The sequence below is a fragment of the Cannabis sativa genome, chromosome 7, assembly GCF_029168945.1.
Source record: "Cannabis sativa cultivar Pink pepper isolate KNU-18-1 chromosome 7, ASM2916894v1, whole genome shotgun sequence".
Classification (NCBI taxonomy): Eukaryota; Viridiplantae; Streptophyta; class Magnoliopsida; order Rosales; family Cannabaceae; genus Cannabis; species Cannabis sativa.
The window spans coordinates 9,353,353-9,425,441 of record NC_083607.1 but is presented as its reverse complement, the minus strand read 5'-3'; the positions used below and the strand labels follow the sequence as shown (position 1 = coordinate 9,425,441).

General features: G+C 33.2%; 4 protein-coding genes, 2 long non-coding RNA genes, 2 other non-coding genes and 1 pseudogene across 8 annotated transcripts; 7 read left to right on the top strand and 2 right to left on the bottom strand.

Moving 5' to 3' along the window:
- The first annotated feature begins 20,187 nt into the window (after window positions 1-20,187).
- Window positions 20,188-24,666, top strand: LOC115698085 (probable proteasome inhibitor). Its single transcript, XM_030625261.2, has 9 exons — window positions 20,188-20,531; window positions 20,628-20,799; window positions 20,919-21,068; window positions 21,709-21,798; window positions 23,560-23,637; window positions 23,731-23,762; window positions 23,854-23,914; window positions 24,008-24,085; window positions 24,230-24,666. The coding sequence occupies exons 1-9, from the start codon at window positions 20,354-20,356 to the stop codon at window positions 24,300-24,302; spliced, it is 912 nt and encodes a 303-aa protein (XP_030481121.1). The 5' UTR covers window positions 20,188-20,353; the 3' UTR covers window positions 24,303-24,666.
- Window positions 24,667-25,053: 387 nt separating this feature from the next.
- Window positions 25,054-27,141, top strand: LOC115696352 (uncharacterized). The gene is made up of 2 exons (XM_061118506.1): window positions 25,054-26,818; window positions 26,968-27,141. The coding sequence occupies exons 1-2, from the start codon at window positions 26,549-26,551 to the stop codon at window positions 27,139-27,141; spliced, it is 444 nt and encodes a 147-aa protein (XP_060974489.1). The 5' UTR covers window positions 25,054-26,548.
- Window positions 27,142-29,705: 2,564 nt separating this feature from the next.
- Window positions 29,706-30,869, bottom strand: LOC133029309 (uncharacterized). Its single transcript, XM_061101817.1, has 2 exons — window positions 30,605-30,869; window positions 29,706-30,473 (listed from the first exon to the last, which is right to left on the bottom strand). Exons 1-2 carry the CDS (start codon window positions 30,809-30,811, stop codon window positions 30,042-30,044), a joined length of 639 nt encoding a protein of 212 aa, XP_060957800.1. The 5' UTR covers window positions 30,812-30,869; the 3' UTR covers window positions 29,706-30,041.
- A 400-nt stretch (window positions 30,870-31,269) lies between these two features.
- On the bottom strand, window positions 31,270-33,193 carry LOC133029307 (uncharacterized). The gene is made up of 2 exons (XM_061101816.1): window positions 31,846-33,193; window positions 31,270-31,681 (listed from the first exon to the last, which is right to left on the bottom strand). Exons 1-2 carry the CDS (start codon window positions 32,664-32,666, stop codon window positions 31,456-31,458), a joined length of 1,047 nt encoding a protein of 348 aa, XP_060957799.1. The 5' UTR covers window positions 32,667-33,193; the 3' UTR covers window positions 31,270-31,455.
- Window positions 33,194-34,557: 1,364 nt separating this feature from the next.
- LOC115696353 (abscisic acid 8'-hydroxylase 1-like) lies at window positions 34,558-35,530 on the top strand (annotated as a pseudogene).
- Window positions 35,531-46,545: 11,015 nt separating this feature from the next.
- On the top strand, window positions 46,546-46,618 carry TRNAA-AGC (transfer RNA alanine (anticodon AGC)). Its single transcript has one exon. It is a non-coding gene; the product is annotated as a tRNA-Ala (tRNA).
- An 82-nt stretch (window positions 46,619-46,700) lies between these two features.
- TRNAS-AGA (transfer RNA serine (anticodon AGA)) lies at window positions 46,701-46,782 on the top strand. The gene has a single exon. It is a non-coding gene; the product is annotated as a tRNA-Ser (tRNA).
- Window positions 46,783-56,868: 10,086 nt separating this feature from the next.
- LOC115715750 (uncharacterized) lies at window positions 56,869-58,355 on the top strand. Its single transcript, XR_004011432.2, has 2 exons — window positions 56,869-57,169; window positions 57,268-58,355. It is a non-coding gene; the product is annotated as an uncharacterized LOC115715750 (long non-coding RNA).
- Window positions 58,356-64,517: 6,162 nt separating this feature from the next.
- On the top strand, window positions 64,518-65,392 carry LOC115698286 (uncharacterized). The gene is made up of 2 exons (XR_004008086.2): window positions 64,518-64,882; window positions 64,996-65,392. It is a non-coding gene; the product is annotated as an uncharacterized LOC115698286 (long non-coding RNA).
- The last annotated feature ends 6,697 nt before the right edge of the window (window positions 65,393-72,089 follow it).

Sequence of the window (72,089 nt, the reverse complement as noted above, 5' to 3'; positions counted from 1 at the left end):
TCACGATCTTCCTCACTATGATTGAGGTATCACTTGCTGTGTGTGGGCACTACTCTAACACTAAGTATTTCAAAATCTTTAGGAAGAAGAGAGAGAGGGAGTGGTCGGCCAAAGATAGGGAGAGAGAAGGCTCAAATTTTTCTTAATGAAAAAGTCAGAAGGAAAGTGTAAATTTCCTGAAGCCTTCACTATCAATTTATAGCATTCCACTAGGGTTAGGTTTGAATTATTTAGCATTAAAATAATGAAAATATCATAGGATAATTCCTATAAAAGTGGTCGGCCATGCAATGTGGATTTGGGCCTCACTTTTTGCAATTTTGCAGTTTTATCTTTTCTGCATCTGATTTCACAAAAACGCCAATTTTCAAATTCAACCATTTAAATGCCAACTCTAACTATTTAATAACTATAAATAATTATTAAATAATATTGTCATTTATCATATTTATTAATTGAACCATACAAAGTATCATAATTAACAAATATGCCCCTAAAACTCTTTCTTTACAATTTCGCCCTTACTTAGTGAAAAATTCACAAATAGACATAGTCTAATTTGAGAATTATAATTGATTAATCAAAACCAATTATATGAGTCTTACAAGCAATATTATCTCAACTAGTGGGGGGACCATGGGTCTATATAACCGAGCTTCCAATAAGTAGATCAAGAATTTATAACCTAAATTCACTGACTTATTAATTCTTCGCTGAATCCACACATAGAACTTAGAATTGCACTCTCAGTATATAGAATGCTCTATATGTTCCACCATATAGACACATCATTAGTTATCCATTGTTATAATCCTAATTTGATTAATGATCCTCTATATGAATGATCTACACTGTAAAGGGATTAGATTAACGTTACACCCTACAATGTATTTAATCCTTAAAACACTTAACCCCGTATAAATGATATTTCAACTTATGTGAAATGAGATCTCCACCATTTATTTTCGTTTGGTCAAGCTTGAAGGAGATCATCCTTTACTTACTATTCGCCAGATAGAAGCTATAGATTCCATGTTTATGTTAGCGCTCCCACTCAATTACACTACCGTGTTCCCAAAATGTACGTATCACCCTGACCCAAAAGTAGGCTTAACTAACAAATCAAAGAACACGAATAGCCTCTTGAGATTGAGCCTAATCATAACAGGATTAAGATCATTTGATCTAGGATCAACTAGGCGATATTGACTTGAATAGATATTACGGTAAGTTTAATAAATCTAAGCCAAAGTTCAATATCGGTCCCTTCCGATGCATACTCCATGCATCCAACCTGAGCTTTACTTTAACCAATGCTCTGGAAAGAACATAGCATTTCTCCAAATGCAAGTAAACTCTTGTTGTAGATTATCATATCAGTAAAACCCTGTGTCTGGTAAATCTAGGAAACTTTATTCACATAATCATGTTTACTTTCCAATATGTTGACAACACAATAAACAGGATCAAGTATGTGAAAAGGGTTTCAGACGAATTCATACATTATGTACATATAATCATGAAATAAATCATGTGAACCATGCAACATTAAATGTTATTTCTGATCTATATTAATAAGTAAATGTGATTATATTGAAATCAGTTTTATTTAGGGCATAAATTCCAACAAACTCCCCCTTGCACTAATATAAAACAAAATGTGCATTTCAAATAATCTCAACACCTTGATATACAAATCAAGTGTAGTAGTAGTAAACTCCTCGTAATAGGATCTGAAAGGTTGAATTAAACACAACCTCTTCTCCACCATTACTCTTCCTTAATCACAAAATCTTTGATAATGTGAAATTCCTCTCTATATGTCTACTCTCTAGGGATACTGGATTCTATACCTTTGGCAACTACTTCTTGGTTATTCAGGAAGTAACACTAGTAGTTAAGGCAATTTGGAATGGTGCCAAAAATGTATAGAACTTTCCTTAGACTGAATAAGTACCTTTCCTGCAACTTTAACATTCAGTCCCTTTCTGGTAGACCTAGAGACTTCAAATAGGTTTTTACACTTCTCCAAAATCACTATTCTACCCCCAGAGTAATCACCATCTGATCAGAAAAATTTTCTAGCACAAAGGCAAATTTCGAAATCTGATGTGGTGTAGTCTAAGAGTTTTAAACACACCCTTATAGACTAACATATAGTTCCTCTTCTTAATCTTAAGATTTACTTGATTGTCTTCCAATGTTCTTCTCCTGGATTAATCTGATACCTACTCTTTACTCCCACTCAACAGGAGGTGTCTGGTCTAAGGCATACAAAAGCATATCTAAGACCTCTCACTGTTGATATAAGAAATTCTTTCATGGCTTTATCTTTTCTGGAATAGTTGAGACTTTTCCTTAGATAAATAAAATCTATGCCTAGAAGTCGAGAAGCTTCTATAGATTGCCATTAGAAAGAAAATGCTTCAGCATCTTACTAAAGTAAGTTGCTTGCATTAGAGTAAGTAATTACCAGGTATACCACAAGCCATAGGTTTAGATAAACTCAAACCTTTAATACTAGGAATAGGAAGTTTTGTTAAGTCATTTGAATAGACTTATTAACAAAAATTTCCTTTTATGTCCTTGTAATAGAAAACTTTAGGTTACTCCATGTGAATGTATTAAACCATAGTTCAATTGGCTTTTCTTCTTAGTTTCTTATCTTGACAATCCATTACTTGTTTAGACTCACAATGGATTTTAATCACTAGTGTCTCCCAAGTCATAAGAAGGTGAGTTCCTAGAAACTCTCCCACTACGACAAGGTACCGTGAATTATCTCTAAGAAAACTAAATGGTATTGACCTCTTCGGTTGTGACAAGACAACAGAGCCAGTGGGATCATCATATGTCATATAAGATGATAGAACACTTTTGGAATCAAGAAAAAATATCTCCTTTATTTGCTACTTTATTTTCAGACTTAGTCATTTTCTTAAAAAAGTAGTATTTGTTTGAACAAACACTTTCTTATCTATTGACAATGGGATGGTCCACCCCTAATCACTTAGAATAGCTAACAAACCATGGTTAACAGTTCTAGCTTTTCTTAAGATTTTGATTAGGTCATCCATGAATCTAGTAATGATTTACATTAAGTATACAACCATTGCATCATTCTGAAATTGTATTACCATAGAAGGATTTAGGCAATGACTAGTAACTAATCATCAGTATGCAAATCGAAATTTCTGGGGAGGTAAGTTTGGATATAATTCAAAAATCAAATTAATGATCTTTGAACTGCATATCTACTAACTATTTCTCCACCCCTATCAGTTCGCAAGATCTTTAACCACTTACCTTAATGGTGTTTCACCATTGCTAGAAATTAATGAAAATTTTCAAACATTTCAAATTTCTTTGCATAAGGTATAATCTAGAGTGATCGTTTTAAGAATACAATGAAAAACTCATATCCACCCCTGAATGTACATCCATCTGCGAATGAGATGAACTACTTTCAGTGGATATAGGCATATTAACTCTTTGCAGATATTGATCTTGTCAAAACCACTATGAACAAGATACAAATGCCATAGATTAATAAAAAATGTGGTTGTGTCTTTTTGATGACTTAGGTTTAGTTACTTCAATGAGTTCATAGAATAGTGCAAGTGGATCCTGGTCACAGAATACTAAACTCATATTCCATACAGTTTGAATCCATTGATAGAAAATGGTTATTAAACACTTGGAAAGTGTAACTGTATTGCTTCCTGGAAATAGAAATATAAGAAAATTTCTGTTTGGATTCTAAAATTAAAGTCAAAGACTTAAATTTATACCAAATATAATGAGTAATTCTATCTTGGACCACCACTACTAATTTAACTCTAAGTCTGATTTGCCCATACAAGTAGGAGATTTCTAAGATTGAGGATTTATATCAATTGGGAATAGAATTTCGGGATTATAATCATATGCGTCATTTAATTTCTTAAGAGAAAATATAGAATGACATGAAATGATTTATAGACCATTCATCCAATGATATGTTATTGAGCTAATTCGAAATGAATAAGCTAAGAGGAATTAGGATAATTTCGTTGTTTAAATAAGAATCCAACGATGCTTCGATTAGCGAAAGTCAAAGTAATCTTATTTATATAATCTTCTTGTTTCATATTGTAAAAATACTAGTCTAAGGTGTCATCTATTGATGAACAGCTAGATGCCGCATATACAATATTTATCTTTCGAGATCTAACACTCTTATGTATGTCTAATGGTGAAAATCCATTAGGGATTTATCTCATTAGATAAACAAACCAAGTTAGACCAACAATGAAGATTCGAAATTAAACTACAACTTAATAACAGAAAATAACATGGTTCAATATAAATTCATACACAATTCAAAAATTATCAAACATATAGCAAGTAGGAATGACAAGTGAAAATACTAAAACATACAATCCTAAATAATTTCCAAGGTTTTCAACAAACTGATATCAGTGTCCCGTTTAGGCGAGAGTCAAAGCTACCATCCATTGAATAGAGTTGTCTGCTCATCTAAAATGTTAAACATTCTAGCAATCTTTTATTCGATCAAGATTGGAATTCAGCGTTGTCCCGTTTAGGCGAGAGTCAAGGCAATTCTATCTTATGAGTTTTCACCATTGTTTCATAATTTGCAAGTCAAATATGGTCGCCACCATTAGGGTGATACATACCATATAAAATACTTACAAACTACTTATCTTTCGAGATTACACGGTGTGAAATTGCTAATGAACGTTCCTCCATTAGGGAGGATTACTCACTAAAACAAACGCGATGTAAAACCAACAATGGAGATCGAATATCTTAATAATAAAGCTCATTATTTAAAGAGAGTTGTATTTTCTTTGAATCTCATTATTTTATCTATTTATTTAAAATATATATTTATTTAATTTAAATTTCCAATTTAGAATGAAAAATTCTAAATATAAATTTTAATTTAATATTTATAAATTTTACTTAGATGGATATAAAATAACATGAATTTCTTCCATCTTAGTAATAATTTCCAATAAATATTTAGAGAAATATTCAATTTAAGTTGTTACAAAATTAATTTAAATTAATTTACAACTCAAATTTAATTTTCTATAAATATATATTGCATTTCGAAAAATTAAAGTATTTAAGAATACAATTTTCGAAAATGCATGTTAAAATAAAAAATAAATCCTGGAAAAATTATTCTAATTTAATGTTGGCCCAAAATTAATTAATAAAATTAATTTACAACAAAAAAATATAATTTTCCTATTTAATTAAATATATAAGAAAAATTTCAAATATTTAAGTATGATGATGAAAATCAACTTAAATATTAATTTTCTATTTAATTAAATACACTAGAAAAATACTTCAAGCAAAAACAGATAATATCTATCTAGATTGTCATGGACTAATTAATTCATTTTCTAATTAAATATATTTTACTTCATTTATTTTAATTAATCATTAAATGAAAAAATTATTGATTTAAGTTGGTCCAAAATTGAAATAAATAATTTACAACTTTAATCTATTTTTCAAATAAAATTCAAAATTCCAACATTTAAGAAATGCAATTTCGAAAATTTGATTAATAAAATAAAGAAAAAATATATTTTAAAAATTATTTAAATTTAGTTGCAAAAATAAATTTCAACTAAAAATAATTTTTTATTTAATTAAGTGTCATGAAAAAGAAATATTTAAGTATCATGATGAAAATCAACTTAGATATTTAATTTTCAAATTAATTAAATGTATTAAATTCAAGAAATAAATAATTAAGTGTAGAGAAGGCTTAATTATTAATCTCTAGTTTAATACTAGAAAAAATATACTTAAAATAAATTGTACCAAAATTAATTATTTAAATAATTAATTTCACAATGTATAATATTTTCCTATTTAATATTAGAAATAATAAGTAGTCTAGAAATAACTATCTAGAAAATATCTTATTTGACTAAGTATCTTTTCCACAAAATTTGAAAAAATATCTAATTTAAGTTGTATTAGAAAAAAAATCTCTAACTTAAATATTTTTCAAATTTAAATTTAATTAAATATCAAAAATTAAGTTGTAACCACTTAATTTGAAAATATTCCATTTTAAGTTAATATTCGAAAAGATATCAACTTAAAAAAAATTTAAAGAATCTTAATAACCAATTCCTAAAATTCCTCAACTTAATTTTGAAATTTTTAAATCCAAAAGATATTCAGATTTAAGTTGATTAGTTATAGATAACTAAATATCAACTTAGATAGGAATATTTAATGAAAAATTTAAATTAAGCTTCAGAAAGAATCTAAATGGTTATAATTATATATTTAATTAAATACAAGAAAATACATATAGTTTAGCTTAGAATAAAGTTCTTTAAACTATGATTTTCTTAAATTAATTTCAAAATAAATGAAATTAATTATGTTGCTAATCAATTTTATTAGGTTAAACTAGTTTAATTAACCTAGTACAGTTATTCAAATCAGGCAAATGGGCCTTCACAATTGGGGTAGTTCATGTGAGGGGGTGCTGGGTTCAGTATGTCGTACCCACTACTATGACTCCCAACTCTCACACAAGGCCCAAAAGAGAGGAATTTAACCTTAAAATGAACAACTGTTATTAATTGAATAGGCCCAAAACTAAATGGGCCTAAATAAAATCTATCAAAAACTATGATATTTTATTTAGCAACAACAACCTATATGCATCTATAATAAAATTAAACACAGAGGCTCACAGAGGCACACAATTTGGATGGATCCTATCATGTTGCTAGGTCATACACAGATGAAAGAAGATTGTAAATATACCTGTTACAAATTATTTACTTGACCAAGGGAGCCATGAGTTAAAATCAGATCATTGGATCTGTCAACAAGTTAACCATGGCTATTTGCAATCAAGCAATAATAGGTTTTAAAAACTTACAAACAAGCTAAAACATATACTCCTGCAACAAGGTTAGCTGGATAGTTGGATGTAGGATTTATTTAATTTTAAATAAATAATTTCGAAAAATTAATTAAATATAAAAAAAATTATTTTTGAAAAAAAATAATAAATAAAATTTAAATATTTTTCGAAATTAATAAAATAATATTTAAAATTAAACCTACAATTTTTGAAAAATTAGGTTTCAACCAACCTAAATATCATTTCAAAATTTGCTAACTTCTTTTAAAAATTTAATGTTATTTTATAAATAAAAATTAAATAAAAAAAAAGATAAATAAATATCTTTTTCAGATTTTATGATTTAATTTAAATAAATAAAATAACAAAAATTTAAAAGTTAGCAAAATATCTTACATCTATTTAAAATTACATGATTATAGTTATCTTATTTTAAATTTAAATAAGGTCAAAATATTAAAAAAATATATTTAATTTTAAAAAAAATTAATATCTGACCTTAAATTTAAAAATAAGATAAGATATAATCAAATTTAAAAATAAGATAGATAATTAAGCAAAAAGATAGATATTTACTATTTTTCAAATTCAAATTACACTAATATCATGAATTAAATTTAAAAAATATTAATTAATTTAATTATGATAATTAGAATTGAATTAGGAATAGTAAATGTATAAATACAGAACTACACAAAAAATCAGAAGTTAAAAGCATGAAAAAGCATGAAAGATCGAAGAAAAACGAAAAAAAAAAATGCGAGCTGTACGGACAGTATGCATTGCATACCGTCCATGGGCGCGCATGGGATGGTCTGACCGTGTAACCTCGGCGCAGGAGGCTGCTAGCAGCCTCTCCGCGCGCGCGTGGTGCAGTGACACCATCCCGATATTTTCGAAACTTCAAAAAATCATAACTAATTCAAATTAAATCGAAATTGAGTTCTGTAAAAAAAGTAAATTGCTTAATTTTTTCCATACTATCCAATAAAAATAATTCCAGAAAGAGATATTCAATTATGTTTCACGAAAATTCACAAACATCAATCAATCATCATATAACACTCAATACAACATGATACCATCCAAAACATCAAACAATCGTTTTAAAGTCCAAATTTCTTGCAAGCAAATCAATTACCATGGCTCTGAGGCCAGTTGTTGAAAATTATTTTACCAGGATCTTAGATCTACTCAAAAGTATGTAGATTAACACCCTAAATATGAACTTTCTAAAACGATGAAATAAACACATATAAAGTTTAGGAAACCTTACATTGGGTGCAGCAGAATATAACGACTCCTTCCGTTCAGATATCTAGCCCTTGATTCCTTTCTGTAGCAGAGCGTTATCAATATCTGAACCTAGATCGCTTTCTCTGATTCTTTAGTGCTGAAACTCCTTATTGCTGAAAGTCTTTCTTCACGATCTTCCTCACTATAATTGAGGTATCACTTGCTGTGTGTGGGCACTACTCTAGCACTAAAAATTTTGAAATCTTTAGGAAGAAGAGAGAGAGGGGGTGGTCGGCCAAAGATAGGGAGAGAGAAGGCTCAGATTTTTCTGAATGAAAAAGTTAGAAGGAAAGTGTAAATTTCCTGAAGCCTTCACTATCTATTTATAGCATTCCACTAGGGTTAGGTTTGAATTATTTGGCATTAAAATAATAAAAATATCATAGGATAATTCCTATAAAAGTGGTCGGCCATGCAATCTGGATTTGGGCCTCACTTTTTGCAATTTTACAGTTTTATCTTTTCTGCATCTGATTTTCTCAAAAATGCCAATTTTCTAATTCAACCATTTAAATGCCAATTCTAACTATTTAATAACTATAAATAATTATTAAATAATATTGTCATTTATCATATTTATTAATTGAACCATACAAAGTATCATAATTAACAAATATGTCCCTAAAATTCTTTCTTTACAATTTCGCCCTTACTTAGTGAAAAATTCACAAATAGACAGTCTAATTTGAGAATTATAATTGATTAATCAAAACCAATTATATGAGTCTTACAAGCAATATTATCTCAACTATTGGGGGGACCATGGGTCTATATAACCGAGCTTCCAATAAGTAGATCAAGAATTTATAACCTAAATTCATTGACTTATTAATTCTTCGTTGAATCCACGCATAGAACTTAGAATTGCACTCTCAGTATATAGAATGCTCTATATGTTCCACCATATAAACACATCATTAGTTATCCATTGTTGTAATCCTAATTTGATTAATGATCCTCTATAGGGATTAGATTACCGTTACACCCTACAATGTATTTAATCCTTAAAACACTTAACCCCGTATAAATGATATTTCAGCTTATGTGAAATGAGATCTCCACCATTTATTTTCGTTTGGTCAAGCTCGAAGGAGATCATCCTTTACTTACTATTCGCCAGATAGAAGTTATAGACTCCATATTTATGTTAGTGCTCCCACTCAATTATACTATCATGTTCCCAAAATGTACGTATCACCCTGACCCAAAAGTAGGCTTAACTAACAAATTAAAGAACATGTATAATACTCTTGAGATCGAACCTAACCATATCAGGATTAAGATCATTTGATCTAGGATCAACGAGTGATATTGAATTGAATAGATGTTACGGTAAATTTTAATATATCTAATCAAAGTTCAATATCGGTCCCTTCCGATGTATACTCCATACATCTGATACTGGTAAACTTTGCCAATGCCCTGGAAAGGACATAACACTTATTCAAGGTGTAAGAATACCTATCGCTAATTATCATGTCAGTCTAAATCCAATGAACTGACAAATCAGGGAATGAACTTTCGAACATATAATCAAGATTATATTCGACTGTGCTGACAGCACTATAATCATTAACAAATTGATATGTTCTGGACTTAAATAGAATTCATACATTATGTAAATAATCATGAAATAAATCATGTGAACCATGCAACATAAAATGTTATTTCTGATCTTTATTAATAACTAAATCTGATTATATTGAAATGGGTTTTATTTAGGGCACAAAACCCAATAGTGAACTCTTTTTATTCTTTTGTTCGCGAGCTAGACTGTAATAACCAGGGAGTTTGAATGTGGGAACCGCACATGTGCTGCATTTTCATTAGTGAAAATTATTGGTGGTTCCTCGGGCTTTGCATGCTTCAGGGGTTGTGGTGCAAAGGTTGATTCTTTTTTTTTTTTTTAACTTGATTTATATACCTTTTTTGGGCACTATTGTTGTTTCCTGTGAGATGCAGCCCCCTAAAAATAACCAGGATTTCCTCGCCCTTAACTGGGCGACGTTGTACACCTTAGTTTTGATTTTAGTTGTTGGGTAAGTTTTGTTCATTCCCTTTGTTTCTGACATACTGCCTTAGGTAGCCTTGGGAAATGAGTCCTTTGATCTCTTCTTTTAATTGGCGACATTCCTCAGTGGTATGTCCAATGTCTTTATGGAATTTGAAATATTTGTTTGGATCTCACTTATTTCTTGAGTGTCTCATAGGTTTGGGTCTTCAAAAAGCGACCCGATTCTCGTTTGCGAGATAATATTCTCACGAGTCTCATTTAGCTCTGTATAAACTCAGTATGTTGGAACATACTTCTCATGTTTCATTTGCTTCTTCTTATCCTTTGATAAATCTTTTGATTCATCTTTCCTTTTTCCATTTTACCCATTCCGGCTCGAATTTCCCACTTTTATTGTTATAGTACTAACAGTTGCAGTACTTGAGCTGGGTTTATCTCCCGAGCCTAATTTGAGCATTTTCATCTCGTTTCATGCATCTTCTTTCTACACGAAGAATAATGCTCTATTATTAAATTCATTAATTTTTCTAACTGGGTGACCCTATAGATCATCCCACAATTTTCCTCCCGCAGTTGACAAATCAGTGGTTATTCCAGCTTAGAGGGCCGTTAACTGAATGTTATCACTCAAGCTCCTTACTTTCATTGTTGCTGTATTGAAACGACTTAGATAAGCCTTTAGAGACTCTTCTGGCTATTGTTTGATGTTTGTCAACGAGGATGCCTCTGGCCTTTTATCTCTTGCAGCCTGGAACCATTTCTTAAATTCTTTGGATAACTGCTCCCATGAGGTAATGGAGTGGTTAGTGAATTTATCAAACCAATTGCTTGCTGCCCCAGTCAGAGATGTTGGGAATAATATGCAACACAAGTTCTTGGAATCATTACTTGCTCGCATTATTGTGTTGAAATTATTTAGATGTGCAACTGGGTCAGTTATTTCGTCATATTGTGCAACATGTGGATTCTTGAATTCTTGAGGGAATCGGGAATTAAGTATATCAGGGTGTAAAGGCTCTATCTCCTCATCTGAATCATACCCTAACAGTTTCTCATATTCCCCATCTTGTTATTGCTTGAACTTATCCTCCAATTGAATTACTCTCAGTTGAATTGGATCCATGACTGGTTGCTTGACTTGCTGCTGACGAATTGTGTTCTAATTTAATCAATCTCAGAGATTTGGAACAGTACGGTTCAGATGCTCGTGCAAGTTGGGCTATCTACAGTTTAAGTGTTCACGAAGATTAGAGTCGCGTCATTTTTCATTTCTTTGGTCGTAATTGCTAACCGACCTTGTTGCAGAGTGACTTTCAAACTGATAACTTTGAGTATTACTCATGCTCGCTTGTTCATCTTGATAATGGTGACATGTATCTTCCCCACTCCGTGTTTTCCTTTCATGTGCATGGGTTCTGGTCAATCTACTCTGACCATGCATCCTTGATCTCGACCCACTAGGACCAGCGCTCGATCCTGTCTCTTGGGGTTCCTCTCGCATTGACCTCCGTCTTCAAAAAAGATTTGACACACGTCCCCTTCTCAAGTAGGTATACATGCTATCTCTGTCATTTTGGTTTGGTCTTCGCGAGTGTCTTGGTGGTCGACCGCCTACACCCCTCACATCATGTTGAGTGAACCCTCGGTCCCTAAGTTGTGTTTATCTAGCATCTGTGTTCATGCGAGATGACTCTGGGCTTTCAAGTTGTACATTCCCACTATTTGTGTTTCCACGGGCGGTTCTTGGATCATTGGGTCGAGTTTCTCTATTGCCAGTGTTTCTTGGATTTTGGGGGCCCCCTTGTCCACTGAAATATCCCTTATATTCCCTAGTTGATCATCTTGGGAATTCGTAAGATTTCCATGGTTATCACATGTAGGGGCTTCCCTATGCGTTCTAGTCCTCGAGCCTCTAGGTCTTCCTCGAGGTCGCCTAGCGGATGTGTTCGGTTGGTTAGGAGGTGAATCATTGCGTCCAACTCTTGTAGTCGCAGCCTCGCGTTCCAACTCGTCATTCCTCCTATTTGATTCAGCCAATCTTTGTCAGAGTTGTCTATTTTCTAATTCCACTAATGGTACATATCTGGTAGGATCATAAGCATCCTCATTGAGTCTTTTTGGGATTTCACCCCCAACTTGTTCAAATCCTCCACCATTTGCTCCCCCCGAGCGAGGAGTCTCAGTCACATTTTTCCGACGAGAATTCTGATGTTCTTTTCCCGGACACTGAGTTGTTTTTCCTTGTTGAGTATCTTCATTTCGAGGAGTGTCGTCTGTCAGGGATAGAAGGTTCTACTGTGGTTTAGAGAGGGTATTTTTTTGTGTTTTTTCTTACAAGGCTCTCAATGAAAGCATCAAACTGTTAACATAAATTTTTGTTAACCAATAAATGAACCTTGAAGTAATAAATAAACTCTAAAATAAATAATTATTAATAGTAATAATGGCAAGAAGGTTTTTAACGTGGTTTTGAAGTTAATTCTTTATACTCCACGAGTCCATCTTATTCTGGGATTTCATCAATTGTATATAGAATACAAGAAAATAGTTGTAGAATTCTTTTTTTTTTCCTCTCAAATTGGTCGTCCCTTGTTCTCTAGATTTTGTCCTTATTTATAGGAGTTTTAGGGTGAGAGTTATTCACTTGGGATCTTATCCTTGTAACCATTTGTAAAATGTAGACATTCCCCACATTTCATATTTACATCACATGGGATAGTAATAAATAACTGCTATAATCGCTCTTTATCTTTATCTGTAAATGGTTATGCTGATTATGCTCTATTCATATCGTAATACAAACAATCTTCTTAAGTTGTTTTATCCTAAAGAGGGTTTTCAACGCCTAAGTATACTCTGGATCAATGAGCTGCAAGCTCTTTTAAGAATTAATTATCTACACTTTCCAATCATACTTTCAGTTGAGTATTCTGTGTATCTCGAGATGGATCTTCTACGTTGATTGTTTGTCTCGCCAGTCTCATAAATCTGTAGTTATTATTCACGGCTCATCCTTATCTTTAAAGGGTGAGTTCGAATATTTCTACTAATTGTACTTTTCGAGGCGAGTTTATTGAACGCATTTATTGTTTTATCACACGAGCTGGTTTGTATTCCAGCTTTTAATACGCATCATTACCATATTAATTGCTCGAAATATGGGTATAACAATTTTTAATTATTTGGACATTTTTTTGCCTATCTTTTCTCTTCTTATTTTCATATTAGTAAATAATAGTGTAAAAAATTATACAAGTTTATGTGATGTTTAGCTTCGATGAATAATAATAGTAATGGAATCGAATAAGGATAGTAATAAGAATTGATTACGATGTTTGTTTTTGGAGAGTTCTATTTGCACCCCATAAATTTATCAATACACCAAATTATTAAAAAAAATATAAACTTAAATAATTTTTAAAAATTACTTTTAATATATTTTTTTAAAAATTTTCTTCACATTATTTTATGTTAATTTCAATACTTATTTTAATTTCATTTTCATAATTTTTTCTAACTCATGTATATATGTATATTTTTTTTTATTTTTTTCTAAAAAAAATTCATATAATTTTTTATTTAATTTTTTTGTCATAATATTTAAAATATAATTTAATTTTGTTTCGTAAGTATATTTTTTAAGAATATAAATTGGAAGAAAAACGTTAAAAAGAATTTAGTATAATTAAAGATATAAATTTTATATAAAATAAAAATTATTAAAATGAGATATCTTTAGAAATTTTTAGGATATAGAAATTTTTATGGTATAAAAAAAAATTCCCTTATTTTTTTATTAAAATAATTATTAGAATAAATAATAAATTTATAAAATTACGCACTTTAATATTTATTTTTTATATGTCAAAAATACGCTTTTCTTCTTCTGGAGCCTTCTAGCCAGCATGCAGTTCTTCATCTCATCTAGTGTCAATTCGGTCCCTCGAATGGGGAAATTTGTCCACCCTTTGCTGTTTAGTGGTGGTTTCAGGTGTTCTACTCCTATTTGTTATTCATTTTCTTTTGTTTCTCTTTCCTTTTCGAGCATTTATTGCTCTGGGGGTTATTATTACATTCCTTCCCATCTCATTAAACTCTTTCAGAGCATTAATTGCTCTAATCCTCAATTCTCGTCATCTCTCCCCCTCTTCCATCATCTTTTCTTGTCTTCTCCCCATTTATTACAAATTTCTCAAATCTTCTCTCTGCAAAACACCCTTGAAGACAGTAATATGGAGGCGGACGACTGGAATTCCGAAGCTCCTCAGCTTCTCTTCATCATTGCAGCTCCAATGGATGGGACTAGGGAAGTGACTAGGGCGGTGATGAGGAAAATCCTTCGTGGATTATGGTTTTTCCTATATATATATATATCCAAACTTAGGTATTGTTTCTGTCATCTCTTTGTGTTTATTTTTCTTTTCTTAGCCTCTGTCTTTGAAGTGTTTTCTTCTGCCAATATGGATGAGTTCTTAAATTCTATGTCTAGTGCCTTAGCTCTTCGCCTGCTCCTATTAGTCTTATCCTTAAGGTTCATACCATTAGGTCATATAATCGTCCCTCTCTGATGAAAACCCTTTCTGGTATGTGGTCATCGCTATGTCGATTCCCGGTTGTTGTCTTTGAGCATGCCGATGGCATGTTCCCTGTCACTTTTGGCTGTGAGGGTGATAAGGGTAGAGTTTTGGATGGTCAGCGCTGGCATTTTGCTTAGAGCATAACTATTTTGCTGCAACTGATAGCACTTTCCCTCTTACTCCTGATAACCTGGACTATGTTCCATTTTGGGCTCAAGTGTATGGAATCCCATTTATGTGCAAGTCTCATGATTTAGCTAGGTTCATTGCTATGGAAGTGGGTGATCTTATTGAGATTGATAAGGACACCATTAAGGAGGGTACTGGTCCTTATATGCGCATTCGCATCCTTCTGGATGTCAATCTGCCTATAAGGAGGGGAATGAATATCAAATTTATTCGTATGGGCAGAGAGTTTGTCAAATGGTTAGATTTTAAGTATGAAAGACTTCCAGATTTCTGTTTTTTCTGTGGGAAGCTAGATCACACTAAGAGATATTGTATTGCTTTTCTTCAAAAATGTGATGAACTTTTCTCTGAACCTTTGTGCCCTTACACTAGTCTCCTTAGAGGTAAGGAAAAACTCACTGACAAATCTCAGCCTTTCCAATACCCTCATCCTCCTACCATTACTCTGATGAACTACCAACCTGTGAATCTCAACTTACCTCCCCAAAACTTTACTGGTCAAGCCATCAACTTTCCATCCTTTCTGAATCTCAATGATAATTTTACTGGACCCTTTGCTCCTCAACCATCTAATGCGGTTGTCATGATGCCTACACCATTAAATCCTAATCTCTCAAATGTTGCCTCACCCTACACCAGGCCCACCTTCGATATTTCATTAAGACCATCGGCTTTTACTTCTTACTCAACTGACTCTATTATTGTGGCTGTTAGCCAATCTATCCTTGCTGCTGCCTTGTCTATTGGCTTCTCTTCCAAGGAGTTTGCTAGCCATGTTAGTCTAGTGGATGCTTTGTCTTCTGCCCCTGCTGATAATGCTAGCATGGATATCAACCTCTCTCGGGATCAACCTGATCCTGCTGTGCATGGGAAAGGTTTGGCCTATGCTTCTGGTGTTAAGAGGCCTTCATTCCAACCTCACTTTGCTGTAGTTGGAAGTTCTGTGAGGTCTCAACTTAAGTGTGCTCGATCAGGTGCTAGGGAGGATGAGTCTTCTGCTGATACTGCTCAAGATGAACAGGCGGGTGATGCTATGCACACCCGCCCAGAAAAATGAGTCTTTTAAGCTGGAATGCACGTGGATTAGGGAGTTACGCGTGCATTCAGGAGACTCTCCCTGATGGTGAAAGAGCAGCATCCTGAGGTGGTTTTTTTGATGGAAACTCGGTTGCCTACTAAGGCTATTGATCGAGTTCGAGTTGCTTTGGGTTTTGACCATGGTTTAGAGGTCCCTAGGAAGTATTTTTTTTTTTTTGGGGGGGCCTTATTCTTTTGTGGAAAGCAACTATTTTTGTAAATATTTTATCGTTCTCTAGTAACCATTTTGATTGTAATATAAACTTTAAGGATAATGATATGTTTCATTTCACTTGTTTTTATGGTTCTCCATCCTCTTCTGGTCGTTCTGTTACTTGGGAATTATTAGACAAACTTTTTTATACTTCCCCTAATCTGCCATGGCTCATTATGGGAGACTTTAAAAGTTTTTTGGACTTTGATGATAAAACTGGTAGTAATTATTATAATGTTTCTGATATGGATCAATTTGCTCAATTTCTTCATAAATTTAGTCTTTCTCCTCTTAATTTTGAAGGTAATAAATATACTTGGCATAATAGCTCTGTTTGTGAGCGTCTTGATTGGGCTATTAGTTCTGAGTCTTGGAGGGTTTAATTTCCCCATGCTATGTTGTACCATCTGGCCTTTTATGGTTCGGATCATCGAGCCATTAAGGTGGTCCTGCATCTTGATACTAACTCTAATCGGCCTCCTGGGTTTAAAAAGTGTTTTCAATTTGAAAACATTTGGCTTGATAATCCCAGTTTTTACACTATTGTTCAGGATTCTTGGAAGAATTCATCCCACCTTTCTGACAATCAGGATGCTCTTAGTATTTTTTTAACCAAACAGGATTCCTATGTCTTTGCTTTGAAATCTTGGCATAAGTCTGCTATGCCAGTTTTCCAACCTCGTATCCAGGATGTTCAAAGAGAGATTGTTAGGATTCAGTATTTAGGCACTAATAGTAGAGAGTCTATACTTCATCTTAAGTATCTCCAATCTCAGCTTGATGCTCTTCTTTATAAAGAAGAGATTTATTGGAAGCAAAGGGCTCGTGTGACCTGGCTTAAGGCTGGGGATAGAAACACCAATTTTTTTTCATAGATTTGCTTCCCATAGGAAAAAGAATAATACCATTCGGTATTTAAAGGATGATGCTGGTAATTCAACCAGTGATCCTGAGGCTATGTTTGATATCATCTCTTCCTTTTTCTCAAACCTTTTTTCCACTGATGGCTGTGATGCTGAGGCTACTAATCATATTTTAGATTGCTTGGGGCCCCCCCTTGAGGAATCTGATTATGAGTTTTTTACTCAGCCTTTCACTGCTCAGGAAGTGAAAAAGGCTGTTTTTAGCCTCTCTGGTGATAAGGCTCCTGGACTTGATGGTCTTAATGCTTTTTTCTAACAGAAGAATTGGGACACTTTTGGTCATGAACTGGTTTCTGTGGTATTAGAGTGTTTAAATGGTCAGATTGACTTCTCTGCCCTCAACAGTACCTTACTTGTTTTGATTCGTAAAAAACAACATGCTAATACTATGAAAGATTTCAGGCCTATTAGTTTGTGTTCCACTCTTTACAAAATCATTTCTAAGGCTATTGCTAATCGGTTAAAGGTTGTTCTTGATAAAATTATTTCCCCTTTTCAAAGTGCATTTGTTTCTGGGCGTGTTATCTTTGATAATATCCTTATTGCCTTGGAGCTTGTTCATGCCATTAATTCTCGAAAAGTTGGTAAAAGGGGTTGGGCTGCTTTGAAGCTTGATATGGCCAAGGCTTTTGATCGTGTGGAATGGCATTTTTTGGAAAGTGTCATGTATCATTTTAAGTTTCCTATCAGTTTTGTTACTCTAATTATGAAATGTATAACTACTACTACTCTTTCTTTTCTTGTTAATGGGGAGGTTAAAGGTTCTCTTAAGCCTTCTCGAGGTCTTAGACAAGGGGATCCTTTATCTCCTTATCTTTTCATTCTTTGTGCTGAGGGTTTGTCTTCTCTTCTTCGAGCTAGACAAGATGCTCATCTCCTTAAAGGAATTTCTGTGTCTAGGCATGCTCCTTCAATTTCTCATTTGTTTTTTGCAGATGATAGTCTCCTCTTTTGCTCTGCTGATAGGGATTCTTGTTTAGCGCTTCATGAAATTTTTCATATCTATTCTAGGGCCGCGGGTCAAGCCATTAATTTTTCCAAATCTTCCATCCTTTTTTCTCCTAACACTGTTCAGGAGATTCGTACTATGTTTTTTGACACTCTTAACTTGGAAGATAAGCCTTTTATATTTAAGTATTTAGGTCTTCCCCAATGTCTGTCTCGTTCTAAATTCCATTCTTTTTCTTTTCTTAGGGATAAAGTCGCCTCTGTTCTTTTTGAAAGCTGTAATTCAGGCTATCCCTACTTATGTGATGGCTTGTTTTAGGCTTCCTGTTAAGCTTTGTAAGGGAATTGAGACAGCGATGGCCAGATTCTGGTGGGGTTCTAATGGGGAGTCTAGGAAAATTCATTGGAAATCCTGGAAGTCTCTTTGTAAATCAAAATTCTGTGGTGGTTTGGGTTTTCGTTCTCTTGTTCAATTCAACCAGGGTATGTTAGGTAAACAAGCTTGGCGTATTCTGGACAATCCTAATTCTCTTCTCAGTAGGATCCTTAAAGCTCGTTATTTTTCCCAAACCTCTATCCTTGCTGCTGCCCCTGGTCACAACCCTTCTTTCACTTGGAGAAGCATTTAATGGGGTAGAGATTTGTTGGCTTCGGGACTCATTTGGAAAGTTGGGAGTGGGAATGATATTCACACCATAACTGACCATTGGTTACCCAATCATAAATTTAAATCTTTTACTGGTAATATTGATCCTCCTTCATAGTTTTTATCTTACTTTATTTCTGACTCGGGTACTTGGGATGTTGCTAAGTTGGGTACTTATTTTAATGACTCTATAATTGTTGATATTCTTGAAGTGCCGGTCTCAGGGTGTTATGGTAGAGATTCCCTGATTTGGGAGAAGACAAGTTCGGGTATGTTTTCTGTGAAATCTGCCTATCACACGGCTTTTTCTTCTCTGGATCTTCCTTCTTCTTCTTCTTTCACTTCCTTAAAAAACTTTTGGTCTCGTGTTTGGTCTCCTATTATCCCTCCCAAGGTCAAGTTGTTTGTTTGGAGAATGCTATCTAATGTTCTTCCAGTTGCAACTTCTCTTTTTACTAGGAAAGTACTTGATTCTCCTCTTTGTCCTCTATGCAAACTTGCTCTTGAGAGTGTTAAGCATGCTATGCTAGATTGCTCCAGATCCAGAAAGGCATGGAGATCTTCCAGGTTTGTTTCTTATTATGATATTAATAAACACATGAATCTTAATGAGTTTTTTATGGGCCTTGTTATTGATCAAGATAAAGAGACTCTTGGTATTTTATACTGTTTTTTGTGGGCTTTATGGAATCAAAGGAACAATATCTTACACAAGAAATTTTCTATCCCTCCTAAAGATATTTTTGATTGGAGTCTTGCATATTTTTTTTCAACATTTGGATGTGCAGCAAAGTCAGGTGCCAAGAACTGGTCCAGTTTGCAACTCAACATCAGCAACGGTTCAACCATCTGGTTCAAATAATTTAAAATCTTCACGGATGCAACCACTGATTCTCAAAGAAGAAAGCATAGTATAGGAGTGGTTCTTTTGGATGGTTGTAACCAGGTGAAGGCAGGGTTCTCTACTCCTTTTTCTGGGCTTGTTCCTCCTGCTGTTGCTGAAGCCAAAGCTGTTCATCAAGCTATCCAATGGGCTCAATTGCTTCGACTTCCGGTGGACGCGTTGATGACAGATTGTAAATCTATAATAGATAAGCTTAATTCTTGTAATTGGAATAATAGTGTGTTTGATGATGTAATATGTAGTATTAAGAACTTATTATCGTTCAGTCCGGGCCTAACCATTTGTCATGTTGGTAGGGATTTTAATCTTTTAGCGCATAAGGTGGCTAGGATGGGCCTAGGATTAGATAATGAGTTAATCTGAAATGGTTCTCTACCTTCCTTATAGCTTGTGCTTTTGTCTTGTTTGTAGCACAAGTTTCTGTCCAAAAAAAAAATATATATTTTTTATATAAAAAAAATATCTGAGTAATTTTTCTTTTATTTTATTTAATATTTGTGATGCAACCTAGTTAATATATATGCCATTGCATATGTAATGAGATTACAATGTTCAAGAGCCTTTACTTTGAAAACCCCTTGAAAACCCCTCTCCCAAGAAACTCAATTAGTAACGAAGATCATTCCTTGTTCGGAATTTGGAACCAGTAATGGCGACTGATAAGTCTGTTATTGCCGTGATCAGGGCCTCCAGGCCGTCATTTCGTAACGACTTCGACAAACTTGCTTTTGCCGTCCACGCCTCTTTCCTTTCTTCTGGTTTCGTTCTCACTGCTACCGGAACCCCTGCATTTTCCGATACTGCTCTCTCTTCTTCCTCCACCTCCGGTAATAATTTCCCAATTCTTATTTTTCAGCTTTATGTATAATTTTTGTTGATTGTTTCTTTAGTCTGACTATTTGAGTTTGTTTTGGGGGTTTAAGATGAGGTGGGTATTGATGGCTGGAACGATGTTGATGGTGAGTACGCGTTTGTCTACACAAACTCTGAGAAGGTTTCTCAAAAAGTATTGGTGAAATGTCTTGTGATGAACGACAAGTTGCTTGTTGATGCTTTGGCTGATGGAAGCTCTGAACCTGTTCATCTTGAAATCAAGTGGGTTTTTCTTCTTCATCTTCTTACTTTCGCAATTTTTGAGAAATTGAGTTTATTTTATGTACTTACTTCTTATGGGAGAAATGAGAAATGTGTTTTGGGAAAATTAATTATTTCAGTGTTGGAGACTATAATGTTGGAGAAAGCGGGGAGACCAATTACTCCACCCAATTCAAGAATTTGGATAAGCTGGTCAAAAGCCTAGATTCAGAAATTTTCTCCAAATTAGATGGGTCTTCTAAAGCTAACTCATCCACCAATCTTCGAAGGTATCATATCAAAATTGCCCCTTTATTGAGAGCAAAATTATTTCAGTTGCGGTTCATGTTTTGTATCTTGCTACCTAAACCAATTTATTGTTTTTTTTCCTTTGAAATTAGTTAATTGTTTTATTGTGGAAACTAGAATTGAATACTAAGGCTGAAATTTGTATCAGCTTTAGTGCAGTGGGAGATTATGAGTTTTCTAGTCATAAATTGCTGGGTTTTGATTTACTATTAATTTGTTATTCTACTCTTTGCATTTTCCAATCTGATATTATATTTATCAATATATCTAAAGATTACTGATTGTGCATTTCCCATGTTTAGCAATTTTATTAATTTTTTAATTTTTATGCTTCTTTCCGAATCTTGAAATTCACCACTCATAACTCCTCGAAGATTCTAGTTTTGAACTGTGAATTTTGAGTGTAGAGAACAAAGTAAGAAGTGTTTTTGTTTTTGGTGATTTTTGTTGGTGTACCTCCTCGAGTGTAGTTGTTAAAAAGTAACACAATAAGAATTCACTGTCAATGTTCTTAATTGAGAGATGATTTTGAAGCTGGAGCTGTGCAGTAGCATTTTAGGGATAGTCATCTTATGTTTGCTTCTCACTGATTGTCTGTTCTTTTTTTGGTGTGATTTGCAGTTCTGGTACTAGGGAAGAATCAAGAAATTATGTCAATGAACCTGGTGCTAGAGCTCCTGAATCTTCCAGAGATCAAATACACCCTTCAGGGTACACTCTCTCTTCCCACACACACCCACATACGCCTACACTCTTCTTCATACATTTGAACACTTCATTGTTACTAAATTACTAATGACAATAACAGAAGCCTATTCTCGTACTTATTCTTTGGTCAGAATAAGCTGTAAGTTTTTTTTTTTTTTTGATAAATCACACCAAACATAGCATTTATTCAATTACCAAAACCCTATCATAGGATTAAGGCTTTGTAGGTATAATAAGTTGTAATAGTCTTGAGTTCACTTTTCAGTAATTGCTCCATATAATTGAATAACTTGCTAAAAGCTTGTTTTGATAATTTGGTTAAATATCTCTGGAAATACACTAGATCGGATTGTTATGACAGGGTTAAACCTCTTGTAAAAACGTTTGACAAACTTCACATAACACACTCATTGTTTTTTATTGGGATAACAGTGTCTCATGTTCAGTTCTTCAAGTTGTTGCTTAGTGTCAATAACCTTAGAATCACTAATAAACCCAACCATATCAGGTAGATTTTTAATTGATTCTCTTAATAGTGTTTATGGCTGTCACAAAATGTTAGGTGTTGTGTACTTTGTTTTGATTGAGTAAATTCAAGTGTTAGTTGAGTTTACTGCCCAAAAATAATGGTGATAGGCTGAAGCGAGTCTGAATTGATATTATGAGCTCGTTTTTTTAGTATATTTGAGTTTCTTATTTCTTATTAATGGGTTTTCTGGTTGATCATTAATCACAAAGCAAGGAAAGAGAATACAATGAGCCAGCAATAAGTATAGAAAAATATTTTTCATTGAATATATATTTAAGTAGCTTCTCTTATGCTTGCTGTATGACTAAAAAGAACAAAGATCTGTTGACACTTTGTGTATGGTGGTTTTAATAGTTCTGTTACTGTTTCGACACAAAATTTTATGGATTGCACAACTTCAGTATTAGTTTTTTCATATAAACGTAAAAGGTGAAATCTCTTTGTTGACAGAGGCAATTTAGTTGTACAAAAGAACCTAGTTATTGGATTAACATTTGTTATTGGCTGTTTGAAAGCTTGAATATAAAAGCTTCAAACTTTTGATTTTCCGTATGCCTTGTAAATGCCATGATGGCAGGATGTGTTTTGGAAAAATCTAGGATAGGCCATAAATTTTAAATGTTTGTCGAAGTTGATAATATCAATTGCCGAGGCACAGCTTCTTGCACAGGACATGAAAAATCTCGATGAGTCACATACCGATAAAGTCAACGGCAACATCAACACTTTGAGGAAAATTGAAGATGAGACAAATTCTAACAGATACAGTAGTTGTCAATGCCATATTAAGGAAGCAATTCAACTCAGTTATACGATGTGCCCTGAGAACAAGTTGCAAAGATAATGATAATGAAGAGGATACCACTTCGAGGAGATCCATTCTTAGCAAATTTTTAGAAAACTAACTATTGCAAGAATGTAAATTCAGTCGTATCTTCAATAAGTAAATAAATAAATTCCCACATAATTTTAGTGGTTATTTAAAAAAAAAAAAAATTGGTGATGGGTCAGTAGCTGAGATTGTTTGAAGTAAAACTGTCAATAAGGGTATTGGGATACAGGAATGTTTTGACCATTCCTTATTTCTCCCAAAAATCTAGAGCCATTTTATGTGCTACACTTGTAGATTATTTATGTTTAATTGTCTGCTTTATTTGTTCTTATACCGAGTTACCGTAATAACAGGTATCATGGGGTCATTTTTTTTAATAAATTAAATACCTGTTTGGTTGCAGATTTGTATATCCTCCTGTTTATCCAGTTGGTGGTAGTGATCTCTATCCTGGCCCTGGCGCTGGGATGTATCCACCCAGGTATTCTATAATATGCTATTTATTTAGTTTAGTTTTTATTTGTTTGATTTCTACATAATGGTGTCTCATGCTTGCATTATCGTGTCTTCTTAGGGGTGATTTTGGCGGTGGAAGCATGCTTCTAGGTTAGTAACATTTTTTTCTTACTATTTGTGATGCAAATAAACACTATATGGTTTCTGCATACTTACAGTTTTGTGCATCATGTGGAAGCAGGGCCTAATGACCCTCGTTGGTTTGGTGGAAGTGGAGAGCCTGATTTCCCTGGTGGACTACCGTGAGTTTTAGATTGCTCTCTTTGCTTTCCCCTTTTTCATACATATTTATCATTCCTTGTGTAGTTCTAAACCAGTTCGATCGATTGAAACAGGGGTGTACCTCCAGGTGCTCGTTTCGATCCTTATGGTCCTCCTGGTGTTCCTGGCTTTGAGCCAAATCGGTTTACAAGGTACATAAGATTACCATTTAAACTTGACTAAGTACTTCCAACATCTATATTTGGTTCTAGTACCATGTTTAAACTTGTCATGAGCAATAAAATATGATTAATTAAATGAATTTATTTAAATATTGGTTCTATTATTTGTTACAGGGGTCCACAGAGGCCGGGGAGGGGGACTCATCCTGACCTTGAACATTTTGGTGGTGGCTCTGATTTCATTTAGAGATGTCATGAAAACTCTTTCTTAGTTTCTGTCTCTACTTTTTTCCAGAGAATTTACATAAATATACAACTTTGTGTATGCATATTACATAAAGAACTGTTATGTTTAATAAGTAGAGTAGGATTAATAGCAGCAGCACCAGATTTGTTTGAACATGTTGTTGTTTTTGCTCATGGTCATGAGGTAAAATTAATCTATAATAATGTCATTAAGATAGTTAAGGCAGAAATCCAGAAATCGAATTTTATTGAATTGATTTTGCTGCTTGTATATATATGCTTCTTCTGTAAATAAACAATATCTTTTTATTTAATTTTATATTTGGGGTGAGATTATTTATAAGTTACTCAATTCCCCTTGAGAATGTTTTCATTTTGAATTTTACAATTCCAACTCCCCAAATTTAGAACAAAAAAAAAGCTGGTTTTTCTTGTCGGATCAGGCCCCTACCCCAGCGGGTCAACCCTGTCCCAGCTTATCAGGGTGTATTCCGGGTAGGACCTGGTTAGTTAGAGGGAAATTTACACCCACTACTGATTTTTTCCATTTTATTACATTTATATTGTTCCACGGCAAAAACAACATTTATACTGTTTTTTTTTTTTTTGGCAGTTTACTGCCTTTTAAACTTTAGCCGTGTGTTTGATTTTCATTGCCACTTGTCACGATAGGGTTTTGCCACGTTTTTTCTTTTAAAAAAAAAAAAAATTAATTGTTTTGATTTGACGGTTATGTGTTCTGATCAAAAAGTGTTGTATTTATGTATTTTTCTTTTATTTTTTTTTTTATTATTTTCGAATCTAATTTTTGTAATTTGTAATCTCTCTCACCTCAACTGTTCATCTTCTTCCCCATTTTCAGTTTGCTTAGACGGTTGTAATAGTGGGTAGTTTTTTCATTTTAAAAAATTTCAAATCCCATCCCACTATCTTAAACTTCCCTCTCATTTTCCCTCCCATTTTTATTATTTTTGTCTATAAATACCTTCATAGTTCTTCATAATGGCCGTTACTCGTTCATCACCATCTCCGGCCAAAGTTACAAAACCCACAAAACAATCGCAGAAAACCAGACCCAAATCAAAAATGGGTAAAAAAAATCTGAAAGAGAACCCTCCTAGCCCCACTTCCCCTTCTGTTAAAAGAAAAACCATTGCTGGACCTTCGAAGAACACTCGAGGAAAAAGACCTCGAACTGTTGTTGAAAATTCAGACTCAGATTTTGAGTTGGATTCTGAATTTCTTAAGTCGCCTGTTTCTGTTAAGGTATTTTACTATTTATCTGTTGTTGTTTTTGAGGTTTTTTGTTTTTTTGTTAAATTCGATATTTGAAGTTCATATATCTGGGTATTTGTTTGTTTTTGTTTATGTATTTGTAATTGTTTTATATATCTTGTTCGATTTATTTATGTGTTTTTGTTAATTTTTTATTTGTTGTTTTGTTGGTGTTGTTATTTTTTATTTTAGGGCAAGGGTAAATCCCCTGTGAAGGTGTTGCCATCATCAGGTGTTTCTGAAGAAATTCCTGTTAATATGATTGTTGAGGTTTGTCATGTTATGCATTCTGTTCTATGTTTTTTTGTTGTTTTTTTGTTGTTGTTATTTTCGTAGTGTTTTTTGGTGTTTTATCAGTGTTTTCATTGTTCTGTTTTTTAGGATTGGGAATGCAAGTACACTCGATCTCAATTTTATCATTCTAGAGTAGTAACATCTGGTTATTACTCTGTACTTGGTGACATTAAGAGAATTTTAACTGAAAGCCAATTGGAAATTTTTTCAAAATCTGTGTTTGGTTATTTTCTTCGAATTCCTAAGTACATAATTCATTACCAATTGCTTCATTGTTTGCTGTTGAGGGAGGTTCAGCAGCCTAATGGGTTGGAGTTTTGGGTTTGTGTCCAAGGGAAATACCTTAGGTTTAGTATCGAAGAGTTTGTGTTGGTCACGGGGTTAGATTGTCATGTTGATTCTGATTTTTATCAGTTTAAGCAAGATGATAATGAATTGGTCAAATCTTGTTTTAAGGGGTACAAAAAAATTACCAAGGGTGCTATTCAGACTGCTTTTATTGCTGACAATCTTAAGGATAACGACGATCTTGCAGTCAAGTTGGCTGTATTGTATTTTGTGCAGTGTTATTTGTTAGGTGGTCCCCCTGGTAAAGTTGTTTCGTCTGAGGAAATAGATGTTGTGGATAGTGGTCGATATAATGAATTTGGGTGGGGCAAGCATTGTTTTGATATCACTATGCATTCTTTGAAGGGTAAGATAGATTCTGGTTATAAGAGGGTAGTTCGTAGTGACGAGGATGGTGGGTATTACAGGTTATTGGGTTTTCCTTTGGCTATTCAATTCTGGTTTTTCGAGTGTTGCCCGTATGTTATTGGGAAACTATCCTTGTACTCAAATGTTGGCATTCCAAGGATTTTGAATTGGCCTAAATTACCCAAGGACAAGGAGGGTATGGTGAAAATGGATGTCATGAACACCCTCATTTTCGATCGGTCTTTGAAAGAGGTAATCCTGTTGTTTTTTATTATTTTTCCACTGTTGTTTTAATGTTGTTTTTGTATACATTATTTATACGTTATGTTTTTATTGTTGTTGTTATTTTATAATTTCAGTTTCATGTGCATATTGTTTTTTGTTGGTTTTTGTTGTTTCAGTTAAAATTAAGAAACCTCACTCCAACTTCCGTTGAGAGATTGAGTTTGAGCCTCACTGATTTTTTCTCTGGTGAGACTACTCCCAGAAATTTTGTGAAATTCAAAATTAAAGGTGGTTCCAAGCCCGCCGGTCAACTCGGCTTGATGGGTTCTTCTTCATCAACTCGCTCATGAGAATGTCTCCCGAGTTGAGTTTGAGGAATTTAAAAAGTGTTTATCTCGTTGTTGTCGACGGCAAGGGATTCTTATGAAATCTGTTGCTGAGATGAACAAGAAGCTGGACATTCTTATTGAGGTTTTTTTTTTTTAATTGTCATTACTTTTTCTGTTATTTTTTTAGTAGTGTTTTTATGTTGTTTTATACAGTTACTTAATTTTTTTTTTCTCAGTCATCCCAAGGTGGTCTCACTCACAATGGATCTCAGTCTAAAGATGCTCTTCGTACTTCAGAAAATGAGGATGATGAAGATTCCACTTCGGAGGAAGACGAGGATGATAAATTCGACGATGACAAAGGAGATGATCATCATGACGATGAAACTGATGATGATGATGATGATCTGGGTGGAGATGGTGTTGGTGCTGGTGAGGATGAGGCTCACACGGGCGATGTTCGTAACAATGAGGGTGTTGTTGTCCCCGCGGTTGTTTCGAGGGATGATGATACCGGCAAGGTCGATGATGCCAAGAATTCTGACCCTGTGGAACCTATTGCAGAGATCAAACAGGTGTATTTCTTGTTTGGACATCATTTTTGTTTGTGCTTTTTTTGTGTGTTTCTGTGTTTTGTGTTTGTTTTAATAGTTTTTTACTGTTTTTTTTTTGTTATCAGCCTGAACAGTCTCAAGGTGGGGAGGAGAACATTGATGTTGATGTAACAATTGCATCTGCTGTTAAAGCTGTGGAGAATTTGGTTTGTGTTTATGTTTTTTTTTTTTTTTATATTTGTATTTATTTGGTATTCTATTGTTGTTTTTATGGTGTTTTTATTGTACTGTTTGAAATTTAAAAATAAGTCTTTTTATTTATCCTTTCTCTTTTTTAGATTGGTTCCTCAACTCATGCCCCCGCTCCCCGTTGAGACTTCGAGAAGACCGATCTTGAAATGGTTGTTTTTCAAGAGACTCCTATTTTACGTCCTCAAAAGAGGGATCGGAAGAAAGGAGAGTTTTGAAATCCCCATTCATTGAGCTTGCTTCGGTGCATCTAAATCGAGTTCATCCTCGGTTTCTCCTGATGATTCTGTGTATAAGGTTGTTAAATATGTGCGTGGTTTGTGCCCGTTGGACAACAAGATTGGTGAACCTGTTGATCCGCAATTGGAAGCTGAGTTTGTCAAGTGGGTTGATTCAGGTCTTAGAAAGCATAAATCTAAGTAAGTATTTTTGTAGGTGTTTTCAGTTGTATATCTGTTATTGTTTTATATTTATTTTTTATTTTTTCATTTCTGTTTTGATATTTTTTTATTTGTTTTTTTTTTAGCACAACAACTAATGTGTATTGTAAGGGTAAGGACACTATATTTCCGCCATTTCGTTTTGGTGTTGAGGACATCAGCAACAAGATGTGGTTTCACAACCTTGCCTACCCTAATTGTTTCCTTACCAATTCTGTAAGTTTTTATTTTATTATTATTATTATTTTACATATTATTTTTTTATTTATTTTTTTTAATGTTTTTAAGTGTTGTTCTGTTAGTTTTTTATAAGTTTGAATGTTTTTTCACTTACTTTTTTTTATCTGTTTGTTCAGCACATTGACATCATTTTCTATTATCTTCGTAAGAAAATAATGTACTCACGTAGCCGAAAATCAAAGTCACCACAACTGATTGCCTCTTTTGTTCTAGCATAACAACTTTGTATGAGAGGTTTGTTGAGAAAAACAACGATATATCGGTGTTGTCTCTTTCTCACAATGTGGCCCAGTACATTCAAGGTGGTAAGATATTATGTGCCACTCCTTGGCATTTGGTTGATCATGTTGTTATGCCTATCAATGTAAAATTACAGGATCATTGGATTTGTGGTCGTCTTAACATAGTTGACAGGCGCATATATCTGTACAATTCACTGCGTTCTGGGAGGTATATGACTGCTGCCAAAGAGGCTTGCAAGCCTTTCTCTGTTATTTTACCATATTACTTCTCTATGTTAGACTTCAAAGGCCTTCGCAACGAAACTAAGTTTAGCACTATGGAACCGTTCCCTATTGTTGTTGTTGATGGTTTACCCGAGCAGGTCACAGCGTAAGTTTTATGTTTAGTGTTCAATGTTTTTTCACTGGTTGTTTGTATTTTTATTTTTTTGTCGTTGACTTTGTTTTTTATCAGTGTTCTCATAGTGTTTTTTTTTTGTGTTTTATTGTTTTTTTTTCCAGTGATTGTGGTGTTTTTGTTGCATCATTTGCTGAGTATTTCATTGATGGCAAACCCATCCCATCCTCTGATTTTGATGTGGAAATTCACCGCGATCGTTTGGCTGCGTTATTTTATCATTATGGGATGAAGAAGCAAACTGAGAACATTGAAAGTGAATCCGAGGCCCCTCCCAGCCTTCCCAAGAAGTGATTTGCTTTTTCAATCAGACTGTCATTGTTCTTATAGTTTTTTAATGTTTTTCATGTTGTTTTTCGTAAACAAACATTGGTGTTCTGTTGTTTTTCCTTACGCTTTGTGTGGACAATATGTAATCTTTTATTTTTGTATGTTTTTTCTTATTATTTTTATGTACAAACAAGTTGGTATGTTAAAGTTGTTTGTTTTTTCATTTCACATCCATTCTTTTTTTGTTTTTTTTTTCTTATAGTTTCTCTGTTTTTTTGAATCCAAATATTCATTTCAGTATTAAAAACACAAACTATTTCAATAACAAACTTCATATATATATTCAATTTAGTATCCAACATCTTTTAATATCCAATCTAGAGTATCAACAATTCCCAATGTAATCAATATTTTTCAAATAAAAACTGTATTCCCTGTGTATTTCAGAAATTTAAATTCCTCAATATCTAATTCTCATAACGTATGTGTAGTTTTCTTTTGTTTTTCCACTGTTGTTCTGTTGTTGTTTTTATTCCCTTCTACGTCTTCTGCTGCATGTTCTTTTGTTATGCCCCAGTTCACCACATTTGCTGCACTTGTTGTGTTGATCCCTTTCCCATCCAGCCTTCCTTCTTAATGTTTTTGGTCTTCCTGATTTTACTCTTTCATGTGGAGGCAAGACTGTAATATTTTTCACTTCTTCCGGTACCTCCCATTCACTTTGGTGTCCTATTGGGTAAACTGTCCCTGAATAAGTTGCCAGCCAATTTTTTTTTGTGTAGTAATCTGAACAGTAGGTGTACGGGTCCATGTTCATCTCCCTCATCACGGCCACTGCGTGCCCGCATGGCATTTCATCTATTTGGAACCTGTTGCACGTGCATGTTCTTTTTTCTAGGTCTACTTCCCACGATTCTTTCATTCTTGTTACCTCAAACAAGTAATCTGTTGTTGCTTTAACCTGTTTTAAATTTTATTGAAAAAAAAAAAATCAAACATAGCTGTAATTCCTACAACAACAATACAAAACTATTAAAACAGCACTACAACAACACTACAACACTACAAAAAAAAGCATAATTAATATTTTACCTCCAGATTCAATGAGTATGTGTAATTTTTCAACAGTATGTCTTCTCCAGTTGGTGATAGCTTAGTGAAGGTGTTGTGTGCTTTTGTCCTATTAGTATGCGTCCATTGTTGCACCAATGCTCTCAAGCATTCTAGCAGCGTTGTAATTGGTAGCTCCCTTGCTGCCAAATTTGCAGCGTTCAGTGATTCTGATATGTTTGAGGTCATTGTGGAATACCTCTTGTTTTGGCTATGAATTCTTGACCACTTTTCATACCTGATTTTTTTGAGGTAAGGTCTTATGCGTTTGTCCAATCCATCCAATTCAGCCATGTGGAACTCGAATTGCTTTTCTGTGTAGGCTTTCACTGCTCCAAAGAATGGCAGATTGTATTTGGCAGCATGTTGTTTGAAGCTTGTTTTAAGGTTGCTCAAAATGTGGTAACCGCAGTAACTGTGTGCAATTTCTGGATAGATTTCTCTCGCTGCTTTGATGAGGCTTTCACTTCTGTCTGAAATTAGGCATTGGTGTTCCCGTACACCATACGCTTCTTTAAATTTTTTGAAGAACCATTTCCAAGATTGGTCATTCTCAGAATCTGCAACACAAAACGCTAGTGGAAAAATATGACCCGTCGCATCTTGTGTGCATGCGCACAACAAAGTTCCCCCATAAGTTTGCTTTGAGGAACGTTCCGTCCACAACAACTATCGGTCTGCATGCTCCCCACCCTTTTATGGATGCATCCAACGCCATGAAAACAAAGAGCAAGCTGTTGTCTTCTGCCGTTTTCAGATCCACAAATGATCCAGGGTTTGTTTTTTCCACCATGTGTAAGAAACTCGGTATTAGGCTGTACGAGTCACTAGCATTACCTCTCAAGTCTGTTTACTGCATGTTCCTTACTTCTCCAAGCTTTCATATAGTTCATTTTGATGCCAAATCTGTATTTCAACTCCCCTTTTATGTCCATCGCTGTTGCCTTGGTCTTTATGTTCAAGAACTTCGGTTTTATGCATTCCCCTATCAGTTTCGATGTTGCTTGCCTTTGGTCTTCATGCCTTATATTTATGGGGCATGTGTGCATATTTGAGAACCTATTGAAACAAAAAAAAAAAAACAACAAAAACAACATTAAAAAACTATTAAAACAAACCTGTTGCAGATACCAAACATGTGTATTTCAGTACAAATTGTGAAAACAGGTCATTTGTTAAGGCTGACAACAAAAACAACATTAAAAAACTATTAAAAAACCAACCTCCTGATTATGAATGTGTTTGTTGGCCCATTTCTCGATGCTCTTAGTGACCAATTGCAGCTTTCGTAAACACATTTCAGACTGTATTCTTGAGAGCAGGACTTCCACACTTTGTACTGAAAGTTGTTTTTGATTGCGTAGTAGCTGAGGACATTTTTTAGAGTTTCTTTGTCTTTGTATGCCTGTCCTTTTTCCACTTCGGGGTGTTGTTTGTCTGTTATTAACTTTGCATTGTTGATGTCGATTTCTGGATCCAATTTTTTACTGGTGTTTTCAAGTTGTTCTACCATTTCTTCAGCAACCAGATTTGCATAGTCAATTATGTCGAATTTGTCCTCCTCATCTTCTATTGTTTCTGACTTTTCCCCTTCTTCCGTTTGCTGTCCCGTTGTGTATGATTCTGTTGTTGTTATGTTGTTTTCAAGCGTTGTTGTGTTGTTTTCGATCATTGCCACATTATATTCATTCGGTGTTGTTGTGGATATCGAATTTGGTGTTGCAGCAGGTGTTGTGTTGTTGTTTTGCTGGTTGACACATAGTGGATATGTCGTGAAATCTGTTTCCTTCATTTTCAATTCCAAGTAAAAGTAGAGGCTTCGATCGTTGCATATTTTGATCGGTGGTATTCCTTCTGTAGCTTGGTACTGTATTTGTAGTGTTGTGCTGGTGTTTTCGCACCCCAATGAAGTAACCAGTATTTGCAGTAGCTCTTCGTACTTGCATTTTGTTGGTATGAATTCTCCACTAGCCACATAGTTCACATAATTGTGATCTTCATTCCATTGTCCACTGCTCTTGATGAGTACTGGTAGACGTTCCATTACCTGTCATTCCAGGGTCTTATTTAATGTTAAAACAATAGTACAACAACAATAAAACAATAGCAAAACAACAAAAAAAAAATCAACAAAAAAAATAAAATAACAACAATAAAACAACACAAAAACAACCAAACAGAAATACCCATTATTTTTTTTTTAAGTTTTTATTATTATATTTGTCTGATACATATATGTATGAATGTTGTTGTAGTACTGACCGCAAAACAACATTAGAACAACCCTGATGTTGTGTTTGAATAATTGTACTAATTTATCGATTTTTTTTTTCGAAATCATTTTGTGTTACAAACGTCAAATTAACAATAGAACAACCCTCATTTATGTTTTTGCATCATAAATTAAAGAATATCACAGTTGTGTTTTTCGTTTTTTTGTTTAAAACTTCAGATCTAAATCTTGTTTTTTTTTATTTTTAATTTTTTTTGGTTTCTTAAGAATTAAATTATTTTTTGGGTTTGTTGTGTTTACCTCTGTTATTTTGTTGGGACAGTTTTCTGTACGTCTTGTTCTTCGATTCTGATTCCTTTTCAAAAAACTCTTCGCCGGATTTAATGGTTTTTTCTTGGTGATTTCCGTCTCCGGCGTCTCCCCACACACGAACAAGGTTGTTTCCCGTGTGTTTTACTGTTCACAGTAGAAATGAAATGATGTTGGGCTTGGGCAGTACAAAAGTAATGAAATTGGGCTGGGGCAGTATAAATGTTGTTTTTGCCGTGTCCCAGTATAAATGTAAAGTTTTGGTCCAAAAGCAGTATTTTTGTAAAATTCCCTAGTTAGATTCATGAGAAAATTACATTGTATACTCATTTTATTTTATCTCTTTTGATTTTGATTTTGATTTTTATATTATTTAAGATATATCCACTTTTATAGATGATGCTCTCATTATACACCTTAAGTTAATGTAAATTATGTGCTAGACTTAATTGGAGAGTGAGGGTATATTGGACAATCTACTCACAAAAGTAGGTATATTTTAATGAAATATAATATGAATGTATTTTTAATTAAAAGATACAAAAAAAGAGGTATTCCTCAACTTATCTCAAGTTTTATGGTTTTCTTTTTATAATTATTATTTTATCAAATAGATAATATTAATTATTTTTCGTCGTTTAATTAATTGTGTAGTTTGCATAGTTATGATTATGAACTTAAAAATTTAAAAGTTATATATTTTTTTTTATAATTATTTATATATTAATTAGGATTAGATGAAATGAATGTAATGTAATTAATGTTAGTTATTTTAACCCTTTGGTTACATAATTTCTCATGTATTAGTTTTTTTTTTCTTCTATTCTATTGGTGGAACTTTCTTTGATAGTTTAATTTATTAGTTATGTTATGTCTTTTATTTTTTTGAAATTTTATTTTGGGTTGAAAGTGAAAATAATATTTTAATTTGTCCACCATAAGCTTCATTTGAAAAAGAATCACAAATTTGTGGTAAATATTTCTTTTTTCATTGTCATTATATAATTTTTTTTTTTCAACATATATAAATATAGACTAATTTTATGGTAACTGTACGCTTATTTTGTTCTTATAGCATAGGAATATTTTCTTAACTTATTGATGTATATGACTTTTGAGTGTATACAATAATTATTATACACTTGTATGTACCCAATAAAAAAATTAAATTATTAAAATAAAAAAAAATTGACATGTTATCTATTAATCTTTATCTCTAAAGCCTTTTATTTTTTGGAACAAGTTCATTAAGGACTAAAAAATAGTAGGATCCACAGGGGAAGATCCAAATAACAGTAGTCAACCCAGCAACACCGGTTCTAGCTTGGGAATCCAAACCATCATCAAAGGAGAGTAAATCTCTCTTAACAAAGATAAAATTACATTTCAAAAAATGACAAATAAAGTTGATAACATAAAGTTTTGTGTGTATTCTGCAAAGCTGGAAACTCAAAACGCTTGGTTGTTCACCAATCGGGTGTAAGAGAATTATATCATACATATACTAAATTCAGTTATAGAATTAGTGTCCAAAAATAAAAGGTTGTGAAATATTAATGCAATAGATTTTAAGTTGAGATTTTGTGAAATGAAAATCAAACAAATTCAAGTCCAGAAACAGTCAAATTCGTCCTCACCAGAAGTGAACTCTTCAAGCCCACATTCTCAGCTAGTAAGGAAAAAATATTGGGGAATTAAGGGCTTTCACACCATACGCCAGTGAATTCATTGTCTCTAATACTGAGACCTTAGTTAAAGACTCTTTTCAGTCATGGGAAGGTCATTTGATCAATACATATCAAGAAATGAAAACAGTCAGTACTCTCAAAAAACTTTACTTTCAATCTTTCATGGTGAATTAAGAAACTCAATAATTAATGTTTGCTCTGTTTGTATTTTCAGTTCACTTTCAATGTTGTTGTGTTGTCTATATTTTGAAAAGATAAAATCTTGCATAGAGAAGATCAGAAAAGGTGTTATTACATACTTGAAAAGGATTACAATTCAATGCCCATAAACCTTCCTGAAATACTTTACCATAAATCCATGAAAGAAAGGAAAGAGCTTGCACATATCTTGGCTCAAATTCTCTCAACCAGAAGTTAGAACAAGGAAGAAGAACACAATGACTATTTGGGGTCTTTCATGGGGAAGCAAGAAAGAGTTATATTTGGAGCTAGGAACACTACAACAAGTGTATTGACTTGGATTCTTAAGCTAAGATTGCTAACGAGGGGTCATAAAACTCTATCAACATCAATTTTATTCTTTTTTTTTTTTTGGTTAATAAGCCTGTAAAAAGGGGAAGAAATTAGAAAGAAAAAAAGAAAGAAAGAAAGAGCAATACACATACATAATCATCATTGGAAAATTAAATTACAGAGTTTGTTAGTTTGGTAAAAATCAGAGAGAAATTTTATTGAATTGAATAATCTGAATTGATACAAAAGAGTTGAATCTATATATAGTACAAATCCACTATGACTAATCCTAACTAACTGTTAACAAAATTAACGGAAACAACTAATTTAACAGCCCCCCCCTCAAGATGGAGTGTAGATATTTTTTACACCCATCTTAGAAAAAATGTTGTTGAATGAGGCAGAAAACAGAGGCTTCATTAGGATGTCAGCAAGGTTGGCTTTGGAGGAGACGTGACTTAGCTTCAGTGATCCATTGGTGATCTTCTCTCTGACAATGTGGCAATCGATCTCAACGTGTTTTGTAAGTTCATGGAAGACAGGGTTTTCTGATATGTGGATTGCAGTGTTGTTGTCGTAGAAAAGTACAGAAGGCATGCTGATTTTGATGTTGAGTTCTTGGAGAAGGGATGTGAGCCATGTGAGTTCACATGTAGCATTAGCGATTGCACGATATTCTGCCTCAGCTGATGATCGAGAAACTATTGGCTGCTTTTTTGATTTCCATGAAATGAGTGTTGGTCAAAGGAAAACACAATATCCAGATATAAATTTTCTGGTATCGACACAAGCTCCCCAGTCAGCATCAGCGAAAGCTTGAAGCTGGAGTTTGGGAGGTGGGGAAGCATAGAAACAGAGGCCTTGGCCTGGTGAATTTTTTAAGTATTGAAGTATTCAGGTGGCAGCCAACATGTGAGGTTGTCTAGGAGATTGAAGGTATTGGCTGAGTTTATTAACGGCAAAGCTTATATCTGGCCGAGTTATAGTGAGGTATAAAAGTTTACCAATAAGACTTCTATATTGAGTTGGGTTTCGAAGGAGTTCCCCTGAGGTATTACTGATTTTAATATTGGGTTCCATGGGAGTTGAAGCTGGTTTAGAACCGAGGCATCCAGTGTCTTTGAGAAGTTGTAATGTGAATGGCCTTTGGGATACTAAATTCCCTTTGAGCATCGAGCAATTTCAAGGCCAAGGAAAAAACGGAGGGGGCCAAGGTCTTTAAGCTTGAATCTGGAGTCAAGGGTGGAGATGAAGGAATGAAGAGCAATGGCGTTGTTTGTTGCTACAATTATGTCATCGACATAAATGAGCAGTGCAAGGAATACACCAGATTGATTTCTTGTGAAAAGTGAATGGTCATTTTGGGCCTGTTTGAAGTTGTGTTGTAATAAGGTATTGCATAGAGTTGCATACCATTGATGTGAGGCTTGTTTAAGACCATACAAGCTTTTGGTGAGTTTGCAAACTGCATTTGTTGGTAAATCTCTTTTTGGACAGTAACCTTGGGGGAGTTTCATATAGACATCCTCATGTAATTCTCCATGCAAAAAGGCATTGTTTATGTCCATGTGATGTAAGTTTCAATTGTTGATGGTAGCAAGAACAAAGAGAAGTTTTAATGTGTTGAATTTTGCTACAGGAGCATAGGTCTCGAAGTAGTCAATTCCTAGTTTTTGAGCATACCTTTTTGCAACTAAACGAGCTTTGCACCTCTCAACTAAATCGTCAGAATTATATTTAATCTTATAAACCTATTTGTTTCCAATAACATGTTGATTAGGAGGTAGTGGGACATGTGTGATTTTTTTCAAGGGCATCTATCTCTACATCCATAGCATTGTTCCAAATTTTGTATTGGCAAGCTTGTTTATATGATGTAGGTGTGGAGAATGATTAAGAGCAAGTACAACAGCTCGGAAATCAGGGGAAAACAAGTGATAAGAGATAAAATTAGTTAAAGGATGTTGAGTGATGGTTTGAGTGACAAAGTCACATTTATAATCATTTAGATGGATAGGTTTTTGAGGTTCATGACCAGATCTGGTGGGTTTAGAGATAATAGGTTGTTTATGGATAACATTAGTGTTATTGGGAGGGGTGATGTGTGGGGTAGATTCAGGAACTGTCATGTGATCTACCTGACTGTTGGTAGTCGGTTTTTTCGGATAGTGAAAAAATTGATCAATGTTGTTGTTATGGGAAATATTTTTGAAAGGATAGATACTTTCATAAGAAACAACACCTCTTGAGTGGAATATGTTGTTAGTTTGAATGTCAAGTAAAGTGTAAGCTTTCATGTTGAATGGGTAACCAATGAAAACACATGCCTTAACTCGAGGTGAAAACTTGGTTTTATTTGTGACAGATGAGGCATAAGCCAAGCAACCAAAGTTGCGAAGGTGTGTATAGGATGGTGGTTTTTTATGCAGTAATTGATATGGTGTGCTGTTTTTGAGTAAGACAGAGGGGGTTCGATTGATGAGGTATACTGCAGTAGTCACCATATAGCTCCAATAAACCAAGGGTATATTAGATTTGAAGGCAAGGGCTCGAGCAGTGTTGAGGATATGCTGATATTTTCGTTCTACTACAACATTTTGCTGTGGTGTGCCAACACATGAATTGTAGTGAAGGACTTCTTTTGTGGCATAAAATGCAAAAAGATTCAATTCTTTTGCATTGTCACTTCTGACAGCTTTTATATTGATTTTGAATTGATTGAGAATGAAAGTATAAAATTTTTTTATAGTCGAGAGCATCAGCTTTGGATTTTAAAAGATATAACCAAGTGTGCCTTGAATGGCCATCAACTTTGGTTAGAAATTATTTGTATCTTTCAATTGAAGGGATTGAATATGGACCCCAAATGTCCATATGAATAAGATCAAATATTGTAACAGTTATATTGTTGTTAGATGGAAATGGAAGTTTCTTTGTTTTGCAATATGACAAGTAGGACAATTAAATTGTGTTGAGATTTCAGACTAATATAAAATTTTATTGATTTTATTAGTAACAATTACAGATAGATGTCCAAGGCGTGTATGCCATTGAAGTTTATCTAGATGAATGTTACAAGTAGTAATTAATGAGCCTTTATTGGGGATTGTCTGCTACTGTAGATAGTAAAGATTCCCAATGCTTTTAGCTGTCCTAATATTCGATGTCTGAGAATGGTCCTGGATGTAACAATAGTTACCTGTGAAATGCATAGAATAATTTCTATGTTGTAATAATGTATGAACAGATAACAAATTGTAATGGAACTGTGGCACAAATAAGACATTGTGCAAAGTAATGAAGCTGTTAATTTTGACAATGCCAACATGTTCAATTTGAACTTTTGTGCCATTAGGGAGAGTGACATATTTATCTGTGGTGTTATGAGTAATGGCAGAAAAACAAGATTTGTTACAGCGAACATGATGTGTTGCCCCACTATCTATAATCCAAGAAAAGGGGAAAGTAATACCTGAAAAATGGTTCACAACAGCATTATCATTTGATGTTGAAGCATCAGTTAAAGGTTGAAGTTGTTGTGTCAACATGGAGATGAGTTGTTGACATTGTGCTGAGGTGAGTTGAGAGGGATTGATATCAGGTATGTTGGTAGAAACTTGAAATGTTTGGGGGAAATTCTTGCTTGAGGAACTAGGATCGGGTTTGCGAGTTGTAGTGTTGTCATTGGGTTTTCGATTGCCATAACCAGGTGGGAATCCTATGAGAAAGTAGCACTTATCTTTGTAGTGACCTGATTTTTGACAATTAGTGCAATGGGGACGAGGCCTTTTATTTTTAGAGGCTGTATTAGTAGCAGGTGTGGAATCGGGTAAGGCAGATTAGGTGTTGGTTGCAGCAGCAACAGGTGGAAGGGTTCTTTGGCCTAAAGTTCTTTGGCGTTCTTTATGAATGACCATAGAAAAAACTTTGTTAAGAGAGGGACAAGGATCAAGAAGAAAAATCTGATCACGGATTGCATGATAAGATTCATTGAGACCCTTTAAAAATTGGAGAGCCTGATCATGATTTAGGTGATCTTGGGTCTGAATTGCAGCAGCACAAGTACAAGGTGTTCTTGGCCTTAATTGGTTAATTTCATCCCACATAGCAGTAAGTTTAGTGAAGTAGGCACTGACTGAATCATCTCCTTGATGAAGATAGGCGAAGGTTTCATTCAATTTAAAAATTCTTGGACCATTTCCTTGATTGAACCGATTATTCAATACAGTCCATATTTCGGATGCAGTCTCAAGATACATGATGCTACTTTTAATTTCAGGAGATACAGAATGTAAAATCCAAGAAATAACCATTTGATTACACCTAACCCAAGAACTGAACAAATTATCATTAGGGGGAGGTTGAGGGATAGTACCTTCAAGAAATAGAGTCTTATTTCGTGCTTTAATTGAGAGTTTGAAGTTACGTTTCCAAGGTTGGAAATTATGATCTGTGAGGACAGGGTTACCAACGCCATGCCAGGATGATCAGAGTTGCTTAAGTAGTATGGAGATTGAATGTCTTCATACGGAGGTCTGTCCACCGGAGTTGATCGAGAAACAGGGGCAGAGTGCTCTGTTCTGGGTGGATTGTCAGCGAAATTTGTTGAAGGTGGTGGTGGAGGAGCCATGGGAGCATCAGCCACTGGAGGGACATCAGTGGTAGTAGGAGAACTAGTGGCTCTTGTTCTAACCATTATTGAAGAAGAAGGAAGGATTGAAGATCAGTCGAGAAGAAGAAGAAGGAATCTTGAAGCTTCAATTTGAATTCTTGGAGCTTTGATCGCTTTCTACTGATACCATGTTAGTTTGGTAAAAACTAGAAAGAAATTTTATTGAATTGAATAATCTGAATTGATACAAAAGAGTTGAGTCTATATATAGTACAAAGTTACTATGATTAATCCTAACTAACTGTTAACAGAATTAACGGAAATAACTAACTTAACAGAGTTGATAAAATTACATTTCTCTAACCAAGCCTAAGCCTACTCCAATTTTCACTCTCTTTATATTTTCTTTAAAAAATAGAAATTTTTACACTAAAAATACAAAATACATATTTTATTACTAAAATGCTGCTACACGGTTAAGCCTACATTTTTACTCTTCAACTTTATTTTATTACAATTTTACCACTTATATACACATTTCATGCATGCATCACTACATGTCAATAGACTATGACCTCTATCAATCAATCATCCATCATTTTCTTCTCTTTTTCTCTTCTTTTTCCTTTTATTTTCTATTTCTTTTTAGTTTTTTTTTTTAAAAAAAAAATATCAACCTCCATAGCTGAACTCTTTCTTCTCCATGATCCCAACTCCATTTTTCCTCTTCTTTTTGTTCTTCAATTTTTTTTTAACTCCCATTAACCGAATCCCATAACCGTTTTCTATCCTTTTATTTTTCTCTTAATCTATATATAAATATAGTTGTAACTCGTTCTTCATCAACTCCTTCCCCTGTTCAAAAGAAAAGCTTTAAAATGGGATTGAAATCTTTAGCTAATAGAACAATGGTAAACGACCTGTTGTTGAGGAGGATGACTCTGATTTTGCTCCTCCATTTTCTAAACGTAAGCGACCTCCTCCAAAGAAGAAATCGAAGGTGGCTGCCCAGGAAAAAATTCCTGAAGATGTTTCTCAAAAAAATAATCAAGTTGGTGGTGGTCTTCGATCTCAGGTTTTTTTTTCGGTTTCCCCCTTTTTTGAAAATTTTTCGTATTTGACATTAGTGTGTTTTGTGTTTATCGATTTTACTATTTTAGGTTTTTCCTTTTAACATTTCTTTTTGTTTTGTTTGGTTTTTTAGGGCTTCTATTTTTTTAGTTTAATTTATATGTTCTTTTATGGGTTTTTAATTTTCGTTTGTTTAGTCTTAATTTCTGTTTCATTTTGTTGTTTTTTTTTTCTATTTTTATTTTTCCAGATGTTTTACTGTTTTTCATTTCAATTTCTTCATTTGATTATTTCTCATTTTGTAATAGTTTTTTCATAGTGTAAACACCTTCTGTATGTATTTTTTTTAATATGTTTTTTGTCTAGTTATTTCCTGTCCATTTGTATATCATTAATGGGTAAGAATTAGATTTACCATGGATGTTGATGTTCAAAGAGTATTTCCTGTATTTTAGTTTGTATACAGTTGTTTTGTAGTTTTATTATAGTTTTGCTACTTGCATATGTTATTTCATTATAAAACTAATATGCAACTATTTTGCACAAAACTTACTATGTATAACTACTATTTCTTAGTCCCCGTCAAATTAAATTCCTGCATAATATATAAACTAACATAAAACGATAAATGCAACTATAAGGCAACCAAAACAAAAAATAAGCAGACTTATACGTAACTGGTTGTACCTTAATTCGAATTTACTCTTCTTATTGTGTTTCTAAAAATATATATATATATATTAGAAACCAGTAATCAATCAAAATGTAACTGTATATAACGTAGATGGATTATTCATGAGGTTTTTTTTTTTTTTAAATTTTTCACATCATACATTGTTTTGGATTTGGTGGGAGCTCCAGATCTGTTTGTTATAGATCTACATTTCATGAATATAGATTTCGATATTAGGGGGAGTTATTTTGATCGAATAAAATAGAAAACAAATGTGTAATTTCAGTTTCTTCACAGTTTTTCTGATATTTTTTTCGTCATTTTCTGTTTAGATCATTGCAGGTCTTCTTTTTCAGTTGATTTCGCCAGAATTAATAGTTGTATTTTTATCGTTTTGGTTTCATTTTGGTTGTTTTACGGTTTTGAAACGATCGCGGTATTTTCACCTTCATGGTTCGCTCTGTACAGCTGAAGGCTTAGTGCATGTGATATTTTTGTAAATATTTGTATGTGGACTGTATAAATGTTTAATGGGCCGACCCAAAGTATTTTTGTAATTTTTTTTTCTTTTTTGTATTTTTTTATTTTTTTCCCTAAAAAATATTCTTGATCATCTGAGTATTCTCAATCTCAATAAGGTTTCCAATTAAATCTTTTGTTTCTATTTATGTACCATATCTCAATTTCTACTAATTCTAACAACTTGCAAAATAATAGGTATTTTATTGCCAAGTGTTTATTATCAGTATGATCTAATATCTATTATTCTGTATTGTTATTATTTATAGGGATATTGGCGGCTAAACCACTTAAACTTTACGGTTTGTAACACTTAACCACCAAAACTGAATTTTTGGCGGCTAAACTACCTAAACTCTGGTTCCGTTTTGCTCTGCACACCTCCGTCCAAAAATCACCGTTAAGTGCCACAGTGGACTGTCCACGTGTACACACTTGTACACGTGGCAAATTTTTAGTGGTCCACGTAATTTTAATTTTAAATATACTAAAAATAATTTAAAAATTAAAAAAAAAACAATTTATAAAAATTAAAAAAAAAAAAAAATTCTTTTTTTTTTCTCTTTTTCTTTCTCTTTTTCTCTTTCTCTTTCTCCTTCTCTTTCTTCTAGACAGAACCCCCCCTCCCCTAACCATTCTTGTTCTTCTTCTGCCATTCTTCTTCTTCTTCCTCTTGGAGACCGGAGAAAATGGATTGCACCACTGCCCTTTTGCCTGGCCTTCACACTAATTACCTTCTCTGCCCCTCCCGCCATTCTTCTTCTCTTCTTTCCAAAACCCATTTCCCTTCTCCCCTCAAGGTTTACATAATCTTCCCTTTTCCTTCTTCTTCGATTTATTTTTTCTTGTTAATTTTAATTTTTAATTTGTTTTTTTTCTTCTTTTTTATGCAGTTACAGCTCCAAACAAAAGCAGCTTTCTTTTGCTTCTTAAAAAAATTCTCCGATTTTTTGCAATGTTACATTGTCTGATGCTTGCAGGTACTCCATTTCTGAAATTTGTTTTTAGATGGATTAGTTATATGTATGTGAATGTTAGAAAGATTTGTTTTGCAAGTGGTTGGTGTTTATTTCAACGCTCTGGTTGTGTGGATGATAATCATTTGGTGTTTGGAGCAGTGAAACTATAATCTATGCCCTATATATAAATTTTTATCTAGATCTGCTAAAGGTGGTTAGTTTTGGTGTGAAGGTGATAATGGTGGTGGTGTGGTGGTTGTAGTGTGATGGTGGTGGAGGTGTGGTTGTTGTGGTGGTATGACTGTGAGGAAGGGGATCGCTGGTACGATTTGGGCGAATGGGGGTTTGGTAGCTGCTGGTGAAGGTGGTTCGTTATGGTGGCTGGGGGTTTGTTGATCTGGGATGGGCGGAGATGGAGGGCCTGTAGAAAAACGAAGAAGAACGAAGAAGAAGAAAAAAAAGAAAAAAAAAGAAAAGAAAAGGAAAAAGAAAAAAAAAAAAGTAAAAAAAAATATTTTTAATTTTTTTTCTGATTTTTTTAATTTTTTATAATATTTTTAATTTTTTTAAAAAATTAATATTATGTGGACCACTAAAAATTTGCCACGTGTACAAGTGTGTACACGTGGACAGTCCACTGTGGCACTTAACGGTGATTTTTGGACGGAGGTGTGCAGAGCAAAACGGAACCAGAGTTTAGGTAGTTTAGCCGCCAAAAATTCAGTTTTGGTGGTTAAGTGTTACAAACCGTAAAGTTTAGGTGGTTTAGCCGCCAATATCCCTTATTTATATACTGCTAATCATATAATCTAAACTCACTTCTAATAATGTAGTGTTTTTTTTTTCCACTTTTTTCTTTTTGTTTTTTAATCTAACTTATGACTCTTGCTTTGTGGATATGTTAATTAGGGGTGTTCACAAAGTATCCGATCCAATTCAATCCGCACGATCCAATCCAATTCAATCTGCAAAAGGCGGATATCCGCATTTGTGCGGATTGGATTGGATTGAAAAATCCAAAATCCGCACTTGTGCGGATTGCATGTTGTTTGACCTCAAAAAGTAACCGATCCAATCCAATCCGCACTTAATTATACATATTTTTAAAAAATTATAATATATAATATATATTAATCAAAAAAAAAAACACAAACTTCTTTTAGTAACATATTGAGTTGGTGCATTTTATTTATTTTATAATAAAAAATACAAGACAAATAATTCTTATTCACATAGACATATACACATAAATTTAAATATATGTATACTAGCTTAGTTATTTTAGTAAGAGATACATATATATTTTAGTGTAAATCTAAAGATAAGTACATATATACATTGATATATATATATATATATATATAATTGTATATTGGTTTAATTTGTACATAAATAGAGATGGAAATAGATTATTATTGGAGATTAAGAAACAATACTCTTTTTTTAATTTTTTTCTATGAAATATTAAATAATTTATTATTAAAAAAATAATTGATCCAAAATAACCGATCCAATCCGCACTATTGCGGATTGGATTGGATTTAAACTCTTATGCAGATCGAATTGGATCCAAAATATGAAATCCGCACTTAGTGCGGATTGGATGTTGTTTGACCAAAAAAGTGCGGATTGGATCGGATGAACACCCCTAATGTTAATATATTTATTGTGAATAATTAATGAAAATTAGTTATAAAAAAATCAATAAAAATAAAAAAAAAAATAGTTTTTATCAATCATATATTATTTTTTAATTTATTCTGTATAACCGAGTAAATATTGTACTTTATTTGTAAAAATGTACCATCTTTTAATTTGTAGACATATCTTTTCATTTTATACATAGTCTATTATTCTTTAGATAAGAGTGTGCCAGTTAATTTAAACTCACTTCATATAATAAATTTATAATTTTCTTTCTACTTTTCTTTTATTAATATTTTAATCATTGCTTGGATATGTCAATGTAATTATTATTAATAATCAATAATATTTTTTATTTTAAAAAAATACCACCTTTTAATTTGTAGGAATATCTTTTCATTTTGTATGAAAGAGCAATCAATACTATTTCTTACTAATAAATAATTTAAGATAACAGAATTAGATGTGATTAGATTTGACAGATATAGGTGTCGTTTGGTAATAATTTTGTTTTTTATGTTTTTAATTATAAAATGAAATTAAAATTTTTATTTTCAAAAATTTTGTTTTTGAAAAATAAAATTGCATTCTGTAGCCACTTTTGTTTTTTAATTTTAAAAATAAAAAATAAAAGTGTGTTCTATAAAATTTATTTTTATTTTTATTTTTCGATTTTATTTATGTCGGACCTAGGTCCGGGGTCGGATTCGAGTTCGGGTTCGGGTCAGAGGCCAGATTCAGCATAGGGTCGTGGGGGATTTTTGGGTCCGGATTTGGTCGGAGTTCAAAATATTGATTAAGAAAAAAAGTTTAAAAAAATATTGAAAGTAACTTTTTTTTTTGTTTTTAAAATTTTGATTCTCAATTAAAAAATTAAAAAGTAAAAACAGTTTTATAGAACATGTTTTTGAAAAATATTTTCACTTTTCTAATTTTAAAAACAAAAAACTGATTAAGAAAGTATTACCAAACGTCACCATAATATTTTTCACTTTTTTTTTTTTTTCATATTCAAGCTTATTTACTTAAAATATTTTTAAACAAATTTATCTATATTTTTATTTCTTAATTTTTTCAAATTATTTATTCTATTTTTTGTCTAAAATATTTTTATTAGTACTAATTAATTAGCCATTGAAATTTGTTTGATTTTCCTTCAAAAAAAAAAAAAAACAAAAAGAAATTTGTTTGATTTAAATAGTTCAACTAATAACTTTTTTTTTGTTCAATATGAAGTAATGCAAATAAACATAGTAGCGAAGTAACAATAAAAAAACATATTACATATAATATGATAGAGGGATGGAAGGTCCCATAATTGTTTCTCAAAATACGCTAGTAACATTGACTTTGAATGACTAGGATATAGCAATAATGCATTACGATCAGGCAAAGAAGAATAGAGAGCGGTGTTTTATAAGGTTATTCATCTAAAAAAAATGTATATATGTATGTTAGTTTTTGGAATTACATATAAAACACTATGTGATGTATTTTACCATATCAATTTTAGTAAAATTAAACACATAATCTTTTCATATATAATTTTTAAAATTTATAAACAACCGCAAAGGAAGTGCCGACTGTTCCTAGTTTCTAGATAACCAAGGACAACCTAAGTAATATTCAAATTTGTTACTCTGAATCGGTACTCAATATATTTTAATTTAATAAATACTAGTTTGGATAACAAACATAATATGGGGATGTAGCTCAGATGGTAGAGCGCTCGCTTAGCATGCGAGAGGTACGGGGATCGATACCCCGCATCTCCAGCTTGTTATATATCATTTTAAAATGTAACATAAATATAATTGTAATTAATTAATGCATAATATCTCTAGAGTCCAACATCAAGTGAGCGTGCCGGAGTGGTTATCGGGCATGACTAGAAATCATGTGGGCTTTGCCCGCGCAGGTTCGAATCCTGCCGCTCACGTTAAAGTGATATAATATTATTTTATGAACAACCTTATTGATTTATCAAGGGAAATTTCAATTTTTGCCCTTAATAATATATCTTATATCAAATTTTATACCCCTTACTAATTTATACAAAACAATTCCACTATTTTCAAATTCTACCCAAAATACCCCTTCCATTTAATTTTCCCACTCTCTCTTTCCCACTCTGTGTTTCCCTCTCTCTCTGTCTTTCCCACTCTCTCTCCGACTTTTCCTCTTCGTCCCTGCCCAAAAACAAAACAACCGAACAACGAAATCTAACCCGACGACGACGACCACGCAGACGCCGAACCCAACAACCCTCTTCTTCCCACTCGATTTTTCCCTCTCTCTCTCTATCTATCTCGGTCTTGAATTCGACCCGTGCTCGTGGAAACCACCACGAACAGTCGCCAACACAGGCCGTCGCCAGTACCCGTGCTCGTCCAAACCCAACACAGGCCATCGCCACCACAACCACGGACCGTCGCCACCACCACAAAGCTCAGTCAAAGGTAAGTTTTTCTTTTTCAAAAAAAAATTAATTTTTTAATAGATTTGGATGTGAAATATTGCATGCTGTTGAAATTAGTGGAATTTTTGTATATTTTGTGCTCTTTCTTGTGATAGGTTGTATATGTTGGATATGTTTCAATGGTGTTTGTGTGTTTTTACGTAGTTATCGATGAAATGTCGATAGGATATCGATAGGATATCGACATATATAGGTTTCTGTTTATAGGTTATCGATATAATGTCGACAAGATTGGAAGTGTTTGAGTCTGTGTTGTTAGTGTATGTCGATAGGATATCATTGGTATGTCGATAGGATGTCGACCTTATTTGGAGTAAAAGTGGAGGTCTATAATATCGATAGGATATCTACCTTATGTCGATATCTTGTCGACTATTTTATGTAGTTGATATATGTTAGTGTATGTCGATAGGATATCATTGGTATGTCGATCGGATGTCGACCTTATTTGGAATAAAAGTGGAGGTCTATAATATCGATAGGATATCTACCTTATGTCGATATCTTGTCGACTATTGTTATGTAGTTGACATATGTTTGATAATGTCGACAACATGTCGACAGGATGTCGACAGATTGTCGACATGTTGTCCACAATGTTATTTTAAACTGTTTCTGTGATAATGTCGACTACATGTCGACAGTATGTCGACTGTTTGTCGACCAAATTTTTTTGTATACTTACTGTTTGATAATGTCGACAGAATATCGACATGATGTCGATGTTATGTCGACTATTTTTTAAATTTTTGTGGCAGTTATATTGATTTGTTTTTTGTTTTTTCAGATGGCTCCCAGACTCATTATTCCAGCACCCGAGCATTTCACTGGCCGCGTCACATATAGGGGCACTGGAATTTTTGCCAAAATTAAAGCTCGGTTTGAGGAGTTCAACCTTAACAACACGGCGAAGGAAAGCCGTTTCGGGAGCTTCTGGAATGCCGTACCACTGACATTCTCCTCGGTGTTATTTCACCAGCTGATGCTCCACAAAATGAAAGTGGATGCTCAGGAGGAGTTGAGGATGAGGTTTTATGTTGGTCGGAAGGAGGTCCGATTCGGGGTGCTGGAGTTTGCACTCATTACGGGTTTGGACTTCTCCTCGGGGCCAACAGAAGAGGAGAAGGCTGCGCGAGTCGCGCGCTCGGGGTCGACCGATTGATCAACAAATATTTCAACCGGTCGATAGTGTGAAGACAGAAGCACTCCAACTTCAGTTCACAAAGTGCATGAACCCGGAAGACTTGTACAAGCTCGGCTTGTGCTTGTTTGTGGAGTCAGTGCTTCTGGGCCGCGAGGCCAACGCGCTGTTCACGCCTCACATCATTAGATATGTGGAAGACCTCGAGTTCTTCTTCGGATTCCTTGGGGGAAGCACTCATTCGCCGGACTCATGCACTCGCTTCGGAAAGACATGTTGAAACGAGAAGGCCAACTACGAGAAGAAGCCGAGTTCGGATGTTCGGCACGAGTGCAAATACACGGCATATGGCTTCGCACTGCCGGTCCAATATTGGGCGTACGAGGCCATTTTGGAGGTTGGCAAGAGGTATGGCACGAACCACGGGATTCGGTTCCCAGGGATGCTTAGTGGACGAGCAAAGGCGATATTGGGAAGAAAGACGTCGGCGCATTATTTTCTAGACGGGTATGATTTTCACTTATGTTACGAATAATTATTTAACATAAATGCTTGTAATAAATGCTAAATGGTTTTATTTTGATATTTGTTAAACCATAAACGAATCTGGAAGTGGTGAAGGGGCTCCTTCCACGGACGAGAGGAGGAGGCATTTGTGAGGACAATTTCTTACGATGGTGTGGAGAACACGGTTGATGATGCCGTGGATGACACGAGAGGCCGAGGCGGTAGTCGGTACCGTAGACTCGGGTCCCGTACACTCGGAAAGAGACACTCAGGTACCAATTTTTGGAACTTTTTTTTATGTCTTCATTTTTTATTATTTTTGTTTTGTGATATTTGTTACATTGTGGAATTATCGTATGCTTACCGTATTTTTTTGATATATATTTTTTCGTGCCACGGTTCGAACCTCGGCCCGGTGCACCATCTTCATCAGGCGTTCGGGGTGCCGAGTACACTGATTTAGTGGCTCGGTTGGATAGGATCGAGGGTGACACTCAGGGTCTGTATGCTGCTCATGTCGAGCTGAAGAAGGCATACGAGACCAGCCATGTAGAGCTGAAGGGTGGTCAGAACGTAATTATGGAGCAGCTCAGAGACATATTGGCCATGTTGAATCGTCCGCCAACGACAGCTTCGGCACGGAGGCCCCAAAGAGATCCATCTACCCCACCACCAGCTGCTTCACCCCCAGTAGAAGAGGATGAGGTCTTCCCCGACGATTACGATCCTTATGAGGGAGCTCCAGCGACTCCGATCGAGGCACAACCTCTTATCCATGTACATGACACCGAGTCGCAGGGTGAGATTCTGTCCATAGAGGCACAACCCGCAAGTGGTTAAGAGTCGGAAGAGGAAGAGAAAGCCTCTGTATGGTTCGGTGACTATACGGAGATGAAGAGGAGACATAGGCCATCTTCGACTTTTGATCCCCCGGAGCCACGGACGAGAAATTGTTAACCACTTTCCGAAAGTGGTGTGTTGGACTCATTCCGAACCACCAACTTCGGGATTTGAGAAGTAGTGATTACGGTCCGTCATTCTTTTGGATAATGCTCACACCAAAGGAATGGCTTACAGATGACGTAAGTAAAGTATTTTATAATATTACTTCACTTTACAACTTTATGTGCAATTAATATATTTTTTTGTGTAACTGACATTTCCGTTTATTGGCAGCATATAGATGCAGCAATGCATATGCTGAGGAGGCGACGCACCGACTATCCACTGACATTTCCTCAGAAGGGTATCATTCTCTCCACATTCGTGACCGCCATGATCAGCAGTGCATGGACGAGCCACAAGGGTCCGAGGAAAAACTTTAGATGGGAGGAATATATCCTGGACTACTGCACAGGGTTTCATAAGGTATTGTTTTAGTAAGATTTTAAATGTTAATTGTTTGGGAAGATTATTATGGTTTGTTAATTGTTTCGTTGTTCTCTGTAATTACAGTCCCAAGTCTTTGAGAGATGGAGGGGTAACGAGTTTATTTACTTCGTTCTGCACCTTCCCACGGCAAGACACTGGGTCACAGTTGAAGTGGACATAGAGCTGTGGAAAATTAATGTCTACGACCGTGATTCCGGCGTACGTCATTGGACCGCCATGGAACCCATCTTGAAGGTTTGGTCAGAACTGCTGCCCTCGCTAATCCTTGCAACCGGGGAATTTCCACATAACAACCAGATCATGGCGTTAGCTAACGGTGACATCACGGTGCTTCCAAAAATGCACGCGAGTCGAGCCACTCACGACTTAGTTCCGAAGTCAGCAACCAGGTACATAGCGATAAAAAAGTACTATAGTATTAAAATATGTTTTACGTTAGACTGACTTTACATTTTATTTTGCATTTAGTGGTGATTGTGGCGTGTATTGCATTGAGTATGTGGAGCATCTCATGATGCAGCGTGGATTGACCGATGTGACGCCGTACCGGATAGCCATGTTTCGTCAACGGTGGTGTGTCGATTTATTTTACCAAAATGTCAGCTGATTATATTTTTAATTATTGGGACATTGTATATTTTGTGTAATTAACATTACAGTTATGTATATATAGATTTTCTTTTCGTTCAAATTTTGATAATTATACGTGGTTTCAAATATAAAATATCAACATTATTCAACAAAAATAACTATTAAACCTAAAAATAATTAAAATATTTGAAAAATATTCAACCTCAACAAAAATAACTATGACAAAATATGCGTCATTACAATATATCAAATTTCCCAACGAATACGTACAAGACGCCTCAGATGCGGGCTTTGCATGTTGCTCGTTGTGGCACGAAGCACCACGGCGAGCTGCGGTTTCGTGGTACGTAACCTTTTTTATCACCGGACGGAAACGGTTCTCCGTCTTCTTCCGGCGTTGCTTTTTCTTGGACGACCTACGGGCTTCTTTTCCACGGGTACCCCAACTTTCATATTCTTGATGTGTTACGGGAGAACCCAATCATCCTCGTCACCAGCGAGATTGATGGTATCATCGTAAATCTTCCTCCACGTTTCTTTTGAATAATAAGGTGAGCAAAGCGTGTACACACTTGTGTTCGTTTTCAATGCCGCGGCACATGCATGAAGGCAAGGGAGTTTCAATAACGTGAACACGCCGCAGGTGCATGTTTTTTCAACTAGATTCACATCACCACCTCTTTCACCGTTAGGTCCCCTACCAACGTTATACAAATTGGCTCCATTTCGTTGGACGCGCCTGTACCTTGCATTTTCATGAATTTTTGCCAAGTTTTTTCGAAGAGCGTGGCCTAAGGGGTGGCACATTTGTCAGCATTTTCGAGGCGATCAGCGAACCACGATTGGAGTGTGAACACGATAAATTCAACCAAAGTAGTTATTGGATATTTCTGAACTCTTCGTGACACTATTGAAGCTTTCAGCAGCGTTGCTCGTCATGATGTTGTATCTATCGCCCAAACAATAAGGGTGAGCCCACTTCTCAAACCCTATACTCTCCACATATGCAGCGATGGCCGGATTCATCTTTCTAAGCTTCTCGAACTCTCTATCGCATTCAGTCTTCGACCATGCGTAAGCAACATTATATATTTGGTTGTGAAAAGCATCAGTCTTGAATTTGGCGTTCACGTTCATAACAATGTGGTGATAGCATGCACAGTGGACTGCTTCGGGAAAAACGAGTTCAACAGCATGATCAATGCTTTGATGCCTATCGACACAAACACTAAGTTCTCAACCACGCCAATTGCTACCCTCAACTTCGTAAGAAATACGTCCGGGAGTCGTTATTCTCACTGTCAACGATACCATAAGCAACCGGCAACAATTGGTTGTTCGCATCGTATGCCACAGCAACTAACATTATACCGCCGTACTTCGTCTTCAAGAAGGTGCCATCGATACTCAAAACAGGACGACAAAAAGAAAAGCCCCTTCTACATGCACCGAGTGATATAAAACAGTACTTGAACCGCTCATCCTCTAAGTACAAGTCAGTAATGCTACTGGATTCTTCTGTTCCAGCATGTACAAGTACCCAGGAAGCTTCATGTATGAAAACTCAGGCGTACCCCTAGCATACGTAAGTCCCATCTCCCTGCACCTCCACGCCTTCACATAACTCATACTGATACCGTAGTTGTCAAACATGTCCCTCTGTATGTCTTTAGCCTTGTACTTAGTTCCGTCTTGGGTGTACTTCCCCTTAATAAGGTGGCCAACTACCCATGGTGCCGCTTGACGCGTGATCCGAACGTCTCGCATTCAAGTTACATGTGTGTTCATTGTGAAATACAGTGACCTCAAAGTTGTCAGACTGCATCTTCTTCCTCCCCCTCAATCTCCCTTTACAATCTGGAGCCTTGCATGTAACGTACAACACATCAGGGGATGACTTCTTCACCATCCACTCGAAATTGTTATTAAGGGCAAACCTACCCACAACTTGTCTCGGCTTCTTCCTTGTTTTCATAAAAATTACCAAGCTCTATCACCCCCGCTTCCTTACTTTGTAAACAAGTAGTTAGCTCATGATTTTCCATTATATCTTCCTTTGTCCACATGGGAGCTTTGAACTTGGTACAAACTTCGAAAGAGGAGAACGTTGAGAACGTTGCATGACGAGCATGTTCTTCGCCCGCCCGGTCGACTATCGCTAGTTCCGTGTGTAGTGCGATTTTCACTACGAGGTTGTCGTTCTCGCCGTGTACCTTGGTTACTCGGTACACACTCTAACCTCAACAATGGTCCCGCTACGGGTTCATCGACTGCTAAATCATGGTCATCGTCCATATTCAAATCTACAATAGGATCATTATTGTAGAAGGGTGTATCGAACTCTTCAAACTGATGAAATCCTGTCGCTTCTTGTTCTTGCCCTACATTGGTCGGAACATCAAAATTGGTCGGAACCTCTAAATTGGCGGAACCTCCTCATTCACACCAATCCCAACATCTGTTTCGGGAACGCAAGACCCTACCACACTCCGAGGGAGAGGATTAGTAGGCGGCGTAGGCTCCGAATTCCCAACTTTTCTCACCTTGGTCACGAATAATGGCATAAACTCTGTATTTGACATTGTTGCCCTCATCTCTAAAAACGTTCTCAGTTGGCGTTCTCTCTTAATAACCTATGGCGCAACCATTTTTCCCTTCATGTACAAGGAACAAATCTCCAACTTTAAATCATACGCTACCGGATCAACTTCCAACTCTTCATATAAAATTTGTCGCAGTTCTTGTAGGGTTGTCTCGGTTGTAATCGTCAACGTCAAGCCGCTATTTGCTTTGTAGATCCAATTATAATTCTCACATAACCAAACACCATCGTACGATACAACAAGGAACACTTTGTCTCCCGCAATTGCAAACCAAAAAAACAAGGTGAGTAAAGGAAAAAACACCAAAAAAATAAACATCGACATCCCATCGATATCAATAGACATAATGTCGAGAAGCACAATACCGTAAATTAGGACGCGATTGTCGACATTGTGTCGACATAATATCGACATACAATCGACAACAACAACAACCATGCTCGTCATCGACATACTATCGACATACCATCGACATTATATCGACAATAAAAACGGTTGCACATTAAATGTTAATAAATTTTACATACGTTCCCAACAACCCTCCCCAACTGAAACGTTGCATGTCAGACACGTGTCCTATCGACAACATATCGACATGAAGTCGACATGTCGTCGACAAATGTGTTAGCAGTGACACTAAATTGGCATGTTGTCGATAAGATGTCGACATAGTATCGACATTCTGTCGACAAATACGCCATTTCATGCGTTTTCCCCTGTACAGTTACGCATTTAATGACCATTAAATTTTCATACATTCCCAACATTTTTACTGCTCTATAAAAGCAAAGGGAAATCTTATTCATAAGTGCTCTTGTATTCTACCTATCTCTTACTCTTAAAAATTTTCTCTTATTCTCTTAAGTTTGAAATATGGCCCCAAGAAAGAACGGCAAATTCCCCATCCTAACTCCTGAGGAGCTGAAGCAGGAGGAGGATGTTGGCATAGTTACTCCTGCAATGCAGAAAGTTTTGGACGCCGCTCGAGCTTTCGAAAGAGAGCGAAACGGTAACGAGTTCAGGTTCATGCAACTTGAAAGAGAATTTGCAAAAACTGGTGAATGGCCGGCTCCACCACCTGGGTTCCCCGAAGGATGCCGTCGTTGCAAACTGGGCATCTTCAACGGTAAACCGGTGAAGCCTGGAACATTATGCAAGTATTGCAAGGCTCACCCACAAGCCAAAGAATTTAAAAAAAAATAATTTCTTATGTTATGGTTTGTGGGTTTTATTTAATGTTTTTTTTTTTAATTTTTATGAACTTTAATTTTCTGTTTTTTTTTTATGTTTTTTTTTTGTTATTTTTAATGAAGTTTATTTTCTGTCAATGTTATGTTTATGTTTATGTTTTATCTACGGTATTTTTCCATTGCATCGATATTTTGTCGACATGATGTCGACAAAATATCGACAACTTCTCAAAAACAACAAAAAATGCTTGTTGTCGACATTCTGTCGACAAAATGTCGACAAATAGTTAATCCCAAAATTGGTTGCATGATGTCGACAACATGTCGACATAACGTCGACATAACGTCGATAATGGTCGTCACTGACCTTTCCTTTATAATCATTGACAAACCATCGACATATCATCGACATATCATCGATAACACAGGAAAACCCAGAAATCAACTGAAAACCAGATCTGCCAGATCTCAACAATTTCAGACCAAAAAACAGCAGTTCCAACAATAAACACACGTATAACAATTTTAAACTACATAAAGTCAAACAAAATGCTTAAAATGCAACTTACCCATTATAATGGTGTAAGATTCTTGAGTGATGTTGTATTGTGCTTCGGTTTTCCACCAACACCCACCGAGAAAACAACCATGCAACAGCAAATAATATCGTGTGGGACGGATTTCAGCTTCGGTTTTTCATAAATTTTTCAATTTTTTCCTAGAGAGAGAGAGTGGTGCACGAGAGAGAGAGGGAAGAGGGAAGAGAGAGAGAGAGAAATACACTTTCAGATTTTAGCTTTTTTTTTTTTTTTTAAAAAAAAAAGGGTAAAATGGGAAGTTCATGTAATTAATGGACTAAATTTGTACAAATTATAAAGGGGTATAAATTTTGATATAGGTTGTATTATTAGGGTCAAAAATTGAAATTTCCCTTTATCAATATGATCAATATAAAATAGTGAATTTGGTAAGAAATTGTGTATTCTTATTTAGATAAGAGATAATTTTTTTGTGGTAAAATTTCTTATATTGATCAGAACAACTTTATCGATTTTTTTTTTTTTTTGAGAAACACTATCACTTTTTATGAATACTTGATATGAATAATTATGTGTAAAAATTATCCATATGGTCAATGAGAATTGTGAATTTGGTAAGTAATTGTTAGTCATTATTTAGAAAAGGGATATTAGCAACATAAATATTTATATAGGGGAAATTTACAAAAGTAGACTAAAAAGTCTCTTGATTTACTTTTTTATTTGGATACAATTTTTTTTTTTTTATTTTATTCTTTTCTTCTTTTACTTTTATACGGTGTCAGGTACTTTAGGAGAGAGAATGACTGATGTGTGTGGGTCCCGCCTGCTGCTGATGGGAGAGGACGCGCCATTTTTCGCGTTGGGATGTCACTTAGTGAGCAATGTCAGAATTTTGTTTAAAAAAAAAAAAAATTAAAAAGTAATTGGAGAAAGAAAAAAAAAAATTCTTTACAAATTTTACTATTTTATTTTCTTAAAAAAAATCTTTACTTTTTTTTTTTTTGTACCGTAAGTCTTTATTTTAATTCTAAAGAAATATCTCATATTTTTTTTTTCTTTTTCTTTTGTTTTTCAAATGTATCATAAATGTTATTGATTTTTTTTATATATAAAAATAACTAACACAACAAATATTTTCAAATAAAAATATATCATATTAATTTATAAAAAAAAATTAGATGAATTTAATTTAATTTTTTATTTTTACATATAGACATGTGTATTTTTAAACATTTAACATAACCTCCAATTAGATTATTACTAGTTTTGAGCAATTCAAACAAAAATAATATATCTTTATATATTAAAAGTGCCTATCTAACGGCATTTCTTGGTTTAACATTTCCTGGTTTAACAGAATATACTTAAAAATAAAAGAATATTCTGTTAAATTTAACGATTAGGTTTGATCTCCCGTTGACAAATAAACCCAATAATTAAACCCAAAAAATTAAACAATCTTTTTTTAAATTAAAAAAAATCATCTTAGCCACATATCTCTCTAACAAACCCTATATTCCCAAATTATCAAATCCAATTCTCTCGCTTTGGTTTACGGTCAACCAAACGCAATGGCTTTACACTCCGTAAGTCTTTTTTCTTCTTCGTAGTCTTCTTTTTCATTCATTGATTTTTGTTACAAATTTTAAATATTGTTTGTGGACACTTGCAGTACGCCTACTTCTCTATCAATGGCCATTCCACCAGAACTCGCTGGTGCCATACCCTTAATCGATAAATTTAGGTCACAACTAACATAAATTTACCAAATTTACTATCTTCACACCACTGTTAGGGGATTACCTCCTCACACTACTTCGCTTTGCTCATCTTCTCGATTAAGTGGTTAATTATAACTCTTAGTGGTAACAACTCTTAGTGGTGAGTTTTTCTTTCAATCGATAGTGAATGTTTTCACTTAAATCTAAATTTTTCAATCTAACAAATTTTGAATGCTTTTTTTTTGGTTTGATGAGTAGAGGAGAAAACTGCCAAACAAGGGCCTCCCAAGGAGGAAGAGAAGAAGAAAGATGAGGGAGAGGCAAAAACAGAGGTGAAAACTGTTGATCAAGAGGCTTTGAAGGTTGAAACAGAGAAAGAGAAAGAGAAGGTTGTAGTTGTGGTGACCGAGGTTGCTTCTGTGGATGACGATGGCGCTAAGACTGTGGAAGCAATCGAAGAATCCGTCGTATCCGTAACCCCTGCCCCAGTCGACGAGGCAAGCTCATCAGCAAAAACAGAGACGGAGGAACCGAAGAAGGAAGAAGAAAAGGAAGAACAAGAAGTGTGTGTCCCACAGGAGGAGGTTTCGATCTGGGGAATTCCCCTTCTCGCCGATGACAGGAGTGACGTGACCCTCTTGAAATTCCTGAAAGCTAGAGATTACAAAGTTAAGGAGGCTTTCACCATGTTGAAGAACACCGTCAAGTGGCGCAAGGAGAACGGAATCGATTACCTTATTGAGGAAGATCTTGGTTCTGATTGGGATAAGGTTGTTTTCAGCCATGGAGTTGATAAGGAAGGCCACGCTGTCTGTTACAATGTTTTTGGCGAGTTTCAAAACATGGAAATTGATTGTTATGTTTGTTATTGATTGTTTTCGATATTTTCATATTATGGATCATCTCATTCTATATTGTGTTTCTTATGCTTAACATTTCATATGATGATACATATGAGTGACATTATTACAATTTTGAAATTGAATGATGATATATGTACTAATTAATTTCAAATATTGCAGAGATGGTTTGCATCTGACTCCCAGTGGAAACCGGATTGTGTTTGATGAAGTGGTGAGGAAGCTGATGGAGGAAGGCCTGAGTGTAGATACCCTACGAATCAATCTCCCCTTTTGAGCATTAAATATTTGTATCTGCTTACAATACGGGTCCCTGGATGTCTCATTTTGATGGGTTAATGATTTGTTGCGATCACAAATATATAGTCACAAATACATGTGGTGTGGGTATACATTAGCCAACTTAATTTTTATCTTACACCTACTATTGGTTAAACCCATTGATCTAATATTTTGAAGCTAAAACTTTTTTACATTAAAGAATTATTTTGTACCTTCCGATCCTAATTTAATTGAGTGATTTGTCTCATAAGATTTGTAGCAGCAAAATGATAAAGATATGAGCATATCTCTTTAAAGCTTCCTGAAAGATATCAGTCCCCTTTCTTTTTGTTGATGCTCTTATCCTTACCTTCACTTTGTTATTTTTTTACTCATTGTTTTTTTTAGGGGTTACAGGTGAAAATACATTCTTTGAGTGACTACTGATATGATAATTATTTCTTTAATTTGCACAATATTTTCACATAACAGGACTATTAATTCTTGAGTCTATGTACTTAGCGGATTTCATGAAAATGAAATGAGTTAAAGACAATTATCTTATTGGAATATTTACTATTATTTATTAATTATTGTTTCATTATACTAATAAGATTAGTCACTAAAGCAATACAAGATTAGAAACACCTCTTATAATTATCTTAAATTATAAACAAAAATGAAGAGTTTATTTTTGAAACTTTACACACTGTTTTTTTTTTTTATTTTATATTATATATTAATTTCTTTTTAAAATGAGATGGTTTGTTTACCTAAAAATTTTAAAAAGTGCACTAAAATTATCAATCCATTCAAAAAAAAAATTATCAATAATATTATATATTATAAAAATTATAAATTATAATATTTAAAAAAGAGAACTAAAATATAACTAAGTATACGTGCAATTGCACGTAACTTCAACCTAGTATATATATATAAAGAAAATTTACAGAAAAATTACTTAAAATTAGGCTTTTTTAACGATTTTTTTTTTTTTTTTTACATTTTATCAGATTCTATTCTTCACTTTTTTTTCAAGAAAAAAATATTGGTTCTCATGGCATCAACATAAAAACAACGCAAAAATAATTTTTTCACTTTTTTTTTTAAAAAAAAAAACCTATAAATTTGTAAAATGTAAACTTTTGTCATTTGTTAGTATTTATTAAATAATCCCAAAATATAACCAAAATAAAATATTAAATCAAATTATACTTAGTGTGAATTTAGTTTTTCTTGGGTACATACTTTTTTGAGTTGTTGTATAAGTAATTTGTAGTTATTTTTAAGTTTGTTTTTATTTGTTAAGATTATTTGTTTGTGTGTGTTTTTTTAAGTTAACACAATTTTTTAATTTCTAATAATTTTTTTATATTAAATTAGGGTTGTTATCTCATTGTTATTTAGTTGTTCAACCAAGAGAAAATTAGTATATATTTAGTTTTCCATAGGTATGCAAGTTTTTGAGTTGGTGTTCAAGTGTTTTATAGTTGCTTTTTCATTTTTTTTTTTTTGTGATTATTTGTGTCTTTTTTTTTTATGAGTTTATGCATTGTGTTGATGTTTGTTTAATTTACATATTTTTATTATTTTTACATTGCTTTTAGATTGTGGACAATATTTATTGATGTTTAGTTATTTTTCTTATTTAATTAGAAAAATTGTTATGTAGTTGTATTTTTTTAGTTTTTTGGTTGACCAAAACATTAATTAGAAAAAAAATTTATTTTTCACAATTTTGATACAAAATAATAATAATAATAATAAATAAAATTATACTATTTAAAATTAAAGTAAATATTTTCAAATATAAATAATAATAAAAACACACCTCGTAACTAATGAAATAATAAATTATAATAATGCTTTTGAACTAGAAATAATAATAAATAAAATTTTTTATTCAAATATTTTTTGACCAGTACATAACACACCTAGTAACTAGCTTATTTATACCTTCTAGAAATTCAAACAAAATAATGTATTTTGAAAATGAAATATCAAATCAAATCATACTAAATGAGTTTGATTAAAGCGACACAAAAAAAAAATATCAAACACTTTTTACACACAATAATGTGTATTAAATTTCAACTATAGATAATCATATATGGAAAACACGTCAATTTTATAAACAGTGAGTGTGATTTGTGTGTTCAGAATGCACAATTTGTTGATGTCCAATATTGATTTGTATATTTATGTAGTGTTGTCATTTAATTGTTTGTTAGTTGTTATTAAGTTGTTCAACAAATAAAAAAATGAGTATGTGTTTAGTTCTTTTATGGGCATTATTGAGTTGATACACACGTGTTTTGTAGTTGCTTGTCAATTTATTTTATACATCAGTGGTGTTTTTTCTTTCTTTGGAGTTGATGCACTTTGTGGAATTGTTTACATGTCTATGTTATTTGCATATTGTAGTGGAGTTGTTATACAGTTGTTCATTTGTTGGTATTTAGTTGTTTATTCAATAGAAATCAATATATATATACAAATTTTTTTTATTTGTATGTTGTTTTGTTAATTTTTTTATGAGAAATTTTCAAAAATATTTTTTTTTTATATTTTATAAACAATTTTATGACCTAAAATTTTTATTTACAAAAATACACTTTTAAAGTTAAAAATTACACATGTTTAAAAAAAAGTTAAAAATTACACTTTTCTTAACAGAAAATAAGAAAACAACTAAAAATAATGGGAAAACAACCTCACGACAACTATAAATCAACTAAATAAACTATAAAACAATAAAAAATAACTAAAAAAATAACCTCACGACAACTATAATAAATACTATGTTCAGTAAAACAAACAAAAAAAAAGAACAACTAAAGAAACTACAAAACAATTATTCAACACCAAGATAACAACATGAAAATAACTGTAGAACAACAATAAAACAACTACAAAAAAGCAACAAAAAATTTTACGATTTTTTTTATATATTTACAGATTTGTAATTTTTTAGAGGGAAAACAACGTTGTTTTCATGTTGCCGTAAAATTATGCTATATTTTCACAATTTGTAAACAACTGTCTTTTCTAGAACAACCTAAAAACAACAGTTTGTAAGGGAAAAAAAGTCGATAAAATGTAAAAAAAAAAAATTGTAAAAACGTAAAATTTTTGTTGTTTTTGGGTATTTCTAAAATAATCCTCTTAAATTATATATATATGACTATATTATGATTAATATTTTTTTATTCTATTTTAATTAATTTATTTAATTATAATCATCCTACAAAAATACATTATCAAAATAATAATATAATAGTAATAATAGTATATGAAAAGTAATTTCAATCCAATTTATCAAAAAAAAATTGAATATAATATTATTTTTTGCATGCTATAAAATAAAAAGTATTTAATAAAATCTATAGTGAATAAAGTTTCTGACACCAATCTTTTAAAAACAAAAAAGGTCTCTGATACTACATTTTATCTCAATTTAAATAAAATATATTTTTTATGTACATTTTTATAAAATTAATTATTTTTTTTATAGAAGTAGTCACCATAGTGTTTGTCAAAACCAATGAAATTAAATAATAGATCTTGTCAATTAATTTTACACGTGGCAGATTAATAACTTGTATGTATTAATTTGTTTGAGCACTTTGCCCAAGTCGAGCGTGTATTTCACTTGCCCGCCTAATCACTATCAATTTTTTTTTTTGTCTCTACTGTATTTTTGTAAATAAGAAATTTTAAAAATAGTATTTTAGTAAACATTAAATCTTATAAATGTTTATTTTTTATTATAGTAGTATAAAAGTTTATTTTAAGTAATTTTAGCTTAAAATAGAAAAAAATCCCTTTATATAGTTCACTTAGTTGCATTTAAATTTTTATGTAAATTATTTAGTGGCAAAATTTCTTATATTGTTCATTTTGTTATACTTAAATATTTATGTAAATTTATTATCGACAAAAAATATTATATAAGAATTTTTGTCACAAAATATTTACATATAACAATTAAAAGGCAACAAAATAAACTATATAAGAAAATTTGTCCCAAAATTTCCCATTGGAAAGTGATTATGGCCTCTAAAATGAAGTCTTTGTCGGTATAGTTGGGTTGTAACTTCCCTCTCTTCTAATCAAATGAAACCCCTAACAAAATAAATTATATAAGAATATTTCTGTTTAAGGCATCCAAAATAAAATCTTTATGGGTATATTATTTGGCTTTGTAACTTCCCTCTCTTCTAACCAAATGAAACCACTTTCTTTATTAATGGAGTAGCTTTTTTATGCTTGTTCTTGGTCTTCTCAAATCTAAACTCTCAACTCCCTAAAGTCTTTTTATAATTGCATTATTAATTTTTGAGATTGTTAAATTAATACTATCCACTTACTCAAATGACTTCATCGTTAGATCACACTTAATATTGTATTTGGTTTACGTTAAAATATATATATAAAACACTTCTTAATGGTTAATAATCATTGATGGTTAATAAAAAATTTAATTATAAATATTAATTTTAAAAATATTAAATTATTAAATTTTAATCAAATGACGAATAATAAAGAAAATTTTTAATATCTATGCTTAGTTTAGTTAATTAAAAAAATATCAAAAAATATCTCTTTTACACTATATTAAAAATATATTTAAATACAAAATATTTAAGTTAAACTCAACTTTTTTTTTACAATATTTAAATTAAGAAAAAAAGTTTTTTGACAATAAAAAGGATAAAAAAAAAGTTGAGTTTAACTTAAATATTTTGTATTTAAATATATCTATTCATATGTAATACTTATTGAGAGCACACTCATATATATATATATACATATTATATTTGGTTAATTATTATTATTATTATTCTAGTGACTTGTCAATTTACCAATTTTTTAAATCAAAATTTTGGTAAGATCAATAAAATGGCTTAGAAAGTGAGAGCACAAAAGGATTCAATTTTCCCAGAAAATGTTAAGCACAAAGCTCTATTCACAAAAATCCAAAATTTAGTAATGTTTTTTTTTTTTTTTTTGAATTAAGGGTTTATATATTAAAATGTATAATCTGGGACTCGAACCCAAGACCTCCAACACACACGCACCCTTTTATGGCCACTTGAGCTAGCCTCAAGTGGTTCAAAATTTAGGTAATGTGATTATTATGATTTTTTTTTTTGGGAAACAATGTAAATTATTATGTTAAAACTATGAATTGCATTAAGTATTTATTTTGGCAAAATAATAATAATATATTTACAGTTTGAGTCGGCCTAAGCATTGGGTAGCTTGGGCTATTGCACAAGGTTTCTTATATTAAAATATTTTTTTAGAGGTTTTTATATTAAACATCGACTTTTTTTTTTTACCGTGGGGCAGAAATTTTTTTAAAAATACTGCATACATTTTTTTATTCAAAAGATTGTGTAAATTTTATACTGTATATTGTATTACGTTTTTACTGTTGTTTTTTAGTTGTTCCACTGTTGTTTTTAATTGTTTTGTTTTGTTATTTTACAGTTATTTTAAGTTGTTTCATAAAAAGACATTATTTTTGTAAACAATTGTGTATGGTACTAAAATTGTAAATTTTTGCCCAAAATCTAATATTTTTGTAAAAATCCTTTCTTTATCATCTCTATATATAATATAATATTTTTTTTTACAATGTATACATAATAAATGTTCGTAACACCAAATATGTACTTTCAAAAAATGATCAAAACTTGTGATTTTAAAATTTTTGTCTATTCTAGAATTAATGATATTTTTTTTTTAAAAAAAGCTAAATTTATAAAGTACTGATTAATTATTTTTTTTTTTTAAATAAAAGATCTAATTTTAATTTTTCGTCTAAGTTCCCCAAACCCTCTTAGGGCCGGTCCTGTTTACGGTCAAATAACATTTTTATATTTTTTCAAAAGAATAAAAAAAAAATCAATTTTACAGTTTTTAATTTTTTTTATTACAATTGTACGGTGTCTTATAAAAATAATATGAAAATAATAAAAATATATATCAAAATAATATCAAAATAACATTAAAAACAATCGATAAATAACCACAAAATAACAAAAAAACAATAAAATTATAACATGTAAACATCAATAGTTCATAACTTTTTTTTTTTTGCAAATAAATTTATAAACAAAATATTTAAAATTTCGTGAGTTTTTTTTTTTTTTTTTTTTTTGAGTATTTATGAAATATCCAAAAATGAAATCCTCTAAAAAAAAGATTTTGTTTGTTTGTGAAAGAAGTTACTGGCCCAATGAAACCCAAAACTAGGAAACTTCCTTACATTTACATACCCACTAGAGACGTAAACAAGTGGAAAACGTGTGACACATACTTTTTGTTTTTTTCTAGAAATTTAATTTAAAATTTAATGTGTGCAAATTAGAAGAGAAAAATAATCATAATAAAATAAAAGGCTATCATTTCTTCTAGATGAACTAAGCTATCATATCATGTTATACAAAATTTTCTAATAAACTAATAATGAGGCTATTTAAATAGTGGGAAGGGAAGACTTACAAAGCCCCAATTGGGTTTGATTGGTTGACTTGTGTTTATCAGTAGCTCCTTCAGCTAAACCCAATTCAAGTTTGTCTCAATAAAATTTCATGTAAGAGGAAGAATAATAAGAAGAAACAAGAATTTAATGGGTCTTTCAAAGCCTTCTTTGCTCTTTGTTTTGGTCCTTTTGGCTGTTCTTGCTTCAGAGAAATCAGTGGCTATTCAAGCTAGGTTTCTTTCCTCTGCTCAACAAAGTAAGTTATTTCACAAACAAGTTTCTCTTTTCTTAATAGCTTTTACATATTTATGTATATATATATATATTAAAGTATAATTTTGATGAAATTTGTGAACTTTTTTTTTTCAGGATACGCAAATGTTTTTGCTACTTTGGGACTGGTTTGCAAGTGTTGTGATGGCCCAAAGGGAGAATGCACAAGTAGTTGGACCAACTCTTGCCCTAAAATCAAATGCCTTCCTTGGAAGCAAAATTATCAATGAAAAAATTTATCTTTTTGTTTTGATGATGTTCAGATGTTGTACATATACATATATTATATATTTGTACCATTATATATAAGTACTTATATACTTAGTGGGCAAATTTAAGTTTATTATTACATAGGTATTGGTAGCTCTTTTAGTGTATATTGATATAATTACAAGTTTCAAGAGTAAGAGCTATAAGTTAATGGAGAAGTGTTTGGTGAAATTAAGTAATATATAAGGGTGTTAATATCTAGCATGAATTTTTGTTTGTAAAAGTATTGAGTAAATTTTTATGAACCTGCTTTATTATATATATACATACATAAAAAAAAAAAAAATAACAGAACTAATTGAATTAAATTATATGTTAATACTTCACAACAATATATTGAAAACTCTTCCATAAATTTATATATAGATTTTAATAGTGTTTAAGATTTATATTCTAGAAGCAAGCATTTAATAGATTATATATTATAGAATTTATAAAATATAAATATAAAATAAATGAATATATTAATTAAAGAAGTATAACTAATAAATATCTAAAAATTTTTTATTCATATGGAGATGATATAATCTTGTAAGATCGTACAAGAGAATTAATATTATCAATATAAATAAAATAAGTCGGTAATATATTAAAATAAATGATCTTTTAATATAGAATTACAGTTTACTATACACTATACTCTAGTGAATGTGGTTCTAATTTAGATCATATATGTAGATAGATATGTAGTAAAAATTATGTGTATAATTTGATTATACATGACTAGATTGATATGTAATAACATCTTTCATTAACATGTCCTTTACCATAAAAGAGTTATTCATATCACAAGTAGATGAGTCTAAATCTTGAGTATACATGAACTCCTATTTGTGTTCATTGAGTTCTTTGATTCACTCGTTAAAATTTCTCAAAGAAGATAATTCTTACAATTTCTGTTTTGGGAGCTTAATATCATGAGTGGATGGGAACATGTTATGCAATAATAGAATCTTAGATTTCTAAAAGGATTAAATATTAGTTCCCTTATAATGTTAATTATGGGAGTGATAATAGTTGGATCCAAATCTATAATTAGATTATAGATTAACTGTTCACATTGAATTAATGGTACATAAAGAACCAAGAGATAATTAGAAAGATAAAACGGTAATTTTGACAAACTCTAATTATGAACTAATAATTGGAGGGTGAACTTCTTATATTGATTATATCAATGGACTACAAGTTATAAGAATTCTCTGAATATAATTCTATAGTGTCAAAAATTGCAAGTCCATATTTATAGTGGAGTAACAATAGAATTCATAAATCGAATTATTCTAATTGATGATTTCAATAATAATCAAGTGTTCATTGGAGCTTCGAAATATAGGTTCATGGTCGCCAAGACACTCTATACAACATTGTACAGGGAAAAGTTTAATTTGATGAAAAAATTTGAGAAATAATTCTTAATGAAAAAATAGTAATTTTATGGATATTATTATTTTGAATAATTATATGAATTGTAAATTGTATAATTAGTATTACTTACTTAGTTTTATTTGATGAAAGTATATTAATTAGTTAAATATAATATTATTCTTAAATAATATTAAAGAGAGAAATATATTATTTTATTGAAAATAATATTTATTTTAATTCTGGTGAAATAAGAGATTAATGAGAATTGATCAATTATTATTTATTGTTAAAATAAGTAATAAATCTTATTTGTGGTAAAATTAAGAAATCAATTTTAGACCTTACAATAGGGCACACGTATAGGACTTGACATACATGTGTAGGGTAACATATAAAAGCCCATATAAATTTTGTTTGATTATTTTATTATTAAAATAAATTAATAATATCTTTTAATTATTATATTAAATATATTATTAAATAATGTATTTAAAATAAAAAAAAAAGATAATATTAAGTAAAAGATTATAATTAATTTTTATTAATCAATTATATGATATTAATATTTGAATTTGAATTAAAATAAATATCATCTTTCATTTTATAAGATTAAATAAAAAAGATTTGCTTATAACATTATATATATGTAATATATATCAGAATTAAAATATACGTGACTTTAAAGAGACCAGTTTTAAGTTTTAAAATACGATTGAATTTTCTAACTCTCTCTCTCTCTCTCTCTCTCTCTCTCTCTCTCTCTCTCTCTCTCTCTCTCTCTCTCTCTCTCTCTCTCTCTCTCTCTCTCTCTCTCTTGTGGTGGTAGTGTGTGAGTTTGTTCTTTCTTAGCTCAATCATAATATTTCATGAGTTGAGTACACACTGTAATCAGAAAATTATATTCATCTAAATTGAATCTAATAGCCCACTCTATTCCTAAAGTGTTGAGGCTGACTTGGAAGACCCTGGTGTGAACTCTTCTACAAGTTCTTTTGGATTGGATGTTCGATTGTGTAATACGACAAGATAGTGAGGAAACTCTGATAGACAATAAGAGGTAGAAATCTCTAACTTAATAGTTAAGTTTATGTTATGTATAATTGTGTTGAGATCCAAGATTTTGGCTCATAATCAAGTTCAACAATTTTTTCTTAAAATTTAATTTTATTCTCTTCCCCTGTGACTCTAATATGAACCCTAAAAAATCAACAAATGGTACCAGAGTCATACTCCACAATTTTATAATGCAAACACTGTGTTGGGTATTGTTGCCCTGCTTTTTTTCCAATATACGTGGCAACTTTATGATTGGCCATGTGACAGTTAAGGCTTAAGATTCAGAAGTGTTTAAGAATATCTTGAGTAAATTTATGGGTTGAGCGGATGTGTTCGAAGGGTCCCTCTTGGAGTTATGATTGGAACCAGAGGGACCAACGTTTTTGCTCTTCTCCAGGAGTTAGGCAAAGTCTTCTCGATTGGGCTCAGGGTTTTGGAGATGAACTATTCAAAGGCATTAAATGCGACATGGAGGAAACGTCTATGGACGAATATAAAAAGACATGTTAGATGCATTGAACCTATTCTTCAGTGATTACACTTAAACAGAGGAGATTAGTGATGACTACATAATGAGCTGTCACGTCAATCAAGGAAGGATAAGGGCTTGTCTCACTTAAACCCTATGTAACCTACTATGTAGACATGCATACCCTATCCAAATTTTAGAACTTGTGCAAACACTTGAGATAATAGAAGCCTTTTTCTTCTCTGAAGAAGGCTATAAATACCCCCAACCACATTTGAAAGGGGGGTTGGACAAATGGAGTAGAATATTCTCTGTAAAGAAACACCTTCATATTAAATATTAGTGACTCGCGAACTAAGACTCATTAATGCCCAACCACGTAAAAATATTGGCATTTACTATCTTTTAATCATTTTCACAGCTTTTATAAATTATTTGTCAAAACTCTCAGTCAATATTTTAGTGCTTTCATTGAGAGCTTTGGAAGGCTTTACATATAAATAACAACAAAAGAAGATTCACACTACGATGGTGGAGACTAGAAACCATACACGTCAACCTCGTCCATTTCAAGGTCCCAAAGGACCAGGTGATGAAGAAGTAGCTTCGTGGATAGACATGGAGGTAGAAGAACAAGACGAAATGAATGATGTAGAGTATGAAGAAAACCAAGAAGAGTATGACGCCTATGATGATGGCAGTTACACAGAACTAATGGCCTTGAGGCAGAAAGCTACTGATCATGAAGCCGAGTTAGCAGAACAAAAGGAACAAAACAGGAAGATGCAAGAAATAAAGGTCGCCATGCAAAAAGCTACGAAAATAGTAGGAATTCACGTGCATCCAAAGGCCATGCCCCTTGGACCAGACAAAACAAGAGAAGATCTTCACCAAGCACTCGAAAACATAGAAGTCGAGAGCCAAGCCCTATTTTATAGCCCTCAGAAGGCTCGCCAAAGATGAATCCCACATCTTTCCTCGAAAGAAATAAGAAGGCTCAGGATTCGCAAAAAGTTTGCTCCAATTTCCCAAAGGAAGGACCGAAAGAGCGTATCCGTACATCAGGAGCCAGGGGAGAGAGTGTTGGGATTTTATGCCTTAAATAAAACGTATTTCAATATAATCTTATTTGTTATCAATAATAGATTAGAAGTTGTTGCTATAATTTTAAACACTACGCAAGTATACGCAATCAAGTAGTAAAACTCACACAGGTGAGGTCGATCCCACAGGAAATTGGATTAAATACCACTAAACTATACTTATAATTCTATTTGGCAATATCGAAAACAATTATGATTTAAGAACAGTAAAGTAATTTCAGAAAACGTAAAACACAGTTAAAGTTTAAGCAAGATGAGAAGATAGGGAGGAGAATCCTATTGTTGTTTACCCAAATCGTTAATGCTTAATTACTATCCTATTCCTGAAGTGAATGACAGATTATGAAATAACCTAGCTCTTTTCAGATCTTCTAGATTCTAAATCACATGTTATCTAATTAATTCCTTAATTAAACTAACATGAAATCAGCATTAAGTAATAATCTACTCGTCACATAAGTCATGTAAATACTTTCGTTTTACATAGAACATCGATTATCCCAATTTTAGCATTCTCAATTCTCACTTTTCAGATTTCGAATTGAGATCATAAAGCATGCACAAGGTGATCAATCTTAAACATGAAATTAAGCACAAATTAAGATAATTTCACAAACAAGAATGGAGGAATGGTAATTAAACATTAACTAGGCAAAACATTAAACAACAATCATCATCCTCCCTAAATGGGAAATTTAGTTCAGAAACAAATCCATAACCATTCCTAAAGCAATATTCTACATAAATAAATTAAAGAGGAATAAAGAAAAGAACTGTTGGTGGATGAATTCTGGATCTTCACTTGACTCTCTATGCTCTTCCTGCCGCTCTCTGCTGTATTTTAGGGTTCCAAATTGCTCACTCTGACTTCCAATCGCAGTTTTCTATTTATAACTAAAATTTAGGGTTCGATGGACGAAATTTCCCCAGGTCCGTACGGGATCTCGCCGCGGCCAGATATGGTGTCGCCGCGGCCAGATATGGTGTCGCCGCGGCCAGATTGGTGTTGAAAATACACGGTTCTGTAAGGAGTTTATGGCCGCGGCGAAGCTTCCTCTCGCCGCGGCGACTGGAGCATATGTTTTTCTTCATTCGTCTGGTGTTCTAGCCGCGGCCAAGCTGTGTCTAGCCGCGGCCAGATGTGCACAAAACTTCAGAAATTGTGTTTTTCCTTGGCTCGGCTCGTCTTTTATTGAATTTCTGCCCCCCGAGACCTCTTTTATTCCAAAGAACCTGAAAACATAGAAAACAAGCGTAATTCCGTCCCAACACAACGAAAAACGCACATAAAATAGATCCGAAACCTAGGCTAAAAATAGCCTAACAAATTCCCCCAAACTGACTCTTTACTCGCCCCCGAGTAAACTAAGACTCGAACTAAAAACAGACAAACAATGATAGCTAAACTTTCCGACGATTGAACTGCTACCACCACCTGCACAACTTCAAGCCATCAATAACCAGAATTTCAACTTGCCAACTCTAAGAACTAATTTGGATGTGCAATTTACAAGTAAGTAATTCATACAAACATAAAACATTGCAATTGCCGTCCATATCACAACCGTTCTAAATTTCCCGACATTCCACTAACACATGATCAATAAGTTTGCATGACATACCTCTCTCCACTAATGTTGACAAATTTCTCTTTGGAATCAATAGGTCTTTTTCGGTTATCATCACATGGCTTAGGTACATGGGTAGGTGAGAAGTCATTTAAGCTACACTATACCATAAGCACTATTAACCAAGCAAGCCCCGCATTTATTTTCCTTTCTTTTCTTCCATATATCCCAAAAACAGTAGTAAGAGATTGCAATTTTTTTCTTTATGTGTGTACCTCATATTTTTCCTAGCTTTTTTTTCAAGAAGACATTTTCACGTATTTTCTTTTCTCTTTTTTTTTTCTTTCTTCTATTTTTTTTTCCTGGAGGCACAACACACAATATATATTTTTTTTCAATCACTCACTCATACACTTTGTTTCTCCACTTACAACACTTTATCCCCCCAAACTTGCTTAAAGGCTCATGGCATAATAAGGTATGTTCAGAGTGAAAAGAGTTAAAGATAACGAATTCAGCTTAGTTAAGTGGTGAAAATTTTTAAAACAGGCTAAGGCTCAACTTTGGGTATACTATGGTAAAATTTTTAGGTAGGCTTGAAAGGCTCAATCGTTCCAAAAAAAAACTTGCCTAAATCACTTTCCAAAAAAAAAAAAAATCATCAAGGATTTCGCTTCAAGAGAGTATGTCAAACAAATTCTATTTCCTGTACAGTCAATCATTCCACAAACCAAATAGAACAGAAGTGATATGCGTCAAGAACAAATGTTTTATATCTACATGAACCACTTCCTACGCACACATCCATCTTAATTCAAACAATTGCAAGTCAAGCACACAGTTATGTTTTAATCCATTGCACAAGTGAATAACAGTGGTTCAATCAATCTTTCAATTTAGCTATCAACACATGACTTAAAAAAAACTAACACAAACTAATTAACGAAAACAAATAAACTGAAAAATTTAAGTCACTCCCCCCAAACTAAAGATGCACATTGTCCCCAATGTGTGAAAATAAACCAGGGTGAGAGAAACTTACCTGAGCCCCTAGAAGGGATTTGGCGACGGTGGCTGGTCATAAGGGTTGAAGCGGGGTGGCATGGCAAAATAATTAGGATCGTCCACACCGATATTCATCCTCGTGACAAGTGTGTTCAATTGGGCCACCTGCTACTCATCAAAGATACTCTGCTGGGCCATGTAATTCTGCATATGCATGTTCTGCTGAATCAGATAATTCAGCTGATTGTGAGTGTACTGCATGGCAGGGTCAAGAGGCCCGACAAGACGTGGTGGTTCAATGTCCTCATGCTCCTCTTGTTCTGTTGCGGGAGGATCTCCCCGAGCTGGTGG

Coding starts and splice junctions, on each gene's coding strand:
- LOC133029307 (XM_061101816.1), bottom strand. CDS start 32,666: ATGGAACGTCTACCAGTACTCATCAAGAGCAGTGGACAATGGAATGAA. Junction 31,682..31,845: donor AACACATTCATAATCAGGAG/GTTGGTTTTTTA, acceptor TTGTTTCAATAG/GTTCTCAAATATGCACACAT.
- LOC115698085 (XM_030625261.2), top strand. CDS start 20,354: ATGGCGACTGATAAGTCTGTTATTGCCGTGATCAGGGCCTCCAGGCCG. Junction 21,799..23,559: donor GATCAAATACACCCTTCAGG/GTACACTCTCTC, acceptor GTTTGGTTGCAG/ATTTGTATATCCTCCTGTTT. Junction 23,638..23,730: donor GCTGGGATGTATCCACCCAG/GTATTCTATAAT, acceptor GTGTCTTCTTAG/GGGTGATTTTGGCGGTGGAA.
- LOC133029309 (XM_061101817.1), bottom strand. CDS start 30,811: ATGACCTCAAACATATCAGAATCACTGAACGCTGCAAATTTGGCAGCA. Junction 30,474..30,604: donor CATACTCATTGAATCTGGAG/GTAAAATATTAA, acceptor AATTTAAAACAG/GTTAAAGCAACAACAGATTA.
- LOC115696352 (XM_061118506.1), top strand. CDS start 26,549: ATGCATTCTTTGAAGGGTAAGATAGATTCTGGTTATAAGAGGGTAGTT. Junction 26,819..26,967: donor TCGATCGGTCTTTGAAAGAG/GTAATCCTGTTG, acceptor TTGTTGTTTCAG/TTAAAATTAAGAAACCTCAC.